The following is a 60,452-nucleotide window of genomic DNA, read 5'->3' on the forward strand; positions in this document are numbered from 1 at the left end:
TAGGGCATTCAATAAAGATATCCGATCGTATCTTTCCTTTAAACTCGGAAACATCCATCTTAAAGTTGGTGAAGCGTCGACGTAAAGGGGGATGTCTCGAAGAAGAACGGCCACTCTCTCCTTGGCGTTGGTTTGGCAGAGCGAAAGGGTTGACGTCTGACTCCGATCCATTGCTTTCCTCCACCTCATCTTGAGGCTCTTGAAGAGCTAACCTCTCGGTGAGGGTTTGTACTTGACGCCTCAATTCCTCAATCTCGATATCACGAAGATCCCTCTCTCGATTAGGAGCCTCTCATTCAATCGGACATCGGCGACGTCGATTGGCCATTGAGAAACTTGAACTAGCGCAAATTTCTCGTTGGTAAGCACTAGCGTATGATCGCCTCACGATCACCGTCGTAAGGTTACACCTAGATGCTCTAATACCACTTTGATACCGTTCGGATCGATGATCGAAAAAAAAACACAAGAAGTAGAACTCTTGCTAAATGCTTAGAAAAGCTTTCTTTTTTAACCGAAAACTATAATCCCCTCTTTGCTCATTCTCATTGATATATTTGGAGATACAAGAAGTAAATGAGATACATGAAAAATGACTTACCAATAACTTCTATACCTATTCTCAATACCCTATAATAACTTCTAGGAGAATTTTCATGAAAATACCATTTTCTAAGTAGTCAAAATACAAACCAAATAAGTCTTAACAAAGTTCCTATAAATCATTAAAGAAAGACTTAACTAACACATACTAAAAACTAGACATAGTAATTACTTATCTAAATTCCCATGCAAAACCCAAGACCAAGTCAAACCACATAGATGTGCCACATGGATGAAAAATGGCATTATCCTACGGTGCCACTTGGATGTGCCACTGCATCACATTAGTTCCCCTTCCTCCCAAATTGAAACCAACAAACCACAATACTAAAAGTCTAAAACTCATCCAGTTGACGTGGAATTCAACCAAGTTTATTTAACTCTTCAACAAGTTGAGTCAATTGAATAGCTTGATGGGGATTTTCTAATGAAAATATATGCATTCAAATTCATGAAACACACACACACACACACACACACACATACTAGGTAAAAAACCCGTGCGATGCACGGGCCGACAAAGAACTGTACGGACCACATCATAGGTTGATCTAAACCGTCCATGTGATGGAACACAACATCAATAGGTTGTGCCTGTAAAATCATTTCCATAGGCTGATCCTAGCCCTCCAATCTATAGAGGTTTCCATAATTAAAAAAGCATAAAGGAGGGGGAGTAGGATTGAAATTATGTGGCTTTAATGGGTGCCTTTGTTAAAAAGCATAAAGGAGGGGGTATGATTGAAAATATGTGGGTTGAATGGGTGCCTTTGATAAAAAAAAGTCAAAAAAGTGATGTGTAATTCTCGTAGAATTTTGGGAGAAATTCAAATAATTCTCTCCTTTTCTCTTCTGCTACATAATATACTAGCAAAAAACCCTGTGTGATGCACGGGCGGACAAAAAATTGTACAGACCACATCATAGGTTGATCTAAACCGTCCATGCGATGGAACACAACATAAATAAGTTGTGCCAGTAAAATAATTTCCATAGACTGATCCTAGCCCTCCAATCTATAGAGGTTTCCATAATTGTTGTTCCTCTTAAGGTGCCCAGAATTCGTCAATATTTTTACAGGTGTCTTGCATTCATAATATCACACTTTCCGTAATTTGACCCGCACATAGTGAATAAGGAAAAGTAGTTTTTCGTCATCGTTAGGGGTGCAACTTGGGTCTCAACCCGAGGAACCCATATTTTCCAACCCAACCCGACCCAACCCGATTTCTAAATAGGGTCAGGTTGGGTCGATTTGATATGGTACCAATTGTTGACCACCTCAACTCAAGCCGGGTTGTTTTGTATTTTGAGAACCAGTACTGAGTCACCAATAATCAGTTTTTAACTCACAATCGGTTCTCAAAATCCAAACCAAACAGGGACTAACAATTAACAAAGGGAAATGTTATCTGCACTACTATATTTTGATGTTCACACTCCTCACTTTATTAAAGTACGGTATTGCCCGCACCATAGGATTATCCAAACCATCCATTGTGGACTGTGGAGACTATTTCAATGTTGAAAAAGAAAAACACATATACAGAACTTCTTCAGATGGAACCCAAATTCGGGTTTCGGGTCAGGTCGGGTTGCCCGACGGCCCAACCCTACCCGACCCAATTTCTAATTCGGGTTGATTTTTCCGAACCCGATTTGCGAAAAAGCTTAACCCGACCCAACCCAAATTCGGGTTGAACCTGACCCACGTGGGAACATCCAAGAAACAACGATGGTTTCAAATTATATATAGTGATAATGTCCTCACTACCATATTTTATAATGGCACTACTCACCATGTTTTGATGATCGCACTCCTCACTTTATTAAAATGTACGGTATGGCCCGTACCGTAGGATAATCCAAACCGTCCATTAGATGGGCCACTGCCTACATAGGTTGTGCCCCAAAAATAATTTTCATAGGTTGATCCGAACCCTATGATCTATAGAGGGTTATAGGTTGATTCAAGCCGTCCATGTGATGGAACACGACATCAATCGGTTGTGCCCGTAAAATCATTTCCATAGGTTGATCCTAGCCCTCCAATCGATATAGGCTGATCCTAGCCCTCCAATCGATAGAGGTTTCCATAATTATTGTTCCTCTTCAGGTGCCTGGAATCCGTCAATATTTTGCAAGTGACCTGCATGAGTAATATAAAGTAGTTCTTTCGTAATTGTTATATATCTTTATCTCTTCTTGGTAGTTTTTCCCCGTAATTGTCATAGACAGGTACCTTGTGTCGGTACTTTTCGTATGTAGATTACGATTTTACCCTCAAATAATTTCTCATAAAGATAGATGTTAGATATCAGCAAAGGGGTTAATGGTAAAGTAGTAATGCTGACGTGTAAATTTCTTTTTCCTCCCGCTATATTGTAGTAGATAGATATACACGTGTGTAATTCAAATGGATTTGCAAGCAAATTTGTAGAAAGCCATTTCACAACTCACATTTTTAGGAGAGAACAACCACGTCAAATGGATTAAATAAAGGAAAATGATATGGAGACCTAGAATACGACCTAAAACGGGACATGCAATGAGAATATGCCATGTGTTAAAGAAAAATTTACTTTTTATGATTTCCCTAAACCTAAGGGATTGCTCACGTCACTAGTGATGTTGTGGCATGAAACAATTTGTTTGGTCCCCTTTAAAGTCCCCTTAAATAAATAAGATAAAATATGATACGAGGTGGTTGTTCTCTTCCTAAAAATGTGAGCTACGAAATGGCCTCTGTCAAATTGCCTAACAACTAACAAGCTCCTATTTCAAATCGAAAATTGCCTCAACTCTTTTCAATTCAGAGTGACTCAGACAAGTTGACCCAACTTAATTCACTTTATACTCTAGTTGAGTCGAGTGTAGTTGAGTTAGAGGATATCGAGTCGTTGAACTTCAAGCAATATACACAGGAGTGCAATGAGGGGAGCTTTAGTTATATTTGGATTGTATTGAATTATTAGGAAAGGAAAATCCGCACACAATATTCTGTCAAGGAATATTGGGAAAGCATACCCAGCCATATCCTCATTAAATATTCTGTCAAGGAATATTACGAAATAACAGGATCAACACACAACTACTTCAGCACACAATAATATGATATATCCTGATGTATATTTTCTTCCATTTCTATCTTCAATTAAGAACTAAAGAATGTGTAGTTTACATTTATTTCTCCTTCAATCACATTCCCAAACATGGGATTAGTTATTCCATGTTTGTATATAAAAATATATGTATGGTCAAGGATATATTAATTCAAAGTTTGTTCCAAAAAAAATTTATTGTGAAGTTTTGTTGTGGTATCAGAGCTATAGATCAAAGCTTTGCCATTTTTACCATCATATGAAGGTAGCCCGGCTGCAAATTATAAGTTATTAATCGCAATTTCATGGTTGCCAATTCTTTAGCTGATTATTGATTGCTGTTGCAGCACGTTTCAAAAAAATTGGACAACCATTGTTGTTGTTCGTGATCCGAGATGGTGTCAAGCCATGGATGCTGAAATAAGGGCCATTGGGGACAACAAAACATGTACTCTCACTCATCTTTCTTCTCACACCCATTGAATGTAAATGGGTTTACAAAATTAAGTATAATCCTGACGGCTTTGAATGTTGCAAGTCACGTCTCGTTGCCAAATGCTATAGTAAAAGAGAGGGGATGGACTACCAAGAAACATTTGCTCATGTTTCCAACCTGGTTATTGTTCCTACCTTATTAAATGTGGCTGTCATTTAGCAACAATGTGTATATCAGCTAGATGTCAACAATGCCTTCTTGAACTGCGATCTTGAAGAAGAAGTTTACATGCAATTACCTCTTGTTCAAGGCATTCTCTTATCATCTTCTAGCCCTGTTCAATTACGGGCATCTTGCAATTCCGATTGGATCTGTTGTACATAATCATAGTGATCTACCACTAGATATTGCAACATGTTAGGCTTATCTCCCATCTCATGAAAATGAAAAAAGTAAAGCACTGTCCCTAGGTCATTTGTCGAGGCTGAATATCTAGCAATGGACACCGCCTGCCGGGAAATCACTTGGCTTCTTTACCTATTTCGCGATCAACAAGTTCTCCATTCTCAATGTTTTATGAAAATAAGGTTGTTTTACACATTGCCACCGACAAAATCTTCCAAGAACACCAAGCACATTGAGATTGACTACTTGAGAAAAATCCTGGAAGGCCTCCTTCGTACGTCCTACATTTCTACTTGCTAATAACATGCTAATTTATTTACAAAACCTCTTAGTATTGTGCAATTTCATAAACTCATTCGCAAGTTGGGTTTACTTAATATTCACAGTCCAACTTGTGGGGGAGTATTAGGAAAGAAAAATCTGCACATAATTTTCTGTCATGAAATATTGGGAAAGCATACTTAGCTATATCCTCACTAAATATTAGGTCAAGGAATTTTGGGAATTAAATGGATCAGCCCACAACTGCATCAACCCGCAATAACACAATGTATATCATGATGTATATTTTCTCCCCTATCTATCTTCAATTAGGAACCCCAAATTGTATACTTTACTTTTCTTTCTCTCTCAATACGATCCCAAATATGAAATTTCTTCTGTCCCGTTTGCATATAAAAATACATGTACAGTGAAGGATATATTGAATTCAAAGTCCATTCAATAAAACTTTATTGTAAAGTTGTCACGAATTTATTTGTAGCTGTTGATACTATACAGGATATTTTTCATATCAGTTGAATTTTCAATTGCAAATTCTAGTTGGGTCCAAGCTTACCCGCCCAAAAAAAAAAGGGTGGCCCAGTGCATGAGGGTCCCGCCATTGCGGGGTCTGGGGAGCGCTAGATGTACGCAGCCTGACCCCTGCTCTACAGAGAGGTTGTTTCTGTGACTCAAACCCGTGACCACTAGGTCTGAATGTTGCGCCAAGGCTCACCCTCTCTTACCTGCCCAAAAAGAAAAAGAAAAAAGGGAAAAACCATCTATAACTATCTCTAACCATCTCCATTATAGTAAAACGCATGAACTTTGGGAGGTTAATGAACTTCACAGATACCCTTAAAAACAGGGGTTTCCGTTTATTTAATTAATATTATAATATAAGATAAATGCTTCAAATCAGGATCTAAAAACAATAAATCAGCAAATGGCTCAGTAAAAAGAAAGTGAATCTTCCAATGAAAATTTTCAGGAAAAGTATAGCCTTCGTGTCTACCCTTTCCTTTAGACCCGGGCCCATCCATGCCATCTCATTGAAAACGTAAACAAAACCAAATGTATCCTCTTCATTTCTACACGTTTATTGAAGCTGAAGCCAAACCACTTTTGTTTGTTTGTTTTTTTCTCTTTTGATAAAAAACTCAGAAGAGTTAAGAAAAATGGCTTTAATGAAGCTGGGCTCCAAATCAGAATCCTTCCAAAGGGACGGCCAAACCTGGTATGTATTTACGTATCCGTATATTTCTACGTTTCATTGTCTTTTTTTTTTTTTTTTGTATATTGAAACATTTTCTTGATTGGACTGCTTTTCATGTTCCTCTTTCATTTCCACTTCATTTGTTTTTGTGGGTTTTGTTACTTCTGATGGGTTTCTGAAAATTTTGGGAAATTAGGAAGGTTATGTTTTATGCTGGAATGGAAATTACAAGTGGGTATGTATACATGCTTATGTGTCAGGACCATTTCCCTGTTGGGACTTTTTTTTTTCTTGTTCTTCTTTCATTCCCACCTCATTTGTTTTTGTGGAGTTTGGTTACTTTTGATGGGTTTCTGAAAATTTTGGGAAATTGGGAAGGTTATGTTTTATGCTGAAATGAGAATTAATACATGCTTCTTTAAGCATGGATGTATTTTATTGCTAAAATGAGTAGACTAATTCCTCCATGATGTATGCATGCATGCAATGTTTCAGGTTCAATCCTGGCTTACCCATCATTGTAATGTATCTATATATGCATGTACATGATGTGTTTGTATATGTATGTACTTACCGATGGAGATATGTTCTGTGATTCCTGATGTTTTGATGTAATATGTGAATAGTAATGTTAATCCATCTATATTACCAGCAAAGTAAAAGTATAAAGTAGGAAAAAATGGTGTGTGTATCTTGGCTTTTGAGTGTAGTGAACAGCTAATAATAGTCCAAGACTACATGTTTCATTTGGTCCATTTTGAAAGCTCTATCACAGAGCTATCCAAAGAAAACAGCCAATGTGAGGAAGGCAATTTGATAAAGCATAATGGACTTATAATTCTACGCCCATGCAAAAATCGAGGTATTAGCGAGAATGTTTTTGAACCTAAGATCATGGTCTAAATCATTAGTCCATAGATGGTGATCTGCGTAGATCTGAATAGGAAAAGAATGCTTTCCCGGAATTGGCAGGAATTAACAATTTGATCAAGCAACTCATGATTTGTGATGGAAAAGAACTTTTCCTTGGATGACTTCAATTTTTGTTTCAAATTAGTCCTTAATGATTAAAGCAACTGGCAAGAATTCCATGCATGCTTAATCAATCATAGATATAATTCTCAAACTCTCCTCCCCTTTCAATTCTTTATCCCTCTCCCTGCCCTACCCTTACACTTTTGATATTTCAGATCTGGTTTCCTTAAATGAGATACGGGCGTTTGGAAATTTATGGGGCAAGGTTTATTCAGAAGTCATCTTGGACTCAGCGGTGGCTGCAATTTAGTCAACTTGAAAACTGGTTGTCTATTATTCGCGTTCTTTAAGATTAAAAATCTTATGTTTTGGTCTGATTCTCCAATGGGGCATTTGGATTCTCAATGTGTTGATTTTGCTTTCGCTGAAAGTTTCAAATGCACTGAAAGCTTAAAACATTGATTTACAAAAAGAGATTTATCTCCTCAACAAGTTTTTCGAGTCTCTAGGAATGCATATTTGGTTAATCAATGACTAGGAGAAGGGTCAAAGTGGTTTGCCACTACTCTTTGACTTTTTCAATTTCGTTTTGAAAGGTTCGGTGAACAGATTTACTTTGTTCAGATGTCTGGATAAGGTTCACAATTTTATGATTACAATCACACACGACTTATGATTCTAGTAGGCTTCTTGCCGATGATTTTAGGGATTAGCAACGGGGAATGGAGTGAGCTGCCTTGATAAAGTAAGCATTCAAGATATCCCCTATGACCTCCTGGTAGGCTTCTTATTCTTTAATGTGTGCCTGCTGTTGAACTAAGCACAATGTTGCCCCCAAAATCCAAACGGAGCACTAGTTTTATTTAAGTCAATGTTTAAATAATCAAAGTTAATGCATACTCATCTATGGTCAAGTATTAAATCAAGGATTTAAGTACAAAAGCAAACTCCGACTCATTGACAGCCCAAGTCACTTGAAACTCGGTACTGTATTTAATCAAGTATTTTGAGTTGGTTCATCTTGTAGACATTTAGGGGCCGTTTGGATACGCGGATTTCAGAATCCAGGTTTTTAATTTGAAAACAGTGTAACAGAGGGTTCATGATCAAGCTGTTGTATGCTGTCCTGACAGTGTTTCTTGGATTTTAAGTGAGAAATCCAGGTTTTAGAAATCTCTCCCGCATCCTTAGATTTCTAAAAACCTGGAAACATGGGATGATCTGCTACTCTCTTGCTGACGGAAAGAAGGGCGAGAAGTCAGAAAACGACAGCTGGTCCGCTTCTTCTCTTGTGTCTTATCTACAATTTTGAAGAAATCCCGGATTCTAAAATTCGCATATCCAAACAGCCCCTTAGTTTCTGCGTACTTGATAGAGTTCTGCTAATCCTCAAACATGTCTTTTGTGTGTTCAAGGAAGGCTTGTTGATTTGTTAAAAGATCAAGTTACCCCTTTTAACTTTTATTCCACTGTACTCTTCTAAGCCAAGCCAAATTAGTGAGTTTTTTTAAGTGTCATTCATGTGGCATCTTGATCCCCTTCCGTATGGCGTTTTCTCCCTACTATAATGGATATTACCAAGAGATAATAGTTTCTTTTCTTTAGAATGGTCATGCCTGTTCACAGGGATTGTGCTATAGGTCCAAGATTTCATTAGCATCTAATATAACATTTTTGCTGATGTATTCTTTTTTTTTTAAATCTTTTTGTATTAAAAATACTACTTGACTTTTTGCAGGGTTTGTACAACTGGGCTTCCAAGTGATATTGTCGTTGAAGTTGGAGAAATGTCCTTTCATCTCCACAAGGTGCTGTTCGGTTGGTTCAGTTTGATTTGTTTTGTATTTTTTTTGCCTTCCCTATTTATGTATATTTCTGATTGTGTAATAGGCATACATTGAAAAGCCAATAACATGGTTTAATTTTCTTTCTTTACGTCATTTTTCACAACGTTACAAATAATACTAAAGCATTTAAGATTTACAATAACAATTCAATGAATTACCTTCTGTTGAAGATTGTAAGGTCATTTTTGTCATTACATATATAAGTGAGGGTATTGTAGTCTTTATACTATGTTGCCCTATTTTGGGCTCTATATATACATCATTACATGGGAGAGCTCCTTAGTGGAGAATCTCACCATCTTCTCCCTCACTCTTCCTCTTCCTTATCCCCATTTCTAACATGGTATCAGAGCAAAGATCCTAAGGGAAAGAAAGAGGAAAGAAGAGTCATTTCCACTCCATCTCTCCATCTCATTCTCAGCAACATAGTATCCTGAAGACGCGACGCGAGACGAGACGCCCCCACCATATGAAGACGAGACGAGACTCCCTCCTCATTTTTTGGGTTTCTCCTCTCTAAATCCTAACACCATAACCCTCAAACCCTAACCTCCATCTTGTGAACTCCTAAACCCAAACCCCTTTACCATTTGTAAATCCACCATTTTTCCAAACAAAAAGAACACAAAAGTCCCCTCGTATATATTCTTTTATTCCATTTTCTCCATCCATAAATCCCTTTCTTGTTCTTTCTTTTGTTCTAAATCCATAAATCTTTTCTTTTCTACATCTTAATCCATTGTCGGTTTCTTTCTAGTTTTCTAACCCTTTCTTTATGGTTTAAATCTTTTCTATCTCTCATTCTTTCGTGTTTTGAGTCTCATCCCCCCTTCTACTCCATCCCAATTCTTGTTCTATCCCTCTATATTCGTTGTTTCTTATGCCGTTTGGGTTGTTATCAAAGGTGCACACCAAGTGTTTGTTAAAATCTCCAAGAGGGATAATGTGTGTTGAAGGTGGTCTTTTCATTGCAAGTTGAAGGCCTTCGGCCTCAACTTGAGGGAGAGTGTTGAAGCCCTTATGTAGTTCCATGGATGGAGTGTGTTGTATCCTTGTTTTATTGTTGTCTTGTTCTTTCCATAGTCTTCTATGTCTTTTGTGTTGATGTCAAAGGTGCACACCAAGTGTTTGACAAGATGTCTAAGAGAGGTGTCGTGCCTTGAAAGTTCTTTTTTTTCTCGTTGCAAGTTGAAGGCATTCGGCCTTCAACTTGAGGGGAGTATTATCATGTAGTTGTGTTAGTATGTAGTTGTTGGTTCTATCTTGTCTTAGTGTTGTCTTGTGGTTTTGGTGTTGTCTTGCTCTTGTCTTATTGTTGTCTTGGTGTTGTCTTGTTGTTGTCTTTGTTGCTAGTCTTTTAGTTGGTTGTTGCGTGGTTGGTTGGTTGTTACGTGGTTGGTTGTGGTTAATTGTTCAGTTGGTTGTTGGTGTGTGTTGAATGTTGGTTGGTTGTGTTTGTGGTCGGTTTGTCGGATGGATTGATCGTGGTTGAGATCATAGTGGTTGTTGTTTAGTTGTGGGTTTGTTGGTTGGTCGGTTGTGGTCGGTTTGTGATCATCGTTGGTTGAGTTGGTTGGCTTGTTGTTGGTGATTGGTTAGTGTTTGGTTGGTGTTTGTAAGTTGTAGTTGGTTGTTGGTTCTCAGTTGGTTCTTGGTTAGTTCATTGGTTGGGTTGGTTGATTTGTTGTTGGTTGTTGGTGGACTCGCTTCTCGAGTCATGTTGTTGATGCTTCTAAATAGTGAGTGTAGTTGCTCAGCATTTTACGCCTTTATTGTTGTTGTTGTAGTGGTTTGCATTGCAATTCACGTTGTTGGTGCTTCTATATAGTGAGTGTAGTTGCTAGGCGTAGTTTCACGCCTTTGTTGTGGTTGTAGTGGTTTGTGTTGCAAACCACTTTGTTGGGGCTATATGCCCGGTCGTTAGCATTGCTTTCGGCCTTGTCGTTGTTGGGGTTGTATGCCCGGTCGTTAGTGTTGCTTTCGGCCTTGCTGTTGTTTCTTCCAGGTGACGTGTTGTGTGGCCGTCATTGGTTGGTTGTTGTGGTGGGCTGATCTTTATATCGCCCTATTGGTTGGTTGATCGTCGTTGGTTGGTTGGTGGTTCTTCTCATGGCGATATGTTGTTCAGCTGATATCTACTCGTGGTGCTTCGCCGTTGCTCATGTGCTCGCCTTTGGCATGCTTATTTTGTTCGAGGATCGTTGTTGTTTCCTGGCGAGTCGCCTCCATTGCTCATTGGTAAGCGGATTTGTTTGTCGTGCTTTGATTAAGGGGGAGGCCCTGTTGTGATCGCTCACGCCGTCGTGCTGATTCTTGGGGAGCTGTTATCTTTGGTGGCCATTTGAGCATGCCATTCTATTCAATGTGGCCGTTGCTATCCTTTTCTTGTTATGTATTTCATTATGTATTCACCACACTAGCTTGAGGGGGAGTGTTACACCAAGCTGGCTGTGTGTATGAGCTTATTGTACCTTTTTTTGTTGTATGGTCTTTTTTTGTTGTATGATCTTTGTAGCAAGCTGAAGTTCCATAGTATACACACTCTAGCTTGAAGGGGAGTGTTGAAGAGTGTAATGTCATTTTGGTCATTACGTGTATAAGTGAGGGTATTGTAGTCTTTATACTATGTTGCCCTATTTTGGGCTCTATATATACATCATTACGTGGGAGAGCTCCTTAGTGGAGAATCTCACCATCTTCTCCCTTACTCTTCTTCTTCTCTGTCTCTTCCTTATCCCCATTTCTAAAACCTTCTGTTCCTTTGAAAAACATAAATCTTTTAGCAACCTTTTATACAAAATTTCAGCGTCGATTGGAAAAAACATGTGTACTGTTTGATGGGGTGCAAATACCTTGATTTTTATTTTATTTTATATCTTTTTATTATTTGTTCCTTTTGGATTAAGGTTGTCCATACTATTTTTTTTAATATTGCATTATATATAGATGGGGAATGATAAACTGAAGGGCGCCCTTGCAAAAACTAGCTACAAGGGCGACTCCATTGGTCCATCTCAACAAAGTTCATTTACTAGGGCACAGAAAAAAAATATGAAAATGGCGCAGACAAATATAAAATTAAAGAACAATAAGTGCACTTTGTTGAGAAGGACCAATAGGAGCAACCTTGTAGATGGTTTTTTGCAAGGGCGCCCTTTCAGTTTATCATTCCTCTATATAGATAGATAGATATTTGCCATTCAAAAAAAAATAAAAATGGTTCACATTCCTGACAGTTGTCTGTTTATTCTTGCAGTTTCCATTGCTTTCCAGGAGTGGAGCATTGGAAAAATTGATTGGAGATTTCTCTGGCGGGGATGGAACTATCTGTACATTGCAGCTTCACGACATCCCAGGCAGTGCCAAAGCTTTCGAGCTTGTAGCAAAATTCTGTTATGGTGTTAAACTAGAATTGACTGCTTTGAATGTGGTCTGTCTCCGGTGTGCTGCCGAGCACCTTCGGATGACAGAGGACTATGGAGAAGGAAATCTCATCGCACAGACAGAATGTTTCCTTAACGAAGTTCTCAGTAGTTGGAAAGACTCCATAAAGGCTCTCGAAACATGCGAGGACGTTCTTCCACACGCAGAAGAGCTCCACATTGTCTCGAGATGCATCAACTCATTAGCAATGAAAGCTTGTTCCGACCCATCCTTGTTTGGTTGGCCTAGTTCTTTACAGAGCCCAAATGACACCAATCTGTGGAATGGAATAGGGTGTGGAGCTAAACCAAGGACTGCGAGTGAAGATTGGTGGTACGAGGACGTATCTTTTCTTAGTTTAAACCTATATAAGAGACTGATTTTAGCTATGGAATCAAGAGCCATGAAGCCCGAGAGCATTGCGGGATCTCTCATGTTCTACGGTAAGCGGTATTTGCCAGGACTGAGTCGGCACTCGAGCTTTCGTGAGAATACCGGCCGTGTCATGCCCGGTGCTTCTGTGTCCGCACCCTCGGAGAGCGATCAAAGATCTCTCCTTGAAGAGATTGTGGGTTTGCTTCCCATGAAAAAGGGTGTCACATCGACAAAGTTTTTACTTGGATTGCTTCGCACTGCAATGATTTTACACGCGAGTCCATCATGTAGAGAGAACTTGGAGAAAAGGATAGGAGTACAGTTGGACCAAGCCACATTGGAAGATCTTCTCATACCAAATTTGGGTTACTCAGTGGAGACCCTTTATGATATCGACTGTGTTCAACGAATTCTCGACCATTTCATGTTGGTGGATCAATCTGGTCCTGCATCTTCTCCTTGCATTGTCGTTGAGGGGATTGGCTCCCCTAATTTGACGCCAATGACCATGGTTGCCAAACTAGTGGATGGTTACCTTGCAGAGGTTGCACCAGATGTTAACTTGAAGTTCCCAAAATTTCAGTCACTAGCAGTTGTCATCCCCGAATATGCCAGGCCGCTAGATGATGGCATCTACCGCGCTATTGACATATACCTAAAGGTAATAGAATTTATGTACAAGCATTTGAATCTCCCAGTTTCTTTTGCTTAGAACATCACATTCGTTTTTCTTGAGCACCTTTACACATATCCAAGAATTGATACTTATTTTCTTCTTTTAACAGAAGTGCAACTGAATTTTATTAGGGGACAGTGATTCAACAATAAGACAATATTATATAGTAGAAGCACCATTTCTATCTTTGAAAGAAGTATCTTGGTATATGTGATCGCCTGATTGACCTTACTTCATGACTCAGGGGATTTGCTCCAAATAATCTCTTTAGATTTTTTTTCTTTTTCTTTTGAACACTGGTCTCTTTGGATTCTTAAATATCAGAATTTGCTCTGATTCTGTTAACCTCTGCCCTTCTTTGAAATGTGGGAAATGTAGCAGTCCTGCCATTAATATATGGAACTCTATTAAACACACACAAACCCAATATTGCAAGAACGTGCAAGTGTTTGCAAGCGTCCATTACAAACACAAAGTGCATCAACGCATAAAAGTCCCATATCCAGATTCTTACATATACTAAAGATCCACTTTCATTTGCAAGTACATACACCTATGTGCATACTTGAAAATATCGACGTATACATAGTCACATAACATCAAATTTCGTACTCATAATTTTCTCTCAGTTTCAAATCCCACTTGGAACATTGTCTTCTGATCCTTTGTTTTTTTCAGCACACATACACAACCATGTGGACACAAGGAAGGTGTGTGGCTTCCATAAATACTTTTTTACACTACTATACAAAGTTACAAACTGTTTTATGCATTTGTTAAATGTATATTGCAAGCATCGTTGAACAATTTCCGTATTATTACATGTTATAGAAGAGAAACAACTGCATACATATATAGAAAGATTGTTTCTCCATCATATGTTTCTATACAAATAAACATAATAAAACCTATGAGTTACTGTTTCTCCCATTTGCAACATTACTTTCATGAACTTTTGTTGTGCATCTATTCATATTACATACATCTTTCTAACAAGGTATACCGTTTTGATTTTCATTTGTTTAGATCAACATGCAAACTGTTAAAAAGCATTGTTAGACGTGTTTATGGAATGTGGATCAGTTTGTGAGCCCTGTGTCAATGCTCAATACTTGGGACCCTCTCAGGATACCTCTAGAAAGTATTTTGCATATAATCTATATACAAATTGCTTTGAAAATAATATAACTATTTGCACATAATGGTTATGATAGTCTTAGAAACAAATAGTTAATGGCTTCCAAAGGCCTTAATCTCCATTTCCAAATAAGGTCAAATTAAAATAATATTATTTGCATATAAGAACAAACTTGATGGACCCAAAGAGGCCCTTACATATCAGTGAGATGCAAATTCATTTGCAAGTAGATATAGTATACACTTACATACATATCCATAATTCAATGTAACAATTTTTTCTTACTAAATGCACACAGCATGAAATTTCCTATGCTGTTGGCTTTTCTTTTAACACCCTCTAATATGTTCCTTAATTGCAGGCACACCCATGGCTCACAGACTCAGAGAGGGAGCATCTCTGCAGGCTAATGAACTGCCAAAAGCTCTCATTAGAGGCTTGCACCCATGCAGCACAGAATGAGAGGCTACCTCTCAGAGTAGTTGTCCAAGTCCTCTTCTTTGAACAGCTTAGGCTGCGGACGTCCATTGCTGGCTGGTTCTTCGTCTCTGATAACTTAGAGAACTCACAACCCCTGCATGGGAACCTCGCTCTTCCTAAGAATGGCAGGTCAGCCCAAAGCGATCCCGCCCATGATCCAATAGAAAGTCAGCCCTTAAGTACCGATGAGATGAAATTACGGGTCTTAGAGCTCGAGAAGGAGTGCTTAGACATGAGGAAAGAGATCGAGAAGCTTGGGAAACCGAAGAATTCATGGAATATATTCTCAAGAAAGTTCGGATTTAGACTAAAACTGCATCCCTGCAATGGGAAGGAAGTTCCTGCAAATAGCAAGAATAACTGAAACTGTAAGTTGGGTGGTTGAGGTCCAATGTCCCTTGTTTAACAAATTCTTCTCTCCTCTTTTTCTTCCTATTTTTGAACGCACAGTCTAACAAATTCTTCCGAATTATATGGTATACATGCATATTTACATGCAATATACACATTTATGTATGAGTGCACGTACGTATGTATGTGTATATATCCGATTGTTTCTCCACTTAAGAGCTGATTAGTTTTGATCCCTCTGTTTTTTAATTAGTCATTGTAATTATGCTGAGAAGGCAGTTTGTAATTCAGTTCAGTTGCAATTGAGTCTCTCTTTTTTTACTTGCAAATTTTTTACTGTATTGTTATGGTTTCTTACCCATGTAGACTATTCAATTTCTAGAAAAACTAACAAGTCCCCTTGATCCTTCATAATCAACCAGGGAAATGCAAGCAGCATTTCTGTGCTTTTTTCATTGCAGAGAATGGAAAATTGTGATTTCCGACTTTCGAGCGAGATTTGGCAATGATTTGCGATGCATTCTCGGAGCCAAGCGGAGTCACTCCAAGCGATTCTCTTCTTCCCATTTTGCTGGAGAATGAAAAATGTTGAAAAAAGGACTCCATTGTGATTTGGTAATAGTCCAAAATCTCACTGATAGATAGCAGTAGCCATCTAAATTTCAAGACCATCATGCTGTAGTGCTGTTGTATATGAAGTGTTTTTTTCCCCTTTTCATTTCAACTGATCAATTGGATGGCCATTGCTGCCAAAATTATTGATTTTTTCCATGGTAGACCCATCACCTAACCCAACATTTGCAACATGTCCTATGGGGCTACTTTAGGCTTGGATGCTTAGGACGGGCGTTTAAGCTTAGCATGCCTCTTATAAATAAAAAAACACTTACTTTTGGGCAGAAAGTATTCTGCAAAAAAATGCTAGTAACATATATTGTAACTGTAATTTTCACATGTGATTTCTTGTCGCTTGACTTTACTAGATTGGCCTTGGAGATTAACTCATATTCTGGTCACTAACCCTATCTTCTTCAGTTTGAATAGACTGCATGGAATTGCTAGTTTGCAACTATACCTTGTCCTAATATTTAATTAGCTACAGCTTTAACTCCGTTTGGTTTGGATTGCAGGAGAAACATTTCTAGCAGAAAAAAATTTCCTAGATTTTTTTTTCCCTTTTTATAATTTAGAAGGAAATAATATGACCAAGATGGTTTATTTAGAGGGGTATCATCATACATTTAGGCTATTGATATCCGTGCGATCATGTTTTGGACTAACTTTGTTTTACACTTTTGATTGGCTGCCTAGAGCTTTTTGGAAATTGTAATAGTCTCTTAATTATCAAAACATGGGGGGTGTGAATATCAGTCTCCTAAATTTATCCCTCTAAAAATGACTGGAATCGTGCTGGTTCGAGTTACCATTATTATTATTTTTCTCCCGCATATCCAAACAGTGGAAACCCCTTATACAAAGCGGGTCAAAACAACTTACCCGAACTGGGTTGAACTCACTTAAATAACGGACCGGGCCGAGCAGCTAAACGGGCAACATCCGGGTCGTAAAAACTATTTCGGACCCCATCCGGGTTTAATTCAAGACACCCAACTCAACAACACCCACCTTTTTCCTAATTTAAAAAGGGCAGTGATAAATCGACTCCCCATGTGTCTATCTCTCTCATCTTTCTCTCTCTAACCAAGAGGAGAGAGAAAGACACATGGGAGTCGATTTATCAATCCCCTTTAAAAACCACAGTTATTAAGCATGTCTCCCTTTAAAGCTCCACCACTTTGCTTTCTCTTGTCACTTCCTGCCGTCCACAATGCCGTAATTGCGACTTTTCTCTACTTACTGGAAGATAGTTGTCAAACTTTGTTATATTAAATGAGAGACCTCTTAATGCACCGCATTTGCATATGTTATGTGATGAAATAAAACCACAAGGGACGGTCCAAGTATTTATCTAGACCGCCCAACGAGTAGGGCCAACACTGGATTGGAGTGTCGTTAGACATTTAGGGGTGACAATTAGGGGTGTCGTTAGACATTGACAGGGCAATAAATCCTAAGTATCCAAACGTTAATTTAGGGCCCGTTTGGATACCTCAGATTTTGTATTTGGATTTGGAATTGAGTTTTCATTACAAAATGAATAGATCTGCTAGCTCATGTTGAGGGAGACATAGAGAGAAGGGGGTAATTCCTGCTGCAGGGGATAAGAAATTAGAAATCCACATATCTGGCAGTTTCCTTCACCCTCTTGGCTCCTCAACCTCCCCCGTGCAGCAGGAATTACCCCCTTCCCTCCTTGTCTCCCTCAGCATGAGCTGGCAGATCTATTCATTTTGTACTGAAAACTCAATTCCAAATCCAAAATCTCTGAGGTATTCAAACTGGCCCTTAAGGTTTTTCAAATTGATTAGAGGGAGGAAAGATAGTTTTCTGCTCGTCTTTTCAAGTTTCCTGGTTCTATCTAAGCGGCTGACCTATGAGGGGAGTAACCGCCTGCTGAGAGATGCGACCAACCATTGAAAGGGCAATTGCCTTTGCGTTGAACACCCGAGTTCACATAGAACCATTTAGAGTTATGTGGTGATATAAAATGATAACAAATGGTTCAATCTTAATGTTTGAGGTTGAGAAATTAGATAAACATGCAACTTCACTCTTTGACAAACAAGAGTGAAGGACATTTTACTTCAACAAGGCCTAGCGAAGGCAATGAAGAAAAGGGATGTAAAACAAAAGAAGATGAAGAGTGACGAGCGGGAAGACAACAATTCGAGAATTTACATGACAGATGACGGTGAGGTGGTGATTTTTGAGATGTGAGATGATAGATCAAGTTCTTTGGGGGTAAAATCGGATGGCCAACTTCACATCGACACGCGGCAGTACCCCACGAGTGCAGGATAGAGTCACTCGCCTAGTGACTATGTCGAGCGCCGCTAGCAGCTCCCTCTAGCAAAGCAACAAGTTAAACTACCAACTAGACAAGGGACCCTCAGGTATAAGACCTTCACCCGAGTGGCACCTCGTGGGTTCCAGACGGGTGAAACCCCTCAGAGACCCTTCATGACATCACTGCCTACCGATTCGCTCCAATCTACCTGGTTGATCGCGCGATGTCCCATCATGCCACTTCTGGCAACAAATCATGTAGGATCCAAACGCTCTCCAACAAACCTGGGCGCTTTCCTGCCTTCCTGTCGTATAGGATCCTAGCATTTCCTTGCAGCCATTGACAATGATGCCTCACTTTTGGCTCTTGCGGGTGCCAGCTCCAACGATTAACATGGTGTCACGTCACCGTCACATCACACCCACGAACACGAAACCTCCGCCTATAAAAGGGAACCCTCCATTCCACGTTCAAGCTCTCTTTGGGGCCCCAGGTATAATACACTACCTCCCATTCACACCGCCCAAGTGCACGTATCCTACCCGGATCCCTTGTATTTAGCCCTCATTCTGGTGCTTCCTATCTAACTTTAGTGTCAAAGGGCTTTCCCCGAGCTCCCACTCTTGGTGTCCCCAACCTTTTGTTTGTAAACGCAGGTCGCAGGTCAAGGCAACCTCCCTCGCTCCATAATCAGGCAATTAGGATTTCCGCACACTCGACCGGATCTGAGCAGCAACAAGATCCATCTCCACAGTTAACTAGATAAGTAGCCACATACAACTATATATGTACATTGGCCGTATTTATCGATTGGGGTATAGTTAGGATCCTGATCCTATGATATGTGTAGCTAGTACTTCATATTGTTAATATATTTTGCGGTGACAACAAATAAGTATAGACATTGACTGAAACTTCAAAGTGGTTTTGAAACAAGCCAAGTTGGAGATTGTTAGGTTTTATGTCCTGTTTTAATTCCAAGATTTCAGGGTTTATATTACTAGTGCTCTTTTTTTTTTTTTTTTCCAGTAGGTAAGCTAGGATTGAGCCACCGACCTATAGGTCAAAGAACGAAGCCTTGACCATTGAGCTAGAGGCTCAATCCCATATCACTAGTGTTCTAGTTACACTAGCTAGAAGTAGATTTTAGACTTGGAGAAAACCTAAATATAAAAGAACTCTTTGGCCCCGGGTACTGGTTAGTAATTATTGTGAGAAGTTTCTTGGGAAATGAGTGAGGAGAATGAAAGGGTATTGTAGATGGTTGAACAGGGTTTGCTAGATTGAATGGAAATGAATTAATAAATAAAAGACTGGAAACAGTGAAACACCAGACGATCCAAATGATCACGGCAGAACAAGCAACAAAAACTACAACATGCTAAGGGGGAAGGAAATCGAATACTTCCATCTCCGCCCTCTATGCGCCCTCCCTAGCTAATCTATCGGCCTCATTGATCTCCTTACATGATCATATGTGATTGACGATCCCTCTACCCGTCTCGCACTCTACCTGTTGACGTAGACTTTTACACCGAACCATGTAAATCTTTGTATTTTCTATGTGATTGTAATTTTCTTGTTCCTTTGCATATGTTCGGATTGGTTTTTGGTCCAATGAACTTCTACCAAAACCCACAAAGAGAAGTGTACATAAACAGAGGTGGAAATGAAGTATTTTTTAGGAAGAGGCAAACAAGAGCGGTGGAAATAATGATAACAGTTTTAAAATAGACATAAATACGCTTGGTTGTCTCCCATGTTTCCATTTGCCATTAAACCCAGATAGGAAACTAAAAATTCAGCCAACGAACCAAATATTATCTAATATGAACCTTCTAAGAGATGCGCTTATTTAAATTAAGCTTATCTCCTTCTGACCAAGTAGATTGAAGAAGAGAGAAAGAAAGGTACCTACCAAAAGAGAGAATAAAGGCCAGAAGATATGGTGGATCTCGAATTAAAAACATGCAGATGACTTCTTATCTAACTTCATTAAATACATTGGATCATCTGATCAATGTGGTCTCAGTATCATTTAGGCTTTATGATTTCCAATCAATGGACCCAATTGCATGAACAAGGCAAAAGTGGGCCTTAATTATTAAATTTTAGAAATGAGGGGTAAAAGTGACTTTCTAGTAAGCTTTTTGAGAAATGCTAAATTGAAGGACGCCCTTGCTGAAACTCAACGCGAGGGCAATCATTTCACCCAGCCACATTTATCATTTTCATAATTTTGTATTTTTCATTGGCCCAATAAATGTAGCCGGTTTACATGGATCCAATGGGCTACCTTTCTGATGCTTTTTGCAAGAATGCCCTTAAGTTTAGCATTCATCTCTCCATAATTCTATTATGAGAAAATTCTAAAAAGAAAGCCAATTTTCTACTCCTTACTCCTTAGAAGATACTTTTATGTTCCTTGGTTTTTTATGGCATAGCCCATTCATGGTGGGGGCCTGGGAGATGAATGGCCGGGATCATCCAACAAGTGGGTCCCACCTTTACTATTGTTTAAAGGGATTTGCTAGCATCCATTGCAAAAGGCATTTGGCAGATGGTCTGTTGAATCTGACAGAAGCCACAGAGGCTCACTTTACCGCAGATTTTGTCTTCATTGACGAGGTGGCTGCTGTAAGATGCAACAAACCATCCGCGAAATGCCTTCTGCGATGGACGCTAGCAAATCCCTTGTTTAAAAATAATATTTGAGGAATGCTAAACTCTGGGGGGACCTTGCTAATATCAGCTGGAGCCCCCATTGGGTGCACGTCATCAAGTGCATTTAATACTTCTTGACTTTTACATTTTTCACAGCTGTTACTAATGCACTTTAGTCAAGTGCACCCCATGGGAGCACCCTTTCAGCTTAAATTTGCAAGGGCGGCCTTGAGTTTAGCATTCCTCTACTTTTAATTAATTTACAAATCAATGGAAATTATATAATTAACCTGATGCTGGGGCCTGGTGGCCTGGTGGGATGCTTAAAGTCAAGAGTAAAAGACAAATTTTATGCGAGGTTATTCAATGGGTGGAAATATTTTTCCAAGGAAAATTATGAGCTCAAAAAAGTATAAGTGGGACCTACTTGTTCTATGATCCAAACCCTTCATCTGTTAGACTTTACTATGGATGGGGTTTCCATAAAAATCCACTCTATAGGACGATTCCATCACTTCAATTTAAGGCCTGGTATATGGACCATAGCAATGCCTATCAGATGAAGGGCTTAGACCCTAAAATAAGTAGGTCCCAACTGTACTGCAACCCTCTCATATTTTTATATTGGAAAAATATGCCCACCCATCATGTAATATCACAAATTTTATTTTTAGAATCAAAAGTAGGTACATGGTTCTGATAAAAAGTCAGCATGAAATTTTCATAGCTTCTTATTTTTCAAAGTAAAATATATGGTTATTCGAAACGTTTTTTGTGTTTTGTAGCCCGTACTCTGTTGTTGCATTCAGACCATTGGCTCTTTTGTTGCATTCAGACCTCTCAGTCTCACTCTCTCTCGCTCTCTCTCTCTCTCTCTCTCTCTCTCCAAGTACCATTTTTGTTAGGCCTTTTTATTTTCTCTGCATTTCTTCCACCTCTCGTTTCTTGTTCTTTCTTTCAATGGAAATGGAGAGAGAAGAGGAGGGATTGGAGGAGGAAGAATGTGGGGGGTTGAAAGTGAGGACTAGAAGGATCAAAGCTGAAAACCAAATCAAAGCTGGTGAAGAACAAGTTGGTTTAACAGAAGAGGTTTGTGAGCAAGAGAGAGGCGTTCACTTTGATGAAACTCAAGGTACCTATTTGTTGCTCTGTTACTGCTTTTTACCTGCCTTTTGCCCTTTTTTTTTGGCCTTCTTTCCTTTGTGAAATTTCTCTCTTAATTATGAAGGTTTTTTTAAGTAGAAAGGCCTGGTTTTTTCTTGTCTTGGATGTAAAATGACTGTCATGCCCTTGATTCACTGTATTTGGCTTTTTGGGAAGGAATAGTAGGCTTAGTAGCTTATCTCAGTGGGGCATGCTCCATTTTTTAGTAGACAATAAGGGCTTGAGACTGATTATTATTATTATTATTTTTTTGGTGGGTGTTGCCGAATGCATCTGAGAAGCTACTTGTTTGCTGGGAAATCAGCTTTCAGCTTTTGAATTGCATTGTAAGGGAAGTAATTTGATGAAATGACTTCACTCTTTTTTTTCAGAAATGGGTTTTATTATTTAGTGGTAGATTTTAATGGTCTTGGCAAATGAGTGTTTAATGTTTTAGTCTGTGAAGTTTGTTGATTTAAAAGGGAGTAAAATTGTTTGGCTTTTTTAATATATTTGCTTTATGTTCGGTGCACGGTTTGCAGTTCTCTTCAAGATCCTGTCTGGAAGGTGTTTTTGTTCTAATCGTTATCCATATGTTTTTTCCCCATTAATGAGTTTAGTCCTTTGTAAGAAACAGGGACAATCTGGTTTTCCATTAAAGAAGCAATCTGTCCTTGCTTTGTTTTCTTTTTGGGTTGATCAACGAGGCAGATTTTTCTATTATATCAATGGTTAATCAGTTGTGTCATTGTATTAACTTTACTATAATTTACAGGCTTGGATGGAACACACTAGAAGAGATATGAACAGTTTGTATTTCAAAAATTTGACTTTCTCACTCTAAACCATGAAAGGTCATTTGAAAGGCATAAACTCAGAGACTCTTAGGCCAACTTTGATTTTCCAGCTTTAGAACAATTAATATTTGCTTCAAATTTGGCTGTTCTCTTTAATCACCCTAGCTTTGAATGTGCTTACTTGGAAATCCATATCCACTATTCTCCATATGTTTTGGTGAATAATGGGTTCCTCATTTTCACACCAAATTTTGAAAATAAAGAGGTGGGAAAGTCATTCTTAAGTCATAGAACATTGTCTCTTTTCAGATTAATTTAAATACATTAAATATTGGAAGAGGCAGATGACAAACGAGAAGAATCAGTTGGAGGATAGCAATATAATCGACTTCAATGACTATATAATAATGGGTGAAAGAACATTTTAAAAACAATAGTGTTGCAGGAAAATATGGGGTAAGGTTGAAAATTTTGATATCTTTAAGAATGGATGAAGAAACCTTGTGAATGACCAGAAACAGAGATGATACCATCAAGGCAGGACATGGATGCTAGATGAAGAGTAGTGTTAGAATATGTGAGATCTCACATATTCTAATCCAATCTAGTTTCCTAATCAAGCTGGGTTACCCCCCTTTAACCAGATTGCCTAATCTATCACCATGATGAACCAATGGTGTGATTTCAACCCAATCCGACGGTGAGATCTCACATATCCTAACAAGTAGTAAACAAATAGATATCCTGAGATTATCAAAGTAAAAATAGGTTTTGTAGTACAGAGCCTGTTTAGAGCTAGGATCTTGCTGACCTTGTTTAACATAACTGTCTTTATTGGCAGATCTCAAGAATTACAATTTTAGCTTCTAAACCATCAGAATGTATGCTTACCAAGTTACATTCGAGATTGATTAGTCTTGGAGGGTACTGTTACATTTATCTTCTGTTATCAATGCAAAATTTACTCTTTATTTGTTCTTGTTTTTCCTATTAACTAGTTGATGCATATAAATTGCTTCAGACCTATCAAATAGAAACCCTGTCCTATATTATATTCTGAATCATAATGTCTTTCCAGGCGAGTTGATGAATTTATACTTCATATAATCATGAATTATGATTTGATCTAGGGAAGGTGAGATGGACTCTGTTCCTTATTAACTCCATGAGACATATAATTTTCTCTGTGCCTACTAAACAGAAACCCCATTCTATATCATATTCAGAAGTTTAGAGAGTCTTGATAGAGGTTGATGACTTTAATATTTATACGAGCATGCATTATGATTTGGTCCAGGGAAGGTGAGAGGGATGAATGATTACCATTCAATTGGTTGAAGGAAAAAAAAGCCTTCTTTTTCTATAAAAGAGTGAACTGTCCCCAACCAAGTGGAACAGAATGAGCGTAGTGTCAGGGTATTTGTTAGCCTAAACATGAAGCATTAAGCACCAAATATGTGGATGAGAGAGCACCACTTAAGATGGTTTGGGCATATCCAAACTATTTTGGATATGTGGATGGAGTTTTTGAAAAAAAAATCAAACGATATTGCCAACAGAGTAGTTTGGAGCTTTTAAAGAAACTTTTGGTTGCGGAACATCCATAATTGAAAATAACCGTGAAACGACCACTAGACCAAAGATCATGAAGCCCCAGATGGTGTACACCTATCTCCTTACCCATATGATGAACAAACCGCGTAATATTGTAATTCTTATATCTCCTAGAAAAGCTTCCAGAAAATGAACCACTATGTGAGGCTACCCTAAACCCTAAAATCAATTGTGAGAATCTACGAAGCTACAAACTCCTCCAAAGTGGGTTTGGTTCGGACAAACAGAAACCTAGAGGTAACTAGCATTTGTTTGACTTCTCCCAAAGGGTTAGGTGGATTTTTCCAATTATATGGTAAAAGACCCAAAGGGAATTGGCTTATGTAGAAGTATTCGAGCCGATTTTTTTTTCTTCTTAACTCGTAAATATTTAAATGCTAATTACATGTAAGATTTAAAATATCCAATTTAGTGGTATTTTTCTAGTTATAAAATATTCGGAACTTCAGATGTTATTTTAGGAAGTTCAATATTATCCCTTGAAATCTCCAAAGTTCGATTTCTACGGTCATGTGAAATTACAAAATGCTCCTGTCAATAAGTTAGGAACCAACACTTCAGCAAATCTATAAATATGATCTCTTGATCCAGTCAGCCGTGCACATCATCTTTATTTTATTTCTTATTATTCTTTAACAGTAAAGTGTCCTCAAGTAGTTTCAACCTCAAATATTCTTAATGATCACATCCCTTGGTGGCATTTCCGTAACTTCATATAGTACTGGCATTTTGGTGTTTGGCGAACGCACAATTACATTTGCATTTCTTTGACTGAAGGAATATGGAATTGTCTCCATTGCACTTGGACCTACAAAATGGAAAATCTTGACATAGATTATATCCACAATTATGAAGACTGTTACCATGGGGTGATGAATATGAATCGTTATCTCAGTGGGGATCATGTTTTGATTTACATATTAAAGGTGAGTAGCTGTCAAAACTTCCATAGTCAAACATAGTATCAAAGCTCACGTGATCCAACTAATCTTTTAGAATTTTTCGCCGTAATTTCAGTATGCCTATTTCAGACTGGTAGTTCTTTTAAACACATGCCTATCAGAATGTAACATTTTTACTTGACTTGTACCTTCTCATTGATGAGGACCCAGATGCAACTCTTATTTCTTGTTTTACTAATTTTTCTGATGCCTATTTAAATCTAGTTGGCTGAGAACAACCAATTAACACAGTAGAGAGTATCCTAAACTAACTGTATCATGAACTCCTCTACTTGCCTTAATATGATTTAAACCCATGTTCTTTTCTCGTAGTGCATGTACTTCGTTTAAGCAAGAGATGTATGTTACAGAATGGTTATGTTCTGCATGAATACAGGTATTGAATCCACTGATGAAATTGATAGAACAGAATTCAGAACTGTTGGCGGGTCCCCCGGTGAGAAAGACCTAGGAAACAAAGCCGATTTTGGAACGAAGAACTCCGAAATTCAAAATAGATTTAACGTTTTAGACCACCACCAAAGTTCCAATAATATTGGGCTTGAAGGCCAATCAAGTTCCTTTATATATTCTGAAGAGTATTGCGAAAATCGAACTGAAAGATTTGAGCCCGATAATGATGGAATTGAAACACATGCTTTTGGTAGACCTGTACGTGAGAGTAACCTGGAAGTAATGGATGTTGAGAGGGTGTTGGAGGAACAGGAAACACATGATTTGTACTGTCCTAATTGTAATTCATGTATTACTAAGAGGGTTATTTTACGGAAAAGAAAAAGGGTAGTTCGAGATCTCAAATATGATTTAAAGCGTGAAAAAATTCAACCAGTGCTACCTGATCTGGATGCTAGTCCTGTTGAATCAGCTGTTGGTGATCAAAATGATCATACAGAGCCTGATATATTCAGATGTTTATCGTGTTTCTGCATTTTCATTCGAACGGGTACTCTTTTTCCTTTCCCAATCATATTAAAATGTGTAGTGTTTGTTTTATCTGTTATTTATTATGCACTGATTTTTTTCCTAAACTATAGTCAAGTTTCATGATAGACAATTTGTTTGTGGCGATCCAAGATAATCTTTATGATCAAATAATGCTTGAATTCGCAATTTGGTAATTTACTGCTTGCATTGCTAACCAAAATGGTATACTTTACGGAGAAATGGTTATTTAACTCTAAATGTTAGTAGTGTCGCTAAATTTATCTTTTAGTATAGTATTCACACACATAAATGAATATCCAACAGTTAGATCGTCCCTGATATCCTGTGCCAGTTGCTAATTTTAGTATCTCTGTTTTATTCCAAAAATTCCTTTCTTGCCTCCAATTGGATCTTTTGAACTGGATTCCATCTATTTCACCTCCTGGAACCATCCAAGTTATCCAACCCTAGTTCCCGACCTTCTATTGCAACCTGCCTTTCCATAGACATCCTACATCACCTACATGTGGAGTAGGAATTAGTTTCAGATAAACGGTTCTTTAGGATTATGACCAAGAAAAACTTGAAATGTAGAGAACCCCATCATTCTATTTTTATAACAATTAAACTCAAACTCAAACTCAATTTTTGGTAGTACAAGATCCAAATTCCATCACCTACACTTGAGACCTCAACATATTTCCCAATGTACGATTGACCTCATTTGACCATCGGTTTGAGGATGATAAGACCTGATGAATTTTAGAGAAGTCACAAGCTTTCGCCAAAAAATGTTCCAGAAAATACTAATTTCTATCCTGGTCTAATTTAATGGCCTTTGGCAAACCATGATACCGTACCGCGTCTTAGAAGAATAGATCCGCAATCTTGCTAGCATCTTGGACTGACTTACATAGAATTAGGTGGGCCATCTTTGAAAACCTGTCAACAACAACCAAGATACTATCCCTACCTGTTGGATTTCAAGGATTTCCACGCACAATGTCCATAGAAACCAATACGCATGGGTAAACAGGAATAGGAAAAGGAATATACAATTCAACGTTAGTAGAAGTACCTTTAGAAGTTTGATATATTTGACACTTCTTTATATAGAGAGAAATATCACGATTCAAGCTCGGCCAGGAACCTCTCCCGCACCAACAAGGCAGTAGTTTTATGCTTGCCTAAGTGTCATGCATTGTATGCTTCCTTGATGATGAGTTTCCATAGACATATATTAGAGATATATTAGTTTGTCAGAATAATCATCTTCCGCATACTGATTTTTAGCAACTCAAACCCAAACACATCAACTCTCATCAAACTCAACAAAACATGTTTTCTGCTCCACTTGGTTTTAGTTATGACTTCTTTTTTTTTTTTTCTTTAAGTAAACACTTGCAAATAGTTAACCTAGTTTGCATCCTTGGGTTTAACATATCCGCCCATTCATATGCTTTAGACCTTCATGGTCAGAAAATAGAGTAAACTCTCCATCAAATAGTGCATCGAAATATTCAAAGCTCTAACACTTTCATATAACTCCAAATCCTAAGTGGAATAATTAAGTACGACAGCACCCAAGTTCTCCCTAAAATAACCCACAAGCCTCAAAGTTTTGGCTTAGGACAGCACCAATGCCAATACGAGAAGCATTACAATCAAGTTCAAACAGCATATCAAAGTCCGGTAGAGCTATACATGGTGACTAATGATACACAGCTTTATCTCCTCAAAATCCTTTTGAGCTTGAGTTGTACACTTAAATGTTTCTATCATCATCAAATCAGTAATAGGAGCCGTAATTGTACTGAAACCAGCCACAAACCTTTTATAGAAACTCACAAGTCCATGGAAAGATTATACCTCATGTATTTTAGTCGGGGTTGACCACTTGTCAATCGCTTGCATCTTTGCTTCATTTGGATTGATTCCTTCATCCAGCATCTCATAACCCAAGAAGATAGCCTTAGAAGTCATCGAGATGCCCTTCTTAATGTTGGTAAATAGCTTATGCTTCCACGAGTTCTCCAAGACCTCTCGGAGTTGTTGATGTGTAGACATATCCAAATTGTAGAAGGGAATATAATCCAAGTATACCATCACAAATCAACCAACAAAAGGCCTCAATACTTGATTCATCACCCACATAAATGTACTAGGTGCATTAGAGAGATCAAATGGCATCACCATCCATTCATTCAACCTTATCATAGTTTTGAAAGCTGTTTTCCTTTCATCTCTAGACTAAATTCGAATTTGCTGGTAGCCACCCTTAAGATCAATCTTAAAAGACACAGAAGCTTCACTAAGTTGATCCAATACGTCATCTAAACTAGGAAGAGGAAAACGATATTTGATTGTAATCTTATTGGTAGTGTTGTATTCTGTCATATGTACATTTATTATGGAGATAGTTAATCATGGAAGTCTATGCTTTACTTTTTTTTGTTGTTTGTGCTCATCAAGGTTAGTTTGGTCTTTGTATTAATGGAAGTTAATATAAGGCAAAAGAGTCTTATTCTCTCTTTACACATTTCACACCACATTTCCTGTCTCTCCTCTATTTATTCTTCCTTCATTCACTCTAACATAACCATCAAGCATCATGCTATCAGAGCCTCTTCAAGGCCAAAATCTGTTTTCCTTTTTTCTTTTTAATAAATAGTTATTTTTTTTCCAGAAAAAGGTATATACTTGCACATGAGCACATCCTTGTAAACACCATCTTCTATACAATGTATACAAAAACATGACATTCCAAATTCCCAATAGTAATGAATTTCCATTACTATTTTCTATCTTTCAATAGAATGGAGCTTACTATTCGTTAAGTTTGAGTGGCATGAATGTCTTCGGTATTATTCCCTATGGGGTATCATCATGTATTTCTCCACGGTACTCCATAATTGATTAGTTGTCTATTTTTCTCTCATAACAGATTACTGAGTTTAAGCATTCTCTTGTAACTTAACAGCGAGTGGTTTTAAATTATTCCCAGTTTTTGGAAGAAGAGATGAAGGTCAAAACTTACAAAGTCGACAACAAATGCCAGCTAAGAATGCGAATCGGATCTTCTCTATTTTTGAAGTGTTGAAGGGAAAAAAGACAGAAAAGGATCCAGGTAAGCATGCCATCTTTAATTATTCTCCTCATTTGAAAAACGAGCATTTGTAGGCATTCAGTGTGGTTTTATATTATTTTGCTAGGTGTGAAATTTTGAGGCACATAAAGAAAGTTTCATTCTGTTACGTGCTTAAATAATATACGACTTATGCCTTGAATATCTGAAACGTGGAAATTAAGGAGGTTACCATTTTAATGCTTACTTTCAAGCTGTTATACCCCTCCAATGATTTCTTGCCTGCAATCAGAGTTTGTTCTTTAATTCTAATATTCACAAACTTGTGCTATGAAGGACCTTGACAATTGTATTATTGAATTTCGTTCAGAGGCTATTACCTAAGACCATGTGCTAAACACATTTTTCAGCATTAGTGGGATTTGCTTAAGAAGGCCCAGTACATAGAGGACGCAAAATTTCACAGGCTGGAAAGAGATTCACAATCCACGACACCCATTCAAAAATATTTGACTATATTGAGAAAGAACCTCTATAACAAAGATTTGATTCTCTAGGTCTAAAGAAACTCTGAACTCCATATTCATGAATGAATCTGCTACCATGTTGATTTCTAAGATAAAGCATCGCTCATTTCCCAATGCATTATTTTTAGGCTTTCGCAATTCTGGTTCTACTGCAAATTAAGTAGTTGCTGTCTCCTTAATAACCTCTCCATCATTTAGAAAAAAAGATAAAATGTATAATAACTGGTACCCACAACCACAACAATTTCTACAGAATGTAAGCAAATTTCCATATAGAGTAAATTGTGGTCAATCCATAGTAATTAACTTCTGGAAATATAGACAAAATACAGAATGAGGTCAATCACAGAGCAAATGTTGAGCCCCAGAAAGAACACATAATTGCTCAAGCTTCAATGGTTAATTTCTTGAAATAAAACATTTGGTTTCCATGACTGAAGAGAACATCCCAAATGAGACGACAATGATGAGAAATTTCTTACCAAGCTGACATCATTTTTTGTGGAAAAAGTCCTCTCAGGACTCGATGAAATTGCAATCTTGCTCTGTTCAGAGATCTAAGCAACAATAATCAGAAACTTTATGTGACTTTTGATGTTAATGAGTTTGAGAACCATGCATGCAGTAATCCGGAATATTTTCAGTATCCCAAACGTTCAATTTGATATTAATAATTATAGGTTACTGATATTGCCACTGCCATTTATAAATAATTGCACTAACCTACCTTGTCTTTTCTTTATTAATCTGCTTCTGAGAGCTTTTTTTGGAAATTGTGATCACCTTTGACAGCTGGTTAAATACTATAAGACAAGGTGAGTTAGTGCAATTATAAAAACATGGTAGTGTGAATATCAGTAGCCTAGTTATATTGGAGCTCTGCAGATAGCTAATCTGTAATGAAGTCTACAAGGATTTTTTTCTGATGCAGATCTTGATCTGTATTGGTGCAGTAGTTAACTTGTCTCAGGAATTAATAAACTGTAACCTTTATCTAAGCAATACCTTTAATCAAAGTTCAATAATTTAAAACAGCTTACCAATCAAAATAAAAAAAAAAAAAAAAAAAAAAAAATTCAAAACAGAAATTACAGTAAGGAAAATGGCTTCACTTGTCTGGTTGAGAAATCAGCGAGTTGTAGATTTTTTCATGAAAGGTTCAAAAGATATTTATCAAATGTAAATAACATTAAAAGGTCCAATTTATTTGGAAAAACAAGCCATGAATATTTCAGAAACAATGAAAGAACCTAACAGTTATTTGAAGTTGAAGGTTGAAAAAACACCCTGTTTTATATTCCATGCCAAGCCCAGTTTACTCTGACGACTTTTGATTTTTTAATTGGTTTGGTTCCATGTGTATTGAAAAACAAAAGTATAACATGCAGTCTTCTTCTATGATTTTTCCACTGGGATATATATTGGCCCAATAATATGCAATATCTTATATCCTGATAAGAAATTAGCTTATTCTATGTCAGATAATTCCAGCACGCCTTAAATATTAACATATATCTGAGATTCAGAACAGTAAAATCCAGCTATAAAAGTTGTTTGTTTCTCATGCAGGGTTTCTGAAAAAAACAAGTGCTAGCCGGAGGGGCACGGGGCGAGCCTTTGGCTGCATTCCCTGCATGTGGGCCAGGCTGTGCAGGTCGTCTGGCCCACATGCAGGGTGCTCAGCCCGAGGCCGTCCAGCCTGGAACCCCTACGGCGTCCCCAAGTCATTTTCCTTCTGAAAGTAGTGGCTGTATTCATCATGCAAATCACTCGACACATTTCGTTTGATATGATGATGCAGGGGATGATGATACAATGGAAGACAAAGAAGTTGCTGTTGAAACATTACACCCATCACAGACACCTGGATCTTCGCTGCTTACAGAAACAAAAATTGCAGTTGGAGAGAAATTGGACGATGTTGCTAAAATGAATGGTGCAGGTATGGTACAATTTTTATTTTTTAGAAAAACATTAATGGGATGAACCAAATTGCACATAAGACTAAGTGCTATACGTTGTTAGTAAGAAAGAGAAAATATACTGTTTTGAAGCAGGTTGTAATGGGAAAAGGGGGGACAAGGAGAAAAAGGAAAAAAATTACCTAATTGTGGGAGGAAAGAATGGGAGTCTTATTAGTTCCACTAGTCTTCTTCATTGTTTAATCGAAGCCGTGTATACCAAATTACAAGAATGACCTTTAAAGGGATGTAAAGGCAAATAAAAAAACATAATAATTCTATATAGACAGTACTGTTTTTTTTCTTTTTCCTTTTGAAAATTTAGAGAGAGTACTGTTCTTATGCTAAGTATGTAATATGGTACCATACTCAACAGAAAACCATTTTCTTTCTTTGCCCTACGAGTGACTATATCAATACAAAATCCCTATCATGGATCTGCCATATCACAAAAATCACACAAACTGGACAACCAAAACATTCAATTGGAAGACTTTCAGCCACTGGATGTGGCTATTTCATCAATTTTATCTTCAATCCCCATTTGTGGCCTTCTCAGTTGCTCCACTTAGATGATTAGGTTCATCTAATTGCCGTGACATTTATGCTCCAACCACTTGCGAAGGGGCCCACTGTGTATGGGGTCCAGATCTTTTACACATTATGCTGTAGTGGTCTGATTGGTAGAAGGGCAAATACAAGTTTCCACACAATATGATTTCCCTGAATAAACATAAGCTATTGGCCTGGGCATAATGCATGCAGCATTTATGTAAATGTGAATATTTGTTTTATAATTTTTTATAAAATTCAAAAAATGCATTCAGACTTCTAATGATTTTGTTATTATATGGGTTTACCTTCTAGCTCAGTTGGTAAGGCTCTGTTCTCCAACCTTGAGGCCAGAGAGTCAATTCAGCTTACCTACCAAAAAAAAAAGATATTGTTATTATATGCATTTTTAGCAAAAAAATCATTTAAATTAATGAATTGAAAACGAATAACAAGCTTATTAGCAAGTAGAAAGAGAGATTGCAGCCATAGTTAGGTGAAATTTTTGGTGATAATGGAAGTCACTCTGTTTTGTAAACCAGGAGTTCCACTGCCCACAAAGTCTCATGTCGATAATGGAGAACAAGAGGAGGTTCCAGCATTAAAACCTTCGAAAGATGTTCTGGTTATGCCCAATCAAGGGGCTGGGCCGCTCAGAGAAACTCACATTGACACAGGAGAGAAATTGGACAGTGCAATTTTTGCAGGTATGGGATAATTTTCTCAAATAACTTATGAATGTTGTGAACGCCAAGGACATTTTATGAACAAAGCCTGATGCTCTTAAATTGTTCAAAGTCGAGCCTTTGCTCTAGTGGTGGTTCCCTCAATCATGCTGTTGAGGTCGTAGGTTTAAATGCAAGTAGTCATTGATCCTTCAGAAGTAACTTATTCATGTTATCATTTGAAGGTTCTTGGCGCCTTATATATTAATATTCCCCCCTCCCAAACTACGTTCCATGTAGTTTGGAACCACTCGTACCTGATTGCTTTACAAATATGTGAAATCCATTCATGTATTCATCTATTTTATTACCATATTTCTACATGTGGTCTTTCATCCTTTGAACTTATTCATGCTATCACTTGAATAGGATTGAGACAAGAAGTCTCTCTGTCTCTCTCCTTTCAGTGGGACATAAATTTGAAACATATCTTCACTCTCTTGTTAATTAGGTTTCAGAACATGTACTTATTTATTATTCATGGTGCTTTTGACGATATGCTTAATGACTGGTAATTTTTGGCTTTCAATGTTGATGCAGGGAACGTTAAAACAAAGCATGTTGAAAGTGATAAGATTAAGCTCTCCGAACAAATTCATATCACTTTTGGGACACAAGTGGAGGTTTCAGTACCGAAACCTCTGGAAAATGAGAAAAACATGTTGATTTTGCCAAAACAAGAAGGTTCACTGGATGGAGCAAAACAAACTGATATTGGAAAAAAATTGGAGGGTGCGCCTAAAAATAACATTACAGGTATGAAGCAAAAATCGCAAACTGCATAACTGTAGGATGATCCTAAAATCAAAACTACATTTTACTTAAAATTTGTAAACATGTGAATATGGGTGGTGGATGGTGGAGGGCATAGAAGGTTCCAAACTACAATGGAAGGCAGTTCCAAACGTATTTCTCCTCACAAGTCTTGCCAAAAAGTGTTCCAAAATGAGTTGGTTAATGGGTTTAGTCTATTTTATCTTTATTGTACCCCCAAGTCTCATTTACTGGAAGGGGCATCGACGTATGTTTACTTGTAGCAACAAATTACCCATAGCTTTCAATGTTTTAGCATAGTAGCACTGGATGGAAAGCAATTGCATAGATAAATAAGAGTTGTCTGATCTAAACTAGATGAGACACTTACAGATTAATTAGGTCTTCATAACATATGCTTCTATTACAGTTAATTAGGTCTTCATAACATATATTATTTCTTTTTCTTTTTTGAATCGTATTGCATACTTGTTTCTCATGCACAATGTTTGTGGACATAGGGTTAATGGATGCTCCTTTTTGGCTTTATATGTTGATATGGTCAATGATATATGCATCCTGTTGAAATTGATATTATTAACTTGTTTAGCCCACCACCCATATTTAGACAAAGCTATGTTTGATGAGTAAAATGGTTTATTTCATTAATTCCAAGAGTCTGGCACGTGAAAATATCATACCAATTTTGGATAATAAGTGAAGAATCCAGAACCCAGACATTTGGTACATAAGACAAATATTATTATTTTTTAAAATTTGTTGCCTGGAAAAACACAAGCTGGCATTAGAGAGATTGGAAATGTGCATACCAAAAACAACAGGTATTAAAGGAAAACATGCCTCTATTTGTTTGGTTGCAACTGTTTTGATTTTATTCAAAAGATATGGAAGAAAAGTGAACCAAACATCAGGTATTAAAGGGAAAGTGCCTCTGTATTTTTTGGTTGCATATTACAGTCCTCAGTGGGGGCCCACCTAGGTATGGGACTGGGTGGGACCCAGCCTGGTATGGGACAGGTTTAAAGGGCCTTGCCTAACGCGTTCCATCAGCTCTGGAGCTTTTGGCGTATTGGTAAGGTACCTAACATTGCAACTGTTTTGATTTTATTCAAAAGATAAGGAAGGAAACTTAACCAAAACTGACTTCTCATTTTTGACATACTAATTAAGCATTACATTATCCTATATAAAGTGACTGGCACTTTCATGACTGTACATAACAAATAAACGAAGGCAACTGATATCCGCACGATAAATCAATTGCCTAAATAAATCACAGATAAGATAGGAAACAGGTTTGGCTGTTCCAATAATTAGGTTTCCATAGTGTATAATTATCTCACATGCAGAGAGGGTCTGAAGATATATGCTTAATGGGTATTATATGTTGATGCAGGAAATGGTACACAACATGTTGAAAGAGATATTGTTAACTTCTCTAGCCCATCATCACATTTAGGCAAGACTATGTTGAATGATAAAAATGATACCATCATATTAGTTCCAAGAGCCCCTCTCCCTGAAAATTTTGATTCCGATTTTGGGAAACAAGTGGAGGATCCAGAACTGAAACAATTGGAAGATGAGAAAAGTAGTCTGATTCCAGCACAACTTGAAGTTCTGCTGCCTGGAAAAGCTCAAGCTGATGTTGGAGAAAAATTGGATGGTGCGCCTAAAATTGCAGGTACGAGGAAATATTTTAAAATGAAAAAAGAATGGGGTGATCAAATTGTAATCCGTTGAAAATACTCTGTATTGTTTTTTCTGCAACTCATTGCAATGTTACCGCTTAACTGTTTAGAAAAGAAGGGACATAAGAAATTCAAACTTTGGATTTTCATTATTGACCACTTACGCATCACATTATCTTATGTTATTTGATTGAGACCTGACAATGCTACCTTCCATGAAACATACATATATATGCATAACGACAAACAAACAACTGAAGAAAGATAGGAGAAACCAAAACTATCTTTATTGCACATATGTAAACATGTGAATATGGGTCGATGGATGGTCGCTTACGCTACGAGTCATTCACTGTTTACTGAGCAAGCAAAACCAATGGGTAAGCATGCTATCGCAATCTTCGGGTTTATTTATTGAGAACCTCTGGAGAGAGGGACCGAACTGAACGACTAAACCGATATGGTCCCGTCAAAATTCTTTGTCTCTAAATAGAGACTATATTGTTGCCATCCCCCCATGATAAGGTAGAGAGCCAAACCAACCCAGCTTCAAATACATACTAATAAGGGCTAACATGGAATTTCTCCCAAGATCTGTATTGACACAATAGTTGTTCCAAAATTATGGTTGTGGATTTGTTTTCATTAAAAGAGGCATAAATTGATTGTCAGATCCATATGATGGTACAAATTTACCATATTTTTCACCATGATACAACTGGTTGCAAAACGTATTCCATACAAAATCACAGATCTCAGGGGACAAAAGGATACTAAGCTCTCCATTGTTCAATAGGCCATTTGGATGGAAGAGATTGGGTTGCTGCTTGCAGACCTCTATTGGGAGACGTTGGGAAAGCACTGTTCTTCGGGCTCTACATAATTTTTTGGTAGGTAAGCTGGGCTTAGGCAGACCCCTACCAGATAATTAATAAATATAACTAAGAATTACATTCTTTCATAGGAACCTCCAGATCTATCCTTTGATACAATGTCTAAGAGGGCTGAGGGGATGGAAGAGAGGGAGATGTTCTCCCCTTTACATATGCAGTCGGGTTTTGAAAGGAAGTCTGCAGCTGTGTTCGCCCCTCTCCTTACATGAGTTGCATTCCCGCTTTTGAAATAGGTGAGGTTTGCTTTGATTTTAGTTCATATGGGCTTCTTTTTCCACGGGCATTTGTAGTTTCCATTTATGACGGTAACTGCAATTATGACTCCTTCCAAATATCTTTGATCTTGTTTTCCATGGCAATTAGGATCCTTTGGTGAATGGATTGATCTCCAATTCGTGATCTCTTCCTGCTCAATAGTTTTTTTAGAACATTCTTTGTACGGCCCCTTCTCAGTCTCTCAAGATGCCCCCAATTGCAGCCTGGCCTACATATGTTAATGAGGTAGAAGCTCATATACTTGTAAAACATATTTACACATTCAAGTTGAATTTCGCTGGAACCTTATACGTTGAGGAGACTCAACATCGCTTGGAATTGAGGTACAAGTCATGCACTTCGAAGGTTGGCTAATATCATGGCTGAGATTGCAGTTTGAATGGAAGGTGGCGCTGATTTACAGATATATCCTTAGGAGCTCTAACGAGATGGCAGATGGTTTGGCAAAGGAAGGGATTTCTGGAGTGCCACTTTGCATCATAAACACATTTCCACTTCGCTAGTTGTTAAATTCTTACGTTTGGCTGTTCTTATTCGTTTTGTTTATTATTGGGACTAGCTCAGTGATGGAGGCCAAACCGACAAAGAAAAGAAATAGAAGAAAGAGGAGAAATAAGGATGTGTACGATGGAGCAGTAACTAGTGTGATGGCACTTCTAGTGAGTTTCCAATTACAATAGGACTGCACCAAGGATCAACTCTAAGCCCTTATCTTTTTACGCTAGTTATGGATGAGCTTACGGAGGGTATCCAGATGAGGTGTTGTGGTGTATGTTATTTGCAGATGACATAGTATTAATCGACGAAACCAAAGAAGGAGTAAATGCTAAGTTAGAGTTATAGAGAACTACTTTGGAATCCAAAGGTTTTAGACCGAGTAGGACTAAGACAGAGCATATGGAGTGCAACTTTAGTAATGTAAGGAGGCGGGACGAGGATGTAGTAAATATGACTGGACAGGAGGTACCTAAGAGGGATATCTTTCCCTATCTTGGTTCAATTCTACATAAGGAAGGATAGATTGAAGAGGATGTTAACCATAGAATAAGAGCAGGTTGGTTGAAGTGGAAGCTTGCCTCAGGAGTTCTGTGCGACCGTAAAATCCCTACCAAGTTGAAGGGAATGTTTTATAAGACAGCTGTGAGGCCAGCCATGCTGTATGGCTCAGAATGTTGGGCCACCAAGAAGCAGCATGTGCATAAGATGAGTGTAGCGGAGATGCGAATGCTTAGATGGATGTGCGGCCACACAAGGTTAGATAGAATTAAAAATGAAGACATTCGTAAAAAAGGCGGGGTGGCACAAATTGAGGAGAAGATGAGAGATCACCGCTTAAGATAGTTTGGACATATCCAACGTAGGCCTTTGGATGCTCCAGTGAGAAGAGGCGACTCATGCCAAGTTGATGGAGTAAAAAGAGGTAGGGGCGGACCGAAAACGACTTGGGTAGAAACAGTGAGGAAAGACTTGATAGCTTGGATAGGATAGAATGGAAGAAAATGATCCACGTAGAAAAACCCAACTAGAGCAAGGATTAGAGCTGGGTAGATTCCTTTCACCTTCTTCATGAAATTTTTCTAAAGGATTCATTTAGCTGACCCCAACTAGTTTGGGATAAAGGCTTTGTTGAGTTGAGTTGAAAAATAAATAAATGCCCTAACTTTTTAAATATCATGGAAAATAAAAGCCCTAAAACTAAATACTATGGAAATAAAAATCCTAGAAACTAAATAACATAGAAATAAATTCCTAAAAGTCCAAATGGGCAAATATGCCACTTACTGGGCTACAATATGCACCCAGCCCCTTGTCTTTGCAGCTCTCACTTCAATCTCCTAGGAAATATTTGTCGTTATTCTTCAAAAATAAATAACTAAAAAGAAAAGAAAAATGCTCGTTTCTCACGTGCGACATATCTATTAAGTGTTTCTATTAGATAGGGCCCATTTCAATGTAATTCTATAAGTTAATAGTGTTAGTTCTAATGTTAATCTCATAGGCCCATCTTAGATGGCCCTAATGGCATATATTGCGATTATGGATGGGGAAGTTATAAGTACACCATTTCTGAGGTTGGGTATTCAACCTCTACAAAATATTTTTCTATTCTTCTTCTTTTCCTCCTCTCTTTTTGTCCTCTTTTTGTCATCTACTTTCTTTTTCGTTAATCAAGCAAGGATGATGTCTTCTAAACTTCCACATGGTGTTAGAACAAGATCAAAGGTATAGATATTATAGCACCGCTAACTCCCGACTCTTCTCTCCTGTCTTGTGTGTTAGGAATTAACAACGCAGCAGAATAACAATGCAAAGATAAAACGAAAGATCACACACAGAACACACAGATTTACGTGGTTCACCCAACTAGTTTGGTATGGGCTACGTTCACGGCAAAGCGACAAGCCAATGATTCCACTATTCTGAAGAAAAGATTACAAACCCTCACACCTCTCTAGGGCGTCTCCTGATATCACATCCTTTTTATATGGCGTTCTGAGACGCGTTACAATAAAGAGAAAAAACCCTAATTCATGAAAGTACGAAACTACCCTCAGTCAGGGTAGAATGTACAGTACTTTCCAGATTAGACCGAGATCAGGCTTCACCAATAACATTGTGGATCTTACCTTCTCCGTTATCGGTGTCATTAAAACCTCAATCAAGTTGCTGTCCCAAAACCCTAACCCCACCATTCGAAATTCATCTTATACCTCTTAATCAATTTGTTGCTCCAAACCCTAATCACGCCATTCAAAAACTCTAAATACAACTTCTTTCCATTGTAAAAGGCGTCACCCAAACAAAAGTAAATTACTTCAAAAATCTTCCAAAAGTCTCCGTTGTTCTACAAATTGAGATTTAACAGATGGGCCTTCTTAGATGAATATTGCAAAGTCTACCGTACAGCTGTTAACACCAGCAGCATTGTGCCACCCAAGAATTGGGCCCAAACAAAAGAAAGTGACGCCAAGTAGTCCAGGTTTAATGGTTAATACAGAATAAAGAGGGACGGAAAACCTGAGTTTGGAAGCAAGAAAGGCCTTTAAACCTTAGACTTGGCACTTTTTTATTCAAATTTCCCCATTTGTTCTTGAGTTAGACTCGTTCCTCTATCCTATTTCTATTCATGATATCCTTCATTATCCGAGCTTTAACTTTTGTTAAGTTACCAAGTGATTCTCGATTCCGGTACTTATTTTTTTCTTTTAAAATCTTCAAAGTCTTGGCTAACCTGTGGCCTGTCCACCCATCAGCCTCGAAAGCATTCCAACACTCCCTCACCCTCTCTAGACAACTTGGTTCTTTAAGCCACATAATTTTGAACCTCAATGGTAAAGGGCACGATGATCCCATTCAAATATCCACCACTAGAAGAGCATAACCTAATGCTGGTGTAGGAAGGGCCACCGTTAATATCCCTGGGAAGTAGGCCATTGAGTCCTTTGAGATGAGAAATTTATTCAAGTTGTAGAATCGGATACTCTTTGCTCTATCAAAGGGAATTTAGCACCTCCCATTGATAAATCCATAAGCTCATCCTATGTTTCTACCAACAAACTTGGTGAAACTGCTTCCACGCAAGGCAATATTACTCTCAGCGGTCCTCTCACATAAGAATCAGGTGATAAAAAAGTCACCTCCGTGTACCGTGGAGAGCCCCAACTAGTCTTCGTTTCATCCAGCTCCTCTAAATTATCCCCTTAACCTTGGATTTCGTTTTATGCAACTCCACGAACCAATAACCCTCCTAGGATCAACTAATGTACAATTTAAACCTTGTATTATTTTTTTTGAATGGTACAATTTAAACCTTATATACTATCCACAAAACATAAACCACCCTAGTCTTGACTGATTGGCACCAGAATGAAGGTATGATCTATCATTATAACTTTCATAAATTATATAGAAAACTCATGGAATACCCGGGTAACCTACGTATTTATGGTACTTATATTAACAATTCTTATACCCTGACAGAAGAAAAACAAAAGAAGCTAGAATCACATTAAAGCACTTGGGTGCCCTTTATCTATTCTACCTGATCTATTTTGTCTTATGTGAAGTATAAACCAAGCTAAAATTTACATTTAAGTTGGTCCATATGTTACCCTGAATTATATTATGAATTGACAGGTTGTTCTTTCTTGTTGTCATGGTGCAGAGGATGATGAGATACAACCCATTGAAGAAAGCGTGGTTAAACGAGTGACAGTGTTGCTATCCAATAGCAAGAGTGAGATTTCTGTTTCAACAGCACCAAATGTTATGCCAGTTACGGAGACTCGAATTGATATGGATGACCAAAGGGTGGAAATAGCTACAACTCATGAGTGGGAAGTTCTTAAAAGCATTGTGTATGGGGGTCTAATCGAGTCAATTACAAGCCTTGGCGTGGTTTCATCTGCAGCTGGTTCTGATGCTACCACACGTAAGTTCCATCATAGTTTCTTATCTAATTTATGTCACTATTATTATGGTATATTACAAGACGATCCCTTATTTTTCAGTTACTACAACTTAAGTAATGTACTTTTAGTGGTTACAACGGCCTTAACAGTCTTCTACGACATTAGAATTCTGAAGCAGTAGATAGAAATCACTGGAATAGCTTTTTTCTTTTTTTTTGAAATAGAGTCACTGGAATAGCTTTTATGACTCAAAGATGGAAATCATTTGATTTCAATTTAAAGGATGTTGGATTATAGATGTAAATTCAAACAAACGTAAGGGATATTAGATCTGCCAGTTATATGCCATTTCATATACCTTTTTCCTTTTTTTTTTTTTACCATTGCTCTATTTATTTTATCTGTTAGCCCATTCATTGCCCTACCTTTTCCTCTCGGGCTCTGTATCTTTTCATTTTAAAAGTGTTTATTGGCTTTCATTTATTTTCTGTTCATGGGTTGTTCTTTATTTCTTCGTTCTTTCTTCTTGTTACATCATTTTTTCTCTTCATCATTATTTGTAGAACATAATATTTTGCACTTCCTTTTGTTCCTTCCCGTCTCACCATCATTCTCATTAGTGGAGGCTCTATGTTACTGGTGACAGTAAAACTTATGCAATAGTATTCTGTGATCCTATTTCAGGTTTTACTTTGTTGTATACTACACATTGGCTTTGAATTTTAAGTCATTGATTTGTTTCAGTTATTCAGGGCATTGAGAATAATAAGGATTTGTTTCAGTTATTCAGGGCATTGAGAATAATAAGGATGGAAATTCGGAAGACTTCCATCGCAAAAGATCCTTTATTGTTTCTGTGAAGAGTGCTGGACGGCAACCTTCCAGCAAGATTTCTTGCACTAGCTATATATGTGCAAATCCACAGACACACACACACACACACACATATATATATGAGAAAAGAGTTTCTACACCCTGGTGTAGATAACTTATCTACACACTAGCTTAAAATACAGTGGGGGCCACATTGTTTGGGTGATCCAAAGCATTCATTTGATGGGCCCTCACATAGATAGGGTGTGCCCAAAAAATCAGCTCCATAGGATCATCCCAACCCTTCGATTTGTGGAGGGAAAAATGGACGTGTATAAGCCTGCACTCCCTGGAGTAGATAACTTATCTACTCCCTACCTTAAAATAACAGTTGGGACCACATTGTTTGGGTGATCCAAAGCATACATTTGATGGGCCCTCACATAGATAGGGCGTGCCCAAAAAATCAGCTCGATAGGATCATCCTAACCCTATGAACTATGAAGGCAAAAATGGACGTGTATAAGCCTGCACAAATCTGTCCATTTTTTGCCTCCACAGTTCATAGGGTTAGGATGATGCTATCGAGCTGATTTTTTGGGCACACCCTATCTATGTGAGGGCCCATCAAATGAATGCTTTGGATCACCCAAACAATGTGGTCCCAACTGTTATTTTAAGGTAGGGAGTAGATAAGTTATCTACTCCAGGGAGTACCTTCTCTTCTCTCTCTCTCTCTCTCTCTCTCTCTATATATATATATATATATATATATATATATATATATAAGGAAAAGGATTGTGCGCTCGAGCGCACCTAAGCTATGCGCTCGAGGGCCCAAACACATGGGTCCCACATTTTTTGTGCTGATCAAAACCATTCATTTTCAAGGCCCCATCATAGATAGGGTGTGTACAAAAACTCAGGTCCATTGGATCATCCTAACCCCTCCAAAAGTGGAGGGCAAACATGGGCAGATTTGTGGCAAACGGTGTCTGTCCATTTTGACCTCCACAAATGGATGGGTTAGGATGATCCTATGGAGCTGATTTTTTGTACATACCCCATCTATGTAAGGGTCTTTCAAATGAATGCTTTGGATCATCCTAACAAAGTGGGCCCACATGAGTTTGGGGCCCTCGTGCGCACCTAAGCTTGGTGCGCTCGAGCGCACAATCCTTTTCCTCTCTCTCTCTCTCTCTCTCTATATATATATATATATATATATATATATATATATATGAGAAAAGAGTTTCTACATCCTGGTGTAGATAACTTATCTACACATTAGCATAAAATACAGTGTGGGCCACATTGTTTGGGTGATCCAAAGCATTCATTTGATGGGCCCTCACATAGATAGGGTGTGCCCAAAAAATCAGCTCCAGAGGATCATCCCAACCCTTCGATTTGTGGAGGGAAAAATGGACGAAATGCTTTGGATCACCCAAATAATGTGTCCCCACTGTATATATATATATATATATATATATATATATATATATATATATATATATATATATATATATATATATATATATGAGGAAACTGTAGCTTGCCCAATCACATGGGTCCCACATTTTGGGGAGTGATCCAAACCATTCATTTGCAAGGCCTTATCATAGATAGGGGGTGTACCAAAAATCAGCTCCATAGGATCATCCTAACCCCTCCATTTGTGGAGGACAAAAATGGGGCAGATTTGTGTCTGTCCATTTTTGTCCTCCACACATGGAGGGGTTAGGATGATCCTATGGAGCTGATTTTTGGTACACCCCCCATCTATGCAAGGGACTTTCAAATGAATGCTTTGGATCATCCTAACAAAGTGGGCCCCCATGTGATTGGGCAAGCTAGCTCACCATACCAACAGTTTCCTCATATATATATATATATATATATATATATATGAACATGTATGTGCAACTCATATTCATCTGACTATTTTCATGTACACACAAGGGTCGTCATGATATTCATTCGTCTAGGGGCATATTTGTCATTTAGTAACCACAGCTTGCTGCGCATTGTTGTTTTCTTAATTAAGAATTATGGGATCTTTCCATTCTCTCGCATAGATAGTCCTTAGACCACTAAGTTTTGTTTTTCCTTCTTCCATAAGGATTATACGTTCTTCTTTACTTTTCTTTTTATTGCTTTGGCAGTGAATATCGTAGCCCTGGGGTTGGCAAATCTGATCGGCGGACTATTCATGATTGCTCACAATGTGAGTAATTTTTGATGTTATGATTATTGTTTGTAGTATGTGCATGGACAAAATATCTTGTTATTGACATTCATATGGAAATACATTGACCTGCTAGTTACATAGTTTCTGCTCATACTGAAAACATTTTTTGGCTGAATGAGAAATGAAATGAAACTTAACTTTTTTTTACTGAATGAGAAATGAAACTTCACATTAGAACAAAAAAAGTCCTCTTCCTATTTTGTTGGAAAAAAACTATATTATGCATGCGTCTGATTCTTTCATCATGAATAAAATTTAGACTTGATTCTTTCATCATGAATAAAATTTAGACTTGATTCTTTCATCATGAATAAAATTTAGATTTATACTGCATGAAAATGTTATATAGCTGGTAAGTAATTAAATTTCTTGTGCTATCCACAACGCAATAACATTTAGTACATCAAAGCATTCGGTATTAAGCAACAATGTGACCAGTTAACAAGGACACTTGACGAAAACATTACTTTTATAGGTCGTTTGGATCTTAGGGAAAAAATTTCCTTGGAAAATGAGTTTTCAAGTTGGCGAACTTATTTTGCAATGATTTTTCTTATTTTCCATATTTATCCTTCTTAACCCTAAAAATTTTCATTTCGTGGTCATTATTTGTACTCTGATCTAGGAGCAATACCAAGGTGTTTCAAAGAAGGGTTACCTTGACGTAGGTCTGCCTCTGGCATTGGTGCTTTCTCCATCACGATTATTGTGAAAAGACATCCACAATAATTAGCCTCGGATAGTTTATTTGTGAAAATGTATGTATATCCAAATACGGACCACAGATCCAATCTGGTATCTTCCTCTTCCTTCTTTCACTCCTTCAATCCTGAAAGGTCTGGTAGGCTCTTTTGGCAAATTCCTTTGTGCAGATGATCGTACCTTAACCCTTGAATATCCAATGTCAGTTGGTTGGTGTTTTCAGTTCCGGGAAGCAGTGAATCAGTTCTAATGTGTTGAGATGATCCGCCGAGCAATCCGATCTGATCGTGCACAAATATAACAGAAAAGTAAAATAAACAAGCAAATCAAGTCACAAGATGAACACCAAGATTTTACGTGGTTCGGCAAAGCCTACTCCACGGGCGAGAAACACGATCTTCCACTATGAGAAAAAACAAAATACAAGGATTACAATGGATTAATCACAAACCCATAAACCCGCAATCCTTTCCTTGCTTCTCAAACCTAAGATCGTACCCAAGAGAAAACCCGAGAGAAAACCCCAAGAGAAACCCAAGAGAATACCCCAAGAAGAAAACCCAGATAGAAAACCCTCTATTCTTCTTCTCCTCCCTTTGTCTCTCTCTCTTCACTTCTCTTTTTCTTTTTCTCTCTTTCCTTCTCTTGATTTTTCCACTCTCCAAAAAAGAAAGCCACTTCCTCTTTTTAGTTGTTTCAAAGAAATCCAAATAAGAGGGTTTCTATTTTTGCCTCTTGCCTTCCCAGCCAAGCCACCTACGGTTGGTGGGAAATAAGGCAACTTTCCAACAATCTCCACCTTGGCTTATTTCCCAGCCACCTGAAGATTTTTCGTTGATGTCTCCACCGGTTCACTATTACCGCAAACCACCAGTGGCCTTCTAAAGTACCAGGTACACACCCTCGAATCACCTTGGTTCTGACTCCTCCCGATTCGATCAACACGACCAATGCACATGTGTAGCTGCCAACCCGTTGACTCACCTAGTCAACCTTGGAGAGGGATCTCGATTCATCCTCCCCAACGCAGGTACTGTCATCCTCTCACAATCGTCTGCAACTTGAAAACCCGTCTCTGCACCAACTGCGAAAGAGACCCTACGCATGCCCGCGCTACCACTCTGTTTCCGACTAACCATCGAGATCTTAGGAATACTAGTCACCGTGTCCCCAATCAGACGATATAATCCACCACACTTCTTTCCTTTCATCGGAACCATACAGCTGCGTGTGATTTTCATGGCTCCACCTGTAGCTGAAAACCTGCAACCCCTGGAGTCCAACCCGCCAAGCGATAGTAGATTCTTCCGTAGCTTTGGGACATACGCCACACCACCCAAAGTACGAACCACTCCATCAAACATCTTGATCTTCACCGTCCCAACTCCCGTGACGTCATAAGTGGACCCGTCACCCAATGACACTGCACCAGCCCTTGTCTCTTGGAACATATCAAAATATTCCCTCCTGGAGTATACATGAACAGAGCAACCTGAATCTAGAATCCACTCATCATGAGAAGTGTGATTACCTGAGGAGACTGTGAGAACGTCTCCAAACACTTCGCTCTGTTCTCCTGCCACCACATCATTCGTAGCACCATTGTCCACCCGGTCAGCTCGCTTTGGACAATCCCGCTTAATGTGGCCATATTCCTTGCAATGGTAACATTGCACACCCTTTTCGCCGACCCTGGATCTTGACCTGCCTTTTCCTGATCCCCTGTCAGACGACCTTCCTCTTTGATTTTCCCACCATGAACAACCAACCCTTGTTCTTCACTTACACCAAGAACATGTTTCTTCTGCATCTCATTCGATAAGAACGATGCCGTGACTTCCTCAAATTTTATCGTATCCTTACCATACAATAAAGTCGTCACCAAGTTGTCATACGAATCAGGAAGAGAAGTAAGAAGCAAAAGGGCCTTGTCTTCTTCCTTCAACTTTTCTTCTACCTTGTGGAGCCGATCCAAAAGCCCGTTGAACACCGTAATGTGTTCCAGAAGATCCCCGCCTTCCTGCATCTTCAGCCCGTACAATTGCCGCATCAGATACAACCTGTTGGCCAAGCTTTTTGACATATAAAGCTTTTCCAACTTATCCCATAATTTAGGCGCATCTTCTTTTTCCATAATGTTAAACATAACGCTATCTGCCAGATATAGTCGAATCGTGCTGACCGCCTTCGATTCAATGTCTTCCCACTCGGCATCCGTCATCTTCTCCGGCTTCCCATCCTTTCCCTTCAACGCCTTAGACAAGCCCTGTTGAACTAGGATGTCCTTCACCCTCATCTGCCATAGGGTGAAACTTCCCTTTCCGTCAAATCTGTCGATGTTGAATTGAGTAGAACTTGATTTTACCGCCATCTCAGATTACTCCGCTCTTCACGGTGTAACGCTCCACCTCGAACGAGAATCTTTCTTGGACAATCTTTCTACTCCAAAAAATCACTCTAACCGCGATCCAACCACAACACCCACGATCACTCCACCCGGCCTCGATGATCGCTCCACCTGAGCTCTGATACCACTTGTTGAGATGATCCGCCAGGCAATCCGATCCGATTGTGCACAAATATAACGGAAAAGTAAAATAAACAAGCAAATCAAGTCACAAGATGAACACCAAGATTTTACGTGGTTCGGCAAAGCCTACTCCACGGGCGAGAAACACGATCGTCCACTATGAGAAAAAACAAAATACAAGGATTACAATGGATTAATCACAAACCCATAAACCCGCAACCCTTTCCTTGCTTCTCAAACCTAAGATCGTACCCAAGAGAAAACCCGAGAGAAACTCCCAAGAGAATACCCCAAGAAGAAAACCCAGATAGAAAACCCTCTATTCTTCTTCTTCTCCTTTTGTCTGTCTCTCTTCACTTCTCTTTTTCTTTTTCTCTCTTTCCCTCTCTTGATTTTTCCATTCTCCAAAGAAGAAAGCCACTTCCTCTTTTTAGTCGTTTCCAAGAAATCCAAATAAGAGGGTTTCTATCTTTGCCTCTTGCCTTCCCACCCAAGCCACCTACGGTGGGTGGGAAATAAGGCAACTTTCCAACATAATGATTGATGGGATCACCACCGGATGGATGGGAAGCGGCGATAAGGGGCGTTGTCTTGCGTCCCTCCATCCCAGATCTCTAGGAACAGGGCTGACGGCAACACCATTAATCGAACGAGTCGGGACATTCAGAGATGTCGTGACCTTGCAAGCAACAGTGAGAGCAGTAAGATACGTTTCCGCCAAATAAGATTTTCTGCCAAAAATCGCTTTCTTTGCTAGTACCAACCCATACCCTTGAAGGAAGGGGTTTTGAAACATCCATCTCCATGCTCTACATTTAAAAAATCCCTTATAAGGTTGAGCAGAAGAATGCTATGCAAGAGGATATCTGAATGTAGGGAACTGGGGGCAGTATTTGGATGAGGACACGTGTCTTGATACATATACAAATAAATTCATTCAATTCAAATTGTTTCTTTGGCCCAATTATCGATTAGAAGAGTTAGCCTGTATGAATTGCTATTGGTTTCATACCAGTAATGGCATTCGTTTCAGTATGTCAGGAATATATGTATCCACGATTCAGAATTAGGTGATGGTACATGTTATATGCATCATGTATATGTGGCCGATATATGAAGACAAGACAGACAGGTGTACACACATGTTGTTTACATTACTTTTTGACACATTACTGATTCAATGGCATATCAATGAGAGAGAGAGAGAGAGAGAGAGAGAGAGAGAGAGAGAGGACTTATGGCTTCTTTTTGGGGTTCTTTGTGGGCTTTTTAATGTCTCATGAGCTTGTAAGATATTCATGTGCTTGTAAGAATTCTCAAAGCAATTCTCAAAGCAAGTACGGTTTTTTATTCTGGAAAGAAGGAGAATTGAAAGTTGTGTGATTCTCAAGCTATTTCACCTTGGATTCTTTGGCTATCTGTCTTATAATTTTTTGTCTCATTGCATTTTTTGGTTTGTGATTTTAAAAATTGCTGTTAAATATCAATTTTGAGTCATATAGACAGGAAAAAGTTATTTTCCCCAACGAGATATAATGATTCATTATTACAATACCAAATATGCATATGATTGTCTCTAATAGATTCGTCTGATTCTGTAGTTCTTGATCTGATTGCTTATTAGTCTTGAATAAATGATCTTATGTTGAGGGAATGGATGATTATTTTTCAAAATGTGTTTAGACTTTTAATAATATCTCTGATCTACATATGGCTTGTAGCTTAGGGGTCTGAAAAATGATCGACATGGAGTTGTTGATCAAGCAGAAGAAAGGGTTGGTCGATATCAAGAAATTCTTGGGAGGAGAGAAAATTTCCGGCTGCATGCAGTTGTTGCAGTTATATCATACCTCATATTTGGGATATTGCCACCCCTTATCTATGGCTTCTCATTCCGTAAGAGTGATAACAAAGAATACAAGCTCATTGCCGTTGCCGGAGCTTCTTTTGCATGCATTACTCTACTTGCTACAGGAAAAGTCTACGTTCAAAAGGCACCAAATAGTTATGTAAAAACCATAATTTACTATGTTGGCATTGGGGTTATGGCGTCGGGTATTTCCTATGTGGTTGGCGAAGAGCTCAAGAGGCTCATTGAGAAGCTTGGTTGGTTCAATTCTAGTGAAGCTACCACGGTCTTATCTTCCACAGAATTTCCAGAAATGACCTTGGTCAAGTCAGGATGGGCTTCATTTTGATGAAGGGGTCAACATGAGCAATCTTGTAATTTTATTGGCCAACACGCAATGGATTTTGAGATGGCCGTGAGCTAAAGGTTGCAACACACAGCACTGTATAATCGAGGTACGGGCTCAACCCTTGGGCAATTTTTATTTGCATAATGATGGGTTTATTTGTCTCTCTTGCGGCAGTTGACTGAATGAAAACTTCATTCTCGATTTTATGAAAGTTTTTCATTTGCTTCTCTTCCGCTGAAGTTTCATTTTCTCATATCCTTTGTGAATGACCGACTTTTTCAATTGCTTTGCGGAAGGTGGTATGTGTTGCTGTAACTTGCTTTCTTTTATGTCTAATAAATTTTTGCTTGCCCAGCAAAAAAAGGCTGTTATGTTACATTCATCTGATAATTAGATGAGATTATATGCATGTAGAACGCACTTTTCTTCTTTTCTTATGACATCAGTCAAAATTAATTACTTATGACATTCTTGGGACCCATTAGTGTGATCTTTTTCACACATCTGTATTTTTCTTAGAGCAGATTACATATCAGTGAAATTAGTTGTGTATGAAATTCTTGACATGCCTGGAGCAGTGTTTAAAAACTTGGGTTTGGACAAGAACTCTTCCAATGTTAAATGGAGGCAGCTCAGGCTACTCAATGATTGACACAGTCAACTATGCATTCACACAATTGAGTCAAATGAATTTTTGATTGACCTGGTTGAGCAAAATTTTGAATGAAACAAGAACTTGGGCAAGGTAAATTGAGTCGATTCAGGCAAGTCAATGATTGATTTGGGGAGGTTTACACTGGTCTGGAGACAGTTTTTGTTAATGTGTGTATATTCAGTTACAGTTACAGAAAGTTTACCTAGCTCACTATTGATGAAAATTTTCTATTGTTAACTTACCAACTTCTCCAAAAGCTTAAGCTATTGGAGAAAGGCGTTATTTATCTTTTATACTTTGAAACTCGCCCGCACGTGTGGCCCATTTTGGCAAACACGTGGCATATGTGGTCCCACTTTAGGCCAACCATCGCATGTGAATTTTTTTGCTATCCGTGAGATTTGAACTCGAGGACTTTGGCTCTGATACCATGTTAACTTACCAACTTCTCGAAAAGCTTAAGCTGTTGGAGAAAGGCGTTATTTATCTATTATACTTCGACAAAAATAAGGTCTACAGTGGAAGTATCACCTTGATATTTGATCCAACAGCAGCTTCTCAAACAGTGAGCTGCTGTTGGATCAAATATCAAGGGTGGTACCTCCACCGTATGTTCGAGCAGACGAGATTGTTTGAACCGTGCGATTTTTGCACATTCGCCCGCACTAGAAGGGTGTTCCCTTTCCGTTTGGTTTTCTATGGAAGGGTGTTGCATGTTACATTTATTTAACACTATTGCCGAGATTTCTTGAGACGAGTTAACTCTAAGATTCAAATCATTGTAATTGTTGATGCCAAAAGCCTGTAAGAACGGCAGCATTGGGATTTTAGCTAAAAGGGTTCTTGATCTGAGTACATATTGATGTTGTGATTCTACTAAATTGTAGCACACTTTGGTCATGTTTGGTAACCGTGATTTTTTTTCCCATGGAGTATTAGACTAGTTTAAAACTAAAGAAAAATGAAGGGAATCCCGATCAGAGCACTCTAGAATTATTGGCAGTTTAATGTAATTAGGCTCGTTACTTTCCTCGTAAAAATGGATGTAAAATTTGTTTTATGTTGTAAAAATGAACATTAAACAAAATTTAAGTCCATGTTTATGTCAAAGAAACGGAGCCTAATGAATTGTGTTAGACTAAATAGATTAAGTGGATATAGAGTAATCCTATTCAATGGTGGAGATTGTGAGAAGAGACCTAAACGAAACCAAGGTTTAAAATTTCGGTTTCGGACCTTGAAAATTTTAAATTTCGACCGAAAAATTTCGGTCGAAATCTGTAACAAAACCTAAAAATAATATTTTATTCATTATTAAATTTTGGCTGGAATTTCGGTGAAATATTAAATTAATATTAAGAAAAACAGATTTTTTGGGTCAAATTTCGGAAAAACCGAAATCTCGACCGAAATTCCGAAATTTCTGCCGAAATAAATGACCGTTTCGGTTTTGATTAATTTCGGTGTCGGTCTCCACCGAAATCCGAAATTGGTTGAAATTTAAAACCATGAACGAGACTGAGCGAGGATAGAGCAAGGCTAAAAAAATAAAAAAAAAAAAAAAAAACAAAAAGGGGGAAGAAGAAGAAGAAATCATTCACTCTAAAGCCTCCGTACAAATGTCTCACTAGGTGAGAAACTAATATTTTATGGAAAAGAATTTTCAAACTTGGCCTTTATGATGAAGTGAGATCTCGTTTGGAAAATTGATTTATTGGAACCTAAAAACTCTCTTTCTAGTTGACATCATTTTGATTCCTGAAATCTGAATTCTATTGTTTGGTTGATGATTCTATGATAATTGTTTGTTTGCAAAATTGGTAGTTTAACTCTCCTTGCAGCCTTTGAGGTGGAACCAACTACAGGGTTAACTGGGTAGTTTCTGAACGACTAATATAATGGAAAAAGGGTATGTGGGCCCACCCTGAGATGAAATTATTTGGTTCTAGATGTGGGACCATGCGAAATGTGGCACAAATGAGGGTTGGTTGAGGGCAGAGACGGAATTTGTGATACCAATTTGATGCAGTACTCGGGCGAACAACTGATCGAGCATTAGGATTACTCCGATCGGGCATTAGAATCTTCAGATCAAGATAATTTTATATTTTTCTCGCTATCGGATGACGAACACTTGATCGAGCATTAGGATCACTCTGATCAGGCATTGGGATCTCCATATAAGGATAATTTTATATTTCTCTCTCTATTGGATGGAGAACACCTGATCGAGCATTATGATCACTCCGATCGGGCATAAGGATCTCCATATAAGTATAATTTTTATATTTTTCTAGGATCACTCCGATCTGGATCATTCAAATCTTCAGATCAGGATAATTGTATATTTTTCTCGCAATCGGAAGGCGAACACCTGATCAGACATTAGGATTACTCCGATCGGGCATTAGGATCTTCTGATCAGGATAACTTTATATTTTTCTCGCTATCGGATGGCGAACTCCCGATCGAGCATTAGCCATCTTTGCCTTTGGCCGCAAAACAAGTAATTAGGCAGGCATTCCTGGTAAAAAGAGGGGGGGGGGGGGGGGGTGTTGCTCCTCCGGCCTTTCCCATAATTCCAACCCCCTTTGTTTTCCTTTTCTTGAAAATGACTTTATTTTCAGGAGAAATTAAACAAAAAGGGGTGGACATGTATTGAAGATAAAGAAACAGGAAAAACAAAAGGGGTGAAAATGATGTCCAAACTCTCTTATTTCACTGCTGCTACTCCTTTCTTTACATGCACTTCTAGATAGCTGTTAAAGGGCACTAAGAAATTTACAAAAAAGCTATCGGCAGCTTACAAGAGAATTGTTTTTATTAAGTGAGTAGTGCCATTATCGAAACAAGGGGGGTGTGGCTATCATTTCGCTATAGATAGATCCAGATACATGTGTGGTGGCATAGTTGCTGTCATGACAATACGCCATTTTGGACAACTCATGACAATTTCCTTTTGATTGGGGAAAGTTACTGAGTGAAGGGTAGCTGGGGCTTATATGACACGTGGGTCCTACCTTGATGGATCTGAACCACCCACGTGGTGGGAGTCATTTTGATAAGAGCATCCTAACTGTTCATATTCAATATCCCAATTAATCGAAGGGGAAAAGGACATGTTTTGAATTCCCCACGGGAAACATCCTCGTCCCAAAAATTCCACTTGGTTAGGATTGTCTGATCATACATCTATATCATGGGTAATCCAACGGTTAAGATTGATCAATGCATAGGATCTTGCTATTCCCCTACCATAACCTGCTTTAAGTAGAGACCTGCTTATGTGGGCCATTTGCTCCCTAAGCCATTGAAAAGGAAAAAGAAAATGTGTTTTCCCTCATAAGTTGCCTCCATTTAAGGAGTTTGTATATGTTCTAGCATTCTTGCCCATCACATGCATGGGTATTAAATAATGGGCCCCACTCTATGCATGGGCTTGCGTGAAGATCCTGGGATCCACTCCATTAAAACATGAGGCATAAAATGGTGGGCCTTGTTAACGGCAGCAAAGGATACATTTCCTTGTATAGCATATTGCCTTGTATTCTTGTTGCCTTGTATTACTTGTTACTAGTTTTCCACATTCCATCTTTAGATTATTACTTAGTTAGGCTAATATTCTCTTTATTTGATTTTTCCTAATCAAGGGATTCTATGATTGTAATATCTCTAAATATGTAACTGTGTATAGAATGATATTCAATGGAGAATACAACACTTCCTAATAGGCCTAACAGGCCTCACCCAATGTTTGGGTTTGTGTGGAGTTGGTGGGACTCACCCTATTGCATGGTGTAAAATGGTGGGCCCACCCAATGCATGGATTTGGGTGAAGATGGTGGGCCCACTAATGGGTGTAAAATGGCGGGCCCTATCATATCAAAACATGTGTACAACACTGGGCACCTTCCTTGCCCTTGCATAGCATGGATGCAAAATGATGGACCTTAGCTTATCAAAGCATAAAATGTGTTGTAAAAAAAATACATGGTAGAACGAATTTCATTAAAAATATTCCAGGGAAATTTTGTTCCAAAAGAATTTTTTTTTAGAAAAAATGAATGGCGAAGGAAAGAAACATAGTATATATATTGAATTTAAGATTTCTGATCAGTTTCATTGACACAATCATGTGCTTAAATAAGCACTTACAGATAAGCATAAGAAGAAGATAATGATAAGATCAAAAGAATCTCAATCCTAACCATTTGCCTAATCTCTTCTAACTACCTCTCCTCTCACTCACATCTAGATCTAACGGTCAGATCTATCATATTCTCTAACTATATATATATATAAGCTTGAGGGCCCAAACACATGTGGGCCCACATTGTTAGGATGATCCAAGGCATTCATTTGAAAGGCCCTTACATAGATAGGGTGTGTACAAAAAATCAACTCCGTCAGATCATCCTAACCCATCTAAAAGTAGAGGGTAAAATGGACAGAGACCGTTTGCCACAAATCTGCCCATTTTTTCCCTTCGCTTTTGGAGGGTTTAGGATGATCCAATGGAGCTGATTTTTGGTACACACCCTATCTATGATGGGGCCTTGCAAATGAATGGTTTGGATTACCACAAAAAATGTGGGACCCATGTGTTTGGGCCCTCAAACTCATATAAGCTATATGAGCTCCAAGCTCACGATCATTTTCCTCATATATATATATATATATATATATATATATATATATATATATATATATATATATATATATAGAGAGAGAGAGAGAGAGAGAGAGAGAGAGAGAGAGAGAGAGAGAGAGAGAACGGTTCCTACACACATGTGTAGATAAGTTATCTACACACTAGCTTAAAATAGAGTGGGAGCCACATTATTTGGGTGATCCAAACCATCCATTTTTAAGGCCCTCACATAGATAGGGTGTCCACAAAAAATCAAATCCATTGGATCATCCTAACCATTCGAACTGTGGAGGCAAAAAATGGACTAATTTGTGAAGGTTTAAAGACATCCATTTTACCTCCACAAATCGTAGGGTTGGGATGATCCTATGGATCTGATTTTTTGTAGACACCCTATCTATGTGAGGGCCTTTAAAATGGATGGATTGGATCACCCAAACAATGTGGGCCCCCACTGTATTTTAAGCTAGTGTGTAGAGAACTCTCTACACATATGTGTAGGAACCGTTTTCTCATATATATATATATATATATATATATATATATATATATATATATATATATATGAGGAAAAAGAGTGTGCGGTTGACCGCACCTAGGCTTTGGTGCGGTCGAGGGCTTAAACACATGGGTCCCATACTTTTTGTGGTGATCAAAACCATTCATTTGCAAGGCCCCATCATATGTAGGGTGTGTGCAAAAAATTAGCTCCATTGGATCATCCTAACCCCTCCAAAAGTTGAGGGCAAAAATGGACAGATTTGTGGCAAACGGTGTCTGTCCATTTTGCCCTCCATTTTTGGATGGGTTAGGATGATCCTATGGAGCTGATTTTTGGTACACACCCTATCTATGATGGGGCCATGCAAATGAATGCTTTGGACCATCCTAACAATGTGGGACCCATGTGTTTTGGGCCCTCAACCGCACCTAAGCTTGGTGCGGTCGAGCGCACAATCATTTTCCTCTATATATATATATATATATATATATATATATATATATATATATATATAGAGAGAGAGAGAGAGAGAGAATAGAGTTCCTAAGGTGTCACCTCATATAGCTTATATGAGGTGGCGCTCAAAAAACATAAGGGGCCCACATTTTTGGAGTGATCCAAACCACTCATTTGAAAGGCTCTTAGATAGATATGGTGCTTACTAAAAATCAGGTCCATAGGATCATCCTAACCCTTCCATTTATGGAGGTTAAAAATAGAGAAATTTATGGAGGTTTATACCCATCCATTTCAACCTCCACAAATGGAAGGGTTAGGATGATCCTATGAAGTTCATTTTTTGGGCACACCCTATCTATGTGAGGGCCTATTAAATGAATGCTTTGGATCATCCAAACAAAGTAGGCCCCTTATGTTTTTAAGCGCCACCTCATATAAGCTATATGAGGTGACACCTTAGGAACTCTATTCTCATATATATATATATATATATATATATATATATATATATATATGGGATCCCACGTTATAGATATCGAATGTTTGCTGTATACTCTACATGAATCATACTAAAAGAGTACAAGTAGCGAACTTTCACACAGGTTCATCTGAAATGATCAATACCATAAAGGGTTTTGCTAACGAGTGCCCTAAGGGCCCTTGTTAAGGTGCTTTGGAAAAGAAAATTCACACATGTTTTGATAGAAAAACCAAAAAACATTTGTAGAAGTCTCAAACCACGTGAAAATTGATTGTGAATTTTCTTTTCCAAAGCACCTTAACAAGTGCCCTTAGGGCACTCGTTAGCAAAACCCTACAGTCACTTGCACATGACAGACATATAAACCAGCCACAGGTGTTTGTACTCTCTCCCTAGATTCGAGGGTCCCTAAGAGTCTAAGACTAAAGGAGCGTATGAGTGGACTAGAAAAGGCCACAAGTTCACATGCTTTTCCACATGCATCCAAGAGCGACCTTTGCTTGAGCCTTGGGCAATTTCTCCTTTTCCTTGTTTTCATGCGAAGAATACTCCAATTAGTTGAAAAGGACTTCTAGAAAATTTCAGAGTTAGATGAGTTGCATTAGGAAGCTGTTGCTCATGGCCCTTTCTTTTATAGAGACACACCTCTCTCTCTCTCTCTCTCTCTCTCTCTCTCTCTCTCTCTCTCGCACACACACGCGCGCTCACACAACACACACAACATTTGGAAGTTATCATTCAAACCCCTTTGTTCTTATAGAGACACGTATATTGGTTGGCCGTTATATGCCCTTAGATTTGTAACAGGCAATGGGAGAAACAAAGGGATGAAAATTTAAGTTTGGGTTGAATTTATATGATTTAGGCCCTCTTTGAATACTCGTCTACCTTAGTAGGGTTGTCAACGGATCCACTTTGGATCGGATCCACCTGTCTTAGCCTCGATCCATTCAAATCCCTTATCAGTCAGATCAGATTGGGAGTGTTTTCGGATCTTACTTCCCATATCTCTGTTACAATCCATTGCGAATCGGACCATCCATCAATGTCATAGTAGGGTCCTACTTATATTTTTTTTGATTGGCTGTCCTACTCATATTGTACACAGACAGAAGTTAGAATGTTCTGTCAACTATGAGTGTGTGTCCAAGCAATTTATTCAAATAAATTAGTCCTCTATCTTTGATTAATCTAAACTTCTAAAAATAAGAATTGTTCCAATAAAAATGCATACGGCTTATTTTTACTAAATTACCTATAAAATAATACGTAACTTATAAAAAACTTAAGGGGATTTTTACTAAATTGCCTATGAAATAATACTTAACTTATAAAAAAAATTAAGGGTTATTTTCATAAAATATAGTAAAATTGGATTTAGGATTGTCCCGTGGGGTTTTGTTAGTTGTCAGATTCTAGTCGGAAATGATTTAAGATCCTATGATGGGGGATTGGAAATGTGTTCATGAATCCTGCTAATGTGTCTAGATCCTGTCCGTTTAAGTTCGGATTCAAATGGTCCATCCGATCATCTGAGCTCATTAACACTCCTATACCATACTAGTAGTATACGGTTTTGAAATAACGAAAGAAAAAACAAGAAAAGGAAATTACATAAGGATATCAACTCATTTGAAAGCTTTGGATTGTACTAACCCAATTCTTTGAAACTTAATTCGTCCTAAATGACAAGTGAACTCCATTTTCTCGGATCATCCACACCATACACTTGGAGTTTGTCGGTCCTGATCGTGTTTAATTATATATATTAATTATTTGACCTACCATCTGTACCCTAAAAATTATCTTAATCGCCCAATTAATGGCAGGCAAATGGACGGCTATAAAAAGTTGTACAAATATAATGATAAGGACACATTCTCAAGAATCTCAAGGTAAAAAATGTGAATAACTGAGTTGTATTAGGCTTTTCTAATCACCAAGTTATACTGAAATTTTGTGATCTCGCGAGCCATGGTAGTAAAGTGGAGTTCAGAAGAAGATGGAGAGCATGGTTTAAAAAAAGGTCCCAAGTCACGAGACAATGCCTTTCAACGACCGCAAGCTCTTTTGTCAAATTCTTCATTGATCATCTCACCTAACTAATAGAGAGAGAAAGAGAGGGGGAGAATTAGATAGAGCCTTCAAACTACAGTACTTAGACGTGTAGAAAAGGATAGTTTGTAGCCTCTTGAGCCACATCAAAGTCACGTAGAAAAGGAAAGTCTGTATTCTTTAAATATTGATGAAAGGGAAGATATACATTCAGCTCTCTTCTTCTTTTTAACTTGGAACAGCCCTCTCATGGTGTATTTAGACTACTCTTTTACACTAGAGACTGTCCCAACAACCAAAAAAAAGGGGTGAATATATCATTTTCCTTGATGAAATCATGAGAATCCTACTTCCCACATTAAAATTACTAGGGAAGTTTTTACTTTAAAAAATTATTTACCTCGAAATAAAAGATGATTACTCTGAAATAGTTTACCCTTAAATAGATTGCCCCCCTCGTATTTACCCTCACTATAACATACCCTTAATTTTTTAAAAAGCTTTTTAGAAGAAACTTCGACGTGAACAGGTGTCTCTCCCATTACAATTTGCTCCCTCCTTCCTTTTTTACCTCTTTTAATTTATGTTTCTTGGTTTTCTTTGATTTGGGTTCTTTTTTTGCTGATGAAATTCAATAAAAATAAGAAAAATAAGGGTTTTTCATACACATTCTGATTAGTATTGGCTGATAAATAATCTAATTTGACTTATGCTGATAAGCTCCAATTATTTCGCAGGAATTACAAAAATAGGGTTCTTTCTTAGTCTCTTGTGGTGAAGAAACTGAATTAACATGCTTTTGTCAATATCATTCATTCCAAAACACTTTTATATGTCTTAAAATAGTTTAATTTTCATGCATAGTATAATTAATAAAATATGATGAGAAATAAATGAATCATGGATTATTATTTTAGATTTTACTTTTTAGAATTTCATGATAAGTATTTTAAATTATGGATGCATGCATATTAGCAACTTTTTATATTGTGTTTTCAAAGGCATTTACTACTGCATCTTTAATCCCCTATAAAAATTAGGGAAATGATATATCCACCCCTTTTGATAACCAGGAACACACCCTTGTCAGTGCATCATTGACTAAAGAGGGGCTGTTGTACTTTTGTGAGAAGAATTCAATACCCCTGATTGCCACAAACACTGACAGGAGGTGTTCCTGGTGATCAAAAGGGGCGGATATATCACTTCCCTAAAAATATTATAACCATAATTTTTAAATAGGATTTTTCTGGGCATTTTTTCAGAAAGCCATTTCGCAGCTCACTTTTGCAGGAAAGAACGGTCACCTCGGATGAATTAAATGAATAGGACAAAATCTGCCAAAAAGTGGGCCTGTGTGCCTTGTAAATAATCATACTTAACTTCAAATCCACTTGGATGTAAGGGCATATGCAAATAGTTTTTAAGGGCACCAAAGGTGGTCTATAGTTAATGACTTCAAAGAGCGAGGCTGTAATGTGCCATTTATAAGTAATAAAAAATAAATAAGAAAATTAAATTTAAATAAGAAAAATGATATCCGCACTCTCTACTTGTCCGGAATTTTCCGGAAAGTTTTGGAGTGGAAAAATATTTCTAAAATTTCTACCTTTTTTTACACACGAAAAAAGATAACTTGAACCAACCCTATTCAATTTTTATTTGGATAGACCTTCAATTTATGATGATATCCTTCTAAATTAACCACAACCATATAATTTCCCTCTAAATTGTGGAAAGAAAAAAAATCGAAAAAAAAATTGCAATCCAAACGTGGGCTGAGGGGGGTTTTGATCTTGGGAAAAAAGTTGTGGAAGAAAAGTTTTCCATCGAAAATAGTATTCCGCTGAAATAAATTCCAGGGTCTAGTAGGTTTGCAATTTTCTTTGAAGAAAAACTTTTATTTTAGAAAAAATCCATGAAAAATTAATTTATCAAATGCTGAAAATTTATTATCCAT

General features: G+C 38.0%; 2 protein-coding genes across 4 annotated transcripts; both read left to right on the top strand.

Annotated features, from left to right (window-relative positions):
* The first annotated feature begins 5,859 nt into the window (after positions 1 to 5,859).
* On the top strand, positions 5,860 to 15,986 carry LOC143887223 (BTB/POZ domain-containing protein At5g03250-like). Of its 3 annotated transcripts, XM_077391334.1 has the most exons (5): positions 5,860 to 6,043; positions 8,736 to 8,805; positions 12,101 to 13,303; positions 14,818 to 15,304; positions 15,710 to 15,986. In XM_077391334.1, exons 1-4 carry the CDS (start codon positions 5,985 to 5,987, stop codon positions 15,298 to 15,300), a joined length of 1,815 nt encoding a protein of 604 aa, XP_077247449.1. In that variant the 5' UTR covers positions 5,860 to 5,984; the 3' UTR covers positions 15,301 to 15,304; positions 15,710 to 15,986. The 3 variants fall into 3 exon arrangements, with proteins under 3 accessions (XP_077247449.1, XP_077247448.1, XP_077247450.1); XM_077391333.1 differs by lacking the exon at positions 15,710 to 15,986 and having other exon boundaries at positions 5,861 to 6,043; positions 14,818 to 15,608; XM_077391335.1 differs by lacking the exons at positions 5,860 to 6,043; positions 15,710 to 15,986 and adding an exon at positions 6,141 to 6,257 and having other exon boundaries at positions 14,818 to 15,608.
* A 5,717-nt stretch (positions 15,987 to 21,703) lies between these two features.
* LOC143888743 (membrane protein of ER body-like protein) lies at positions 21,704 to 50,124 on the top strand. Its single transcript, XM_077393159.1, has 10 exons — positions 21,704 to 21,991; positions 25,752 to 26,318; positions 29,280 to 29,426; positions 31,713 to 31,853; positions 32,967 to 33,131; positions 33,690 to 33,905; positions 35,320 to 35,607; positions 40,949 to 41,215; positions 44,174 to 44,235; positions 49,213 to 50,124. Exons 1-10 carry the CDS (start codon positions 21,820 to 21,822, stop codon positions 49,687 to 49,689), a joined length of 2,502 nt encoding a protein of 833 aa, XP_077249274.1. The 5' UTR covers positions 21,704 to 21,819; the 3' UTR covers positions 49,690 to 50,124.
* Positions 50,125 to 60,452: the final 10,328 nt, after the last annotated feature.

This window comes from Tasmannia lanceolata, unplaced genomic scaffold, assembly GCF_043159265.1.
Source record: "Tasmannia lanceolata isolate RefF3 unplaced genomic scaffold, GAP_Taslan_0.1 ptg000012l, whole genome shotgun sequence".
NCBI classification, from domain to species: Eukaryota; Viridiplantae; Streptophyta; class Magnoliopsida; order Canellales; family Winteraceae; genus Tasmannia; species Tasmannia lanceolata.

What these genes read in the sequence shown, in the direction of transcription:
- LOC143887223 (XM_077391334.1), top strand. Translation starts at nt 5,985, where the DNA reads ATGGCTTTAATGAAGCTGGGCTCCAAATCAGAATCCTTCCAAAGGGAC. An exon ending in CAAAGGGACGGCCAAACCTG is followed by an intron (nt 6,044 to 8,735) that starts GTATGTATTTAC and finishes GACTTTTTGCAG; the next exon opens with GGTTTGTACAACTGGGCTTC. An exon ending in CTATTGACATATACCTAAAG is followed by an intron (nt 13,304 to 14,817) that starts GTAATAGAATTT and finishes CCTTAATTGCAG; the next exon opens with GCACACCCATGGCTCACAGA.
- LOC143888743 (XM_077393159.1), top strand. Translation starts at nt 21,820, where the DNA reads ATGGAAATGGAGAGAGAAGAGGAGGGATTGGAGGAGGAAGAATGTGGG. An exon ending in AAAGACAGAAAAGGATCCAG is followed by an intron (nt 29,427 to 31,712) that starts GTAAGCATGCCA and finishes ATGATGATGCAG; the next exon opens with GGGATGATGATACAATGGAA. An exon ending in TGCTAAAATGAATGGTGCAG is followed by an intron (nt 31,854 to 32,966) that starts GTATGGTACAAT and finishes TTTGTAAACCAG; the next exon opens with GAGTTCCACTGCCCACAAAG.